We start from the raw sequence: 71,591 nt of genomic DNA, 5'->3' as shown, positions 1-71,591 counted from the left end.
TTTTGTTGATTAGTAGGCTGCTATTAGGTAGTCTTTAAGACTGTTAATTACTTCTTAATTACATCGTTATATTTTGTTGTTCTTCCTGCTGAATAGAATATATTTAATTATATTAGTGGTTTTTACTTATTAAGAGTGAGATCTTAGGTTAATTTTGTGTATTAGTGCCCTCCTTTCGATTGCTTGAGAGTGAACAAGATTCGGCCCATAGGCCATTTAGATTCTCTCTCGTTAGCGGGGGGAGGGTGTTGTTAGGGTCTATTTGGGTTTTGTCTCCTTCAGGAGAGGGTTAGACACTCGGCCGATCTCCTTTTTATCCCTTTGTAATAGGCTGCCCAACTTCCTTCTGGCTATGGACACCCCTAACACTTGCCCTTCGATCCTGAGTTGGAACGTAAGGGGCATAGGTAATTTCATTACTAAGAAGCATCTCTTTAGACTTATTAATAAGCACAATCCTGATATTATCTTTCTAGCAGAAACTAAAAATAAAGCTCACATCATTAACAAGAACATTAAAATTCATAAGCATTATAATAGTCATTTTGTCGACCCTCAGGGTAAATCGGGAGGGCTAGTAATGTATTGGAAGCACCACTTAAACACTAATATTCTTTACTCGGATAATAATATTATACACGCTAAAATCTTAGATCATCATAATAACGGACACACTTTAATTACGGGCTTCTATGGCTGCCCCTATAGTAAAAATAAACTGAAACCTTGGAAAACGTTGAAAAACTTGAATATAGATAATGACATCCCCTGGTCTGTTATCGGAGATCTTAATTCTATTCTAGACATGAACGACAAGTTTGGGGGATCCTATGTATCCACTTCCCACATGTCCAGTCTTCTCTCTATCATCAATAACCTTGAGCTCATGGACATGGGTTTTAAAGGTTGTCCCTATACGTGGAGTAATAAACAATATGGGGATCATCTTATTCAAGAGAGATTAGACAGAGCGCTGGTCAACATTCATTGGTTGACAAAATTTAAGAACTCTAGTTTATCTCACCTTGAAATGGTTGGGTCTGATCATCTCCCTATCCTTCTTGAGGATAACAATGAAATGATTCAGAAGCCTAAACCGTTCAAATTCCTTCGAACTTGGATGTCCCATCCGGAATGTCATGATTTCATTGCCGGTAAATGGAACACCAATAACAATATTCAACATGAACTTAAAAACTTAAGTAAGCATCTCACTAAATGGAATAAAAATGTTTTTGGGAACATAGAGAGAAATATTAACGATATTACTAATAGGCTACAGGTTAGTAGCAATAAAGCGGAGATAGCTAGGCTAAATGATCAACTTAATAATTTATATCTTTATCAAGAGAGTCTGTGGAAAGAGAAATCTAGAAATGACTTTCTTTCAGTAGGAGACAAGAACACTAAATACTTTCACTCGCAAGCTATTCAACGGAACCGGAACAACAAGATCAGGGCTATTAAGGATAATAATGGTGATTGGCACGAAGATCCTATTAGCATTCAGTCGGTCTTCACTGATCACCTCCTTAGTATTAACACCTCCGAAAATACTATTATGTCACCCAACATCCTTAATCTTTTTAACCAATCCATTACACCCCAACAGAATGAGCTTTTAACAGCTTTTCCTGATGAGGAGGAAATAAATAATGCCATCAAGAATCTGAAGAAAGAGGCGGCCCCAGGTCCAGACGGCTACCCCCCTTTTTTCTTCCAGACTAACTGGGACACTGTTAGGTCAGATATTAATCAGCTAGTTCAAAATTTTTTCCTCTCGTCCACTTTACCCCCCGAATCGAATCATACTCACATTTGTCTTATCCCGAAAACTTCGACCCCCCAGACTCCAGCGGATTATAGACCTATTAGCCTCCTTAATACTACCTATAAAATTATTATGAAGATCTTAGCGGATAGATTTAAAGTCACCCTTAATGATATCATTAATCCCCTCCAAGCAGCTTATGTCCCGGGTAGGCAGATTTCAGACAACATAGTCATAGGTCAGGAGATAATTCACTCCATGAAGAAAATGAAGGGAGCGACAGGTTACTTTGGTTTAAAGCTAGATATGTCCAAAGCCTTTGATAGGATAGAATGGAATTTCCTTATAGACATCATGAGAAAGCTAGGTTATGCCGAGCATTGGATAAATATGATTCATAGTTGCATCTCTACTGCTTCCATGTCAGTGCTCATTAATGGTCGCCCTGGACCTATTTTCTACCCTTCCAGGGGCATCAGGCAGGGTGATCCCCTTTCCTCTTCACTCTCGCCATGGAGGGTCTTAGTAGACTGATCATAGCAGACGTCGGAGCAGATACCTTTATGGGTTTTCCGGCTAACAATTCTAGCTTTATGATTTCGCATCTCCTCTTTGCGGATGACTGTATTATTTTCGGTCGTAACTCTATAGATAATATTCATATCCTCAAACAAATTCTTAAAACTTTTAGCGAGTCTTCTGGCCAAATGATCAATTATAAGAAATCCAATATTTTCTACTCAAAAAATTCTCATCCGAAATTTAAGCGTCTTATCATGCGCTCGCTGAAAGTTAAAAATGCTTCTGCGTCGGATAAATACTTAGGGGCGCAGTTGTTCATTGGCGCAAATAAGACTAGAGCGTTCAATGACATTCTTATACAGATCAAAACCAAATTAGAGAAGTGGAATCACTCATTCCTTTCTCAAGCTGGACGCACGATTGTTATCTCAACAATCGTGGCGGCCGTACCCCGATACCAAATGCAATGCTTTGCCATTCCTAAAGGCATATGCAAAAGCATTTCGACTTTGCAGAAGTCGTTCTGGTGGGGTAAGCCCAAAGGAATTTGTACGAAATCATGGTCCTCCATTTGTAAGCCAAAAGCTCTGGGAGGTTTGGGTATACATATTCCAGAACTCGACAATAAAGCTATGCTTAGTAAGCTCGCTTGGAGGATGAAAGCGGAGCCCGATGCTTTTTGGGTAAGATTCCTTAAAGCCAAATATTTCCCTAATAATGAGAACCCAGGTCCAGTTAAGCCACATCACTCTTGGATGTGGAAGAATATCAGGAAGCAATTACTTCAGATTGAAGATTATATTGCTTGGGAGGTTCACAATGGAGAGAAAATCAATATTTGGACTGATAGATGGATTCCAGACATCCATACTCCTCCTACTCAGAGTTTTGACCCTTCGGTGTCTAAGGTCGCCCAATTGATTAGTAATAATGAGTGGAATGAAGAAGCTCTAAACAACTACTTTGATACTAACACTAAAAACCTTATTAAATCCATCCCCATTGATGTGTCGGGGATGGACCAAAGAATTTGGACGCTTACAAAATCAGGAAAATTTACAGTTAAATCCATGTATAAATACCTTTGCACTAGTATGAATTCCCCCCATCCACTAAACCCTAATTGGAAATTTATCTGGTCTCTCCCAACTATTCCCAGAATCAAAAACTTCATTTGGAAAATCTGTACGAAATCTCTTCCAGTGAGGGATAGAATCGGTAAATATATTAATAATATTTTGATCTGTCCAAACTGCATTGAAATTGAAACTATCGAGCATGCCCTTCTCCACTGTACTCTTGCTAGGAATATCTGGTTCTACTTCAATATTATATCTGAGAATATTATGAATGTTGCAGAATGGATTTTCTCATGGGAGAACACCCCCTCTTTCAAAGAACCGTCGTATCAAAATCTGCTTGCCACTATTCTGTGGATAATCTGGAAAATTAGATGTGATCACTGTTTTCAATATGAAATTAATTCTCTTCCTATTATTATCAATATGATTTTAGCTTTTTCCAAAAAATACTTATACCACTCCTAGCATCAAAAACCAATTGCAAGGAAAATGGAACCCGCCTGAACCAAATTGGCTGAAAATTAATGTTGATGCTTCATTTACCAATGTGAATGAAATTACAGGTATTAGTCTTATTATCCATGACTCTGATTCTAAATTTTTAGAAGCTCATACGAACGTTACGAGAAGTAGAAATAGTGAAGAAGGAGAGGCTTTGGCTATCCTAGCCGGTCTGGAATGGGCGGTAGAACATGATTATAATTACATTATTATTGAAAGTGATAATATCAATATCATTCAGAATATTCAGAACCCGAAGCATGAAGTTCAATGGCAGTCCAGAATTCATTTGCGGAAAATTAAAGAGATTAAACGTCATATCCATAAGGTGAAATTCAGTTACACTTGCCGTAGATACAACACCCCAGCGGATAAACTTGCTAAATGGGCCAGAAAGAAGAAAAAATCGAAGACTTGGAGCAGAATTCCTTACTTTATGTTTTCCTTGTATTGTAATGACACTTTATTAGCTTAATAAAGTTGTATCTCTTAACAAAAAAAAAAAAAAGCAAAAAAACGATGTAGAAACAAAAAACAACAAAAACAATAGTGAAAATGAAAGAGAAAAAGTGTTTCAGAAAAAAAAAAACAGTGATATTGATGAAAGAAAAAAAAATGTTTTGAAAAAAAAAACAATGAAAAAACCTTTTCAAAAGTAAAAACAGCCAAGGATTTGGAGAGGAATAAGGACTAAGATATAAATGCCACTTTTTTTTATTTGTTACTGTCCTTTTGATAATTTTACCTATTGTGACTTTTTCGCACTATGAAATTATATTGGATTTTTTTGTTATTTCCAAACTTTTTTGGACCAACTAGCGGTCAGCCCTTAATTTTGCCTATAAACTTTGAACTAGGTTTTGAACTTAATTTGAATAGAAAGTACACTAGGTTTTCTATTCATCAACTTGATATATCAAATTAACAATCAACTTGGTCTTCTTCAAATTATTGAGGGAGACATTTAGGACTTGTCAAACTAAGATCCAATTCTTTTAACAAAAAAAAATTAAGATCCAATTGTCACATGTTAGACTTGTTAGTATCGTCCTTTGGAGGATCTCTTTAGGTCAAATTTCAATTAGCTATTAAAAATTTAGAGCAATTCCAATTGGTAGAACTTAACTAGACTAACCAGTAATTGTTATTATAATTAAAAAAAATATATTGTTAGGACGATCGGAAAAATGAATTTTACCATGATTTTACATGTAGTAAGTCCAAAAAATTAAGTAAGACCCACCTTACTGGGAGGATTACTTTAGCTCCCTCATTTTGACATGATATAGGGATGAGAAACTCATGCCAAAGTGTGACATTGTTCATCCTGATTCGTCTAATCGCGGAGGTGTCTGTTGTTGTCCCGATTAAGTATTACCCAAGCTAGACTGTGGTCTGCATGGTTCGAACTTGGATATTGAAGTCCAAATTGAGACCGAGGTACTTGACTTGATAGGTACAATTTTTCCTTGGTGATTGCACTAATATGAATGTGTATCCTCCAAAACCATAAATAATAGTATTTGCCTTAATGGGTGAAAAGCTTTCTTAAATGCTATTACTCCCTTGTACCTAAGTACCTTGGAAAGTGACTAATCAAATGTGCTCCTTTGGGTTGCTGGTTGGTCCAGTACTCCAGTGGGTATCAAAATTTTATGGGTAGACATTTCATATTAAGAAATGTTATTTGATAGGAAAATTGGGGTCGATCACAAGCCGAAAGCTGATGTGGCCTGCTTCCATTGGTCTAAACACGTGGAGAAAAAAATGTTTGAACCTCGGAGAGACAACTACATGAGCTTTTCGGTACGTAGTCGACCCCGTTTTTCGGGACAAATTTCTTTCATATTTTCCTGCTCTTATATTTGGTTGAAGAAGCTATTTGGAATTAATAATGTGAATATCTTAGTACTAGAGGAATAATCAGATAGGTCCCTTAGGATATCCAAGGAGGTTTTTCTATTCAAATGCGGCATCCTGGTTTCATTCTCTCTTCTTCAGTGTTGTGGAAGAGACATCCAAAATAAAATTCTCTCTCTCTCTAATCTCTATGAAGTTGTCAACTTTTTCTTAATATAAATGTACCACATCTAAAATACTTCCAAAGTATCTTCCTTGATTATTAAGTTTAGTGGATACCCTCATTCTCTTTCTTACTCAACCACAAGAATCTTTTCTATCATTTCAAATTTCTCTCTCTGGATCTCAAAAACATGACTGGTGGTCAGGAACAAGGGGAACCAGGGAGCTCCATGCATGGAGTAACTGCTAAAGAACAGTCCTATGCTTTCTCTGTCCCATCTCCCATTGTCCACATAGATAGAACAGCCCATTTTGCCTTACCAGTGGACTCTGAACATAAAGCAACAGTTTTTAAGCTATTTTCATTAGCAAATCCACACATGAGAACTTTCCATCTCTCATGGATCTCCTTCTTTACTTGCTTTGTTTCCACATTTGCTGCTGCTCCTCTTGTACCCATCATCAGAGATAACCTAAATCTCAAGAAAGGAGATGTGGGTAATGCTGGAATTGCTTCTGTCTCTGGAAGTATCTTTTCTAGGTTAGCCATGGGTGCTGTTTGTGACTTGTTAGGTCCTCGATACGGATGCGCTTTCCTCATGATGCTTTCCGCCCCGACTGTATTTTGCATGTCGCTTGTCTCGTCTCCTGGTGGATACGTAGCGGTCCGTTTCATGATCGGGTTTTCTCTTGCTACTTTTGTTTCTTGCCAGTACTGGATGAGTACTATGTTCAATAGCAAGATCATTGGGTTGGTTAATGGAACAGCAGCTGGTTGGGGAAACATGGGTGGTGGTGCCACTCAACTCATGATGCCTTTGCTCTTCGAGTTGATCCGTAAAGCCGGAGCTACCCCATTCACAGCATGGCGTATTGCCTTCTTTATTCCTGGGTGTATGCATATCATTACAGGGATAATGGTCTTAACCCTCGGACAAGATCTACCTGATGGAAACTTTGGTGACCTAAAAAGGGCTAATAATGTTGCCAAAGATAAATTCTCCAAGGTCAGTATTTCCGATTACATACATCAATTCCATAGCTCACCTAGTAGTCTTTACTTCAAATATTCTTAGATAACTTATCTCAAATCATCTTATAATTTTGTTGTCTGTTTAGGTGCTATGGTATGCTGTCACAAACTATAGGACATGGATCTTCGTCCTTCTCTACGGTTACTCTATGGGTGTCGAATTGACGACTGATAATGTCATTGCCGAGTATTTCTTCGACAGGTTTGTTTTCTTCAGTTGTCCAAAAAGTAAATCAAAGATATTGAACTAGACATATCTATATGTACTAATTCTTGTATATCTTTTTGACAGATTTGATCTGAAGCTCCACACAGCGGGTATCATAGCTGCAGTCTTTGGTATGGCAAACATAGTAGCTCGTCCTTTTGGCGGATACATGTCGGACTTGGGTGCACGAAGATTTGGTATGAGGGCTCGACTATGGAATCTGTGGATCCTACAAACGTTGGGAGGACTCTTCTGTGTATGGCTTGGTCGTTCAGACTCTCTTGCAATCTCTATCACAGCTATGATCCTTTTCTCCCTATGTGCTCAAGCCGCTTGTGGTGCAACCTTTGGTGTTGTACCCTTCATTTCTCGTCGATCTTTGGGTGTAATATCTGGTCTAACCGGTGCAGGTGGTAACTTCGGTTCTGGGCTAACACAGTTTTTGTTTTTTACAAGCTCAAAGTACTCAACTGCAACAGGAATCACATATATGGGTATCATGATCGTTGCTTGTACTATTCCTGTTATGTTTGTTCATTTCCCTCAATGGGGAAGCATGTTTCTTCCTCCGTCTAAAGATGGTAATGAGGAAAAATACTACCAAGCCGAATACACTGTTTCGGAGAGAGCCAAGGGACTGGATGCTAATAATATCAAGTTCGCCAAGAATGCCAGGTCGGAACGTGGCAAGCAAATTGCGTCGGCAGAGACACCCCTAGAATCTACCCCATCACATGTTTAAGAAGGAGACAAGCTAGGCTAACTAGTACAAGTCATATTTTCAATGACTACAAATCAATAAACAGATCTGCTAGCAACTTTGAGCATAAAGAAGAGCTATGAAAAGAGTTGTTTTTTTTTTTCTAAAGTACAGTTTGGGTTTGTAATTTTCTTTTGACAGCTTTGGAGAAATCTAAAGCTTACAGTTTTTCTTTTCAATTTCCTTGTACTATTTGTGATGTTTTGATGTGTTACAATATATACAAAATGCATATTCTGTGCTAGAAAAGGCAAGTCAGAGATGTAAACAAAATAGAGTTCTTTGAGCATCTCCAATGCAAAACTCCAAAAAATCTCTATTCGTCCTATTTATCAAGTTTCAATTGAGATCCACACTCTTAGGTGGCGAAAATAGAGATCCTCAGTTCTTGCATGTCTTCAATGCGAAACTCTAAATTTTTTTATTTTACTTATGTAGCATGGTTATTTTTGTAAAAAAAATAATTAGTTATTTTGGAAATATACGAAAACTTGATTTCTATTGGTTGAAAATTAAATATTGATGAGTTGGACAACTAGAGATCAGGGGCGGCCCGTGACCAAAGCCACCAAAGCGGTCGCTTTGGGCCCCAAATAATCAAGGGCCTCATGTTTCATATTTCGTATGTAACTTTCGAATATCTAATTACATTTTAAATCAATTTCAAATACAATTTAAGTCGTAACTTGGTGGTAAAGGGTTTAGATCTTTAAATGAAAGGTCAAGGGTTCGATTCCTACCATTTGCATTGTTTAAATTTTACTTAATTTTTTCTAACATCCATTGTGGGTCCCCAATTTTTGGTTTCACTTAGGGCCCCCCGATATACTAGGGCCGGCCCTGATATCTCAAGAGGACACTTTATTTCTAGAGTGTCTTGAGATATCTCTATTCCAACCTCGACTCATTATCTATGAGAACTTAGTTGAGTTTTGCATTGGAGATGATGTTTTAAGAAAAACTCAGAAAATCGTATGTGGCACTCTGAATTTCTAAGATTGAGTTTTGCATTGGAGATGCTCTTATTTCCTGGTCAACTCTTTATCTCTCTTGATAAACTTTTTTACTTTCTTGATGGACGATTGATTCCTACTTAGACATAGACTAGTTCTACTTTTGTAGTCTATTTTGTCGATTTCAAAGTAAGGTACATTGTAACCCCATGGGAAATGAATTCTAGGTCAAAGGTCTAAATATTGAAATCACCTTTGAATTAGGGTTTAAAACAACATAAGAAGGCAGAAAACAAATGATTCCCTAGAATCAGAAGGATTTGAAGTCTAACAATTGTGTATCACCTCAAATCCAAATTTCTTTGTTTGGGATGGGATAGTTTGCATCAGAAGACATTTGATTAGCCATTTACTAGTTTGTTATGATGGTCTTCAAACTCTGTTATTATAGCCTTCAAAGTCATATAATGTAGTGTTGACTACACAAGTCCTGCAATGAAGGGCAAGAAATGAAACCCTAGAAAATAATATAGGTCAGTAACGAAGTGGTAAACACAAGGAACCTCACTGCTATAAGCCCAAGCCTGGTGTAGCTAAGTTAGGCTATGTAGTTATGGAGGTGCCTTCAATATTTCCTAGAGATTGAGAAAGGAACACTATCTGAAATCAGACGTTTCTAACCCACATACACTACTAATATGGAGGTTGGCTGCGGCGTAAGCCATTAGTGGCGAAAGGGAAAGATGAAAGCAAGTTTTCCATCACGGCCGAGGGAAACCCTCCCTATGGTTGGATCTAACCAAAGCTCCTTCGCGAAGAAGAAATATAAGAGGAAACCCATCTCTTGGTAAGGATGGAATCTGAGTTTAAACTTCTCAGATGCTAAACCTCAACCAACCAAGCTAAACTCAATTGGTTATTACTAGAGTTTCGGTCAACATTAATTACTCCCCTTGGACAAGTGGCTTTTTTTTAAGGTACATGATAAGCATTAATATCCTCATTTCTTTTAATGCAAAAAAAGGTATCCTCATTTCTTTACTAATAAATTTTCAATTACTTATTTGATTGTCCCGAATTTGAGATTTCTAAGCTAAATAGAAAAGAATGAAAGACTTATTAAGAGAACATGGTAGAAGTGTGGGGCTAACACCACATTAGTCATGTAAGGGACAAACAGGGTGTGAGTTTAGAAGTGCGAAAAAAAAATTTATCTCTCGATGACTCGATCTAGCTTTTGGAGTAAAAAAGATCCAAAACTAGGGTCGGCAGTGGGCCTAGGCGACTCAGATGACTGCCTAGGACCCCCAAATTTAGGACGACTCTAGTTTATATAACATTTATACATGATTATCATTATTATATCTATTTGTTTATGCAAACATACATCAAGTTTGTTTAGGCAAAAGAATTGGTAGAGTAGTTGATTTAAGAACGAAAGCGGTAAGGTTCAATTTTCATGAATTACATCATTTTTTTTAATAATTTTTTCTTTTAAAAGGGCCACTAAAATAACAAATGTAGACGTCAAATAACAAAGTCCAATTAGCGTTAGAGTGTTAAACGTGTTAAACACTCCATAATTAATAAAAAGTTTAAAAAAACAAAAAGAAAATCATTTTCATAACATTTAAAATTAGAGAGGAAAATTCTAAGGCCCAAAATTCGGGACAAAATACCAAATGAAGCCCAACCCGCAATAATAATGCAAATTAAACTCCAAAGTTGAAATTACACTCTTAAACTCCTAAGAGAATTAACATCCCTCCACCATTTCCCGCTTTCTTTCCCTCTTACTTAATTCGCGAAAGACGAGATGGAGTCCCACCCATCAAATCACTCTTACACTTGACATTTATTACAGCTGCCATTTATTATCTTTCATTTGACTGAAAAACGAAAAAGGTTGGAAACACTCCAAAGGAACTTATGTTTGCACTTATACCTATGCTGGTGGCAAAAGTAGTAGTTCGATAAACATTTTGTAAAATGTTTTAGTATAAAAGTTAGGTGTCTTGATTTTGTAAATAAGTTTAGTTTTAAGAAAAATTTCATAACACTTTTAAACATAAACATAATTGTTGGTAACAGATTATAAAATATTTTTTTTTAGATTTTTTATATCTAAATAGAGTTTGAAAAAACAATTAAGTTTGCACTTATACCTGTGTTCGTTGCAAATTAAAGAGTCAGCTAAGCATTTTACAAAATGTTATGAACATTCTGATCTGAGACGTGCACAAAGTAGGGAAATTTGTTGTTTGGACTCCCTTTTTCCAGTGTTGCACTTTGGACTCCTTTTTGACGGAATCATCCGGGAATATTCCATCTCTAGCATTATACTTTACTAAAGTCCCAGTTTACCCCCATATATTCAATATTGCATTTTTGACCTCCTAGTTTATTTAACTCATCTTCTTCAATTTCACTTCTAACAAAAAAGGAGATCTTCTCATGTATCCATTTCAAAACACAAGCTCATCTTATATTTTCCTCTTCATGAAGGATTATTGGTCAATTTCTTATATATTGTTATAAGAACTTCAATTTTTATCTTCTAATTAATTAAATTCTAGTACAAACTAGTTTCCTAGTTCAGTTTGAGATTATCAAACTTTTCCCAAAAGAACCTTGAAATCAATAGTCTAAACATCCTTCCACAACTAAAAAAAATCAACACCCGTTTCTTAGTTTACTTCATCTTTGGGGTTATTCAACTTTTGATTTTATCTTCAAAACTTTGAAACCCACCATCAATCATCTACAGAATACCATTAGTAAAAACTACTATTACAGACAATACCATTGTTTGGAGTAATGGAAATGCGAAGTTAGTACTAAAAAGGAGCATGAAATTAATTGAGTAAACTGTTGTTGCATCAATTTTAGACCCCACCAAATTAATTTCTTAAACAGAAGAGTTCACTGCCTTTTCTGGGAAAGAAATCACAAACTACTCATCCATGGAAATAAAAAAGAAATGTGTGTGGGTACTGGATAAATTGGTTTGTTGTCTTTCTTTAGTAAGAAGAGTTCACTGTCCTATCTCTCTCTCTAGATCTCTGGTAACAACAACAATGGGTATCTAGTCATTTTAGGGATTTATTGGTTTAAACCCAAATTTATTATCCTAACATTGATGCACAAGCAAGTAGACTCATAGTGGAAAATCGAACATAAGTTTATTATCCCATTTGGGGGATTAAATTATTAGGGTTTATGAGGGAGAAGATGAGTTAAAGATAGAAGAAGAAGATAACTGAAATAAATTCGGGGGTCAAAAGTGCAATATTGGCTATATAAGGGTAAAGTGGGAATAGGTTAAAGTATTATTCTAGAAACGAAATATTTCCGAGTGATTCCGTCAAAAGAGAGTCCAAAGTGCAACACTAGAAAAATGGAGTCCAAACAACAAGTCAATTATACGAAAGGGGGTTCAAACATCAAATCTCCCCACAAAGTAGTAGTTAAATGAAAATTTTGTAAAATATTTTAGTATAGATATTAGGTGTCTTGATTTTGTAAATAACTTCAGTTCTCAGAAAATTTTCACAAAACACTTTTAAATATAGAGTTGTTTGTTGGGAAATGCTTATTTTTTATCTTGTACAGAACATTTTTAGATTTCAATAGAGTTTGAAGTGATATTATGTCTGCACTTATACCTATGTTGGTGGCAAAAGTAGTCGTTAAATGAGCACTTCGTAAAATGTTTGGTGTCTTTATTTTGTAAATAACTTCAGATCTGAGAAAAAAAATGTTAAGTTTGCACTTATACCCGTGTTAGTTGCAAATTAAATAGTTAGCTAAGTATTTAACAAAATGCTATGAACATTCTCATGTGCGACGTGGACAATGTTGAGAATGTTTACACACCACATGATAATGTTTGAAACAACTTTTGAAATGTACTAACATAACTGTCTTAGACTCTAGGTTTCAAAACAACATTTGAACAATCATGTTTCGGTTCAAACTCTTTATCTTGAAATGTAAGAGTTTCATGAACATTAGGTCGAATGTTTGTGCTAAATTATATTTGTTAAGAACACTGTTGATATTTTATCTTGTTCATTTTTAAATCTGAATAGACTTTCAAATGAATTTTTGTCTGCACTTATACCTCTGTTAGTGGCAAAAGTAGTAATTAGATAAACATTTTTTAAAATATTTTAGTGAAAAATTTAGGTATCTTGATTTTGAAAATAACTTTAGTTCTGATAAAATTTTCACAACACTTTTAACATAAAATTATTTATTGGAAACATTTTACCAAATATTTGTTTTTTATCTTGTACATTTTTAGATTTGAATAGAGCTTTAAATAAAGTTACGTCTGCACTTATACCCATGTTGGTGGCAAAAGTAATAGTTAGATAAGCATTTTGTAAAATATTTTGGTATATAAGTTAGGTGTCTGTATAGCGAAGAACATTTAACGATTAAGATTTATGGCTACAACACTACAAAAAATGTTCACGAAAACATGATTGTGTTTGTATAACGAAGAAAAATAAAGCGACACATTAAATGAAAAAGTAATACCAACGATGTTGGAATTATTCAAAATGTTGTTTATATTACAAAATAATGTTTAATCATTTGTAACAGTGTCCTCAACACAACCATAATTGATAGGCAAAATCTTCAAAACTTTTACGGAATCGAAAATGTTACAGAATTATAAGATTGTATATCGGCCAAGAGCTTTTCGAAAAGCTTTGACACCATCGGTAAATGTTTGACCAATATCAGTAAATATTTTGCCTCAACATTCAGAAACAAGTTTTTTGTCCTTCTTTTGAGAAGTACCAATTGCTCGATCCTTTTCCATAGATATAGAATCTGCGACTGGAATCAACAGAGGATAAATATATGCCTACGAGAAAGACAAAATGCACAAGATATTTGTGTGAATGCACTCGACAACTTGTTAAATGTTTACAAATTTGGAAAAATGTAAAAGACATAACATTTGAAATTAAGCATTATGTTAATAACACAAGATACAATGTTCTAATTGATGTGTTTGTGTCGGTATAACAACGAAAATATTTAAGGATTAAGATTTATGTTTAAAACGCGACAAAAAATGTTCACTAAAATGATTTTGCCTGTATAATGAAGAAAAATGCACAAGAATCAACACAAAATTATATGCGTACGGGAAAAACATAATGCACAAGACATTTATGAGAATGCACCTGACAAATTTGTAAATGTTCACAGATGTCGAAAAATGTAAAAGACAAACTATTTTAAATTAAGCATTATGTTAACAACACTAGAGAAAATGTCGAAAAATATTTACAAGTGCTCAAAACATACGTAAAAGTGTTTAAACACCAATCTATTTATGTAAAAACAAAATCTAATTTATGATAGTAACATCAGTAAAAAAAAACTACAGCATTTTTGAGTTTGCTCGCTATATTAACATCGTTTAACAACATATTCTAAAATACTTAATGCACCAGTCAATTTGTCTGTTAAAAACCAACATATGCAATAAACGTAATTTTAGAGAGAGAAACCGAAAAATAGATCTGACATTGTACTATTTGGTTTCTTAGATAAAAGATTGTATGTAAAGTTTTTTCACAGTATTGTTATATTGTGCGGAAGTAAAACCAAGAAACTTCATAAGAAGATTGAACCTATAAGATAAAAATAACACCAATAACAACCTCACCAATGGAGCTTCAAATAATTAGGTCTCCAAAACTATATAGTTAACTCTCTAAAAAAACTATGAAAACACCCTAAAACCAGATTTGAAGCTTCTTTCAACCTCCATTAAAGAAGATGATGATTGAAGATAAAAGATAGAAGATACATTGAAAAAAGTATAAGAGAGATGAAGACGTACCTTCAAGGGAAAGCAGATCCGATAAGATTTTCTGGCGGGATACAATCTGTTCATGAAGTTTGGAGAGAGAAAAATAGTTTTTGGTTGAGGAGGAAATCTGTTTTAGAGAGAGAGAGAAAATGAGATGAAGCCAAAGTCCCAAAATATTAGTCTGGTATTTTAGAGAGAGAAAGTGAAGGATAAATGAGTTTTAGAAAGAGAGTGAATATGAGAGGGAAAAATAAATGGTTATATATATAAAAGGGGAAAGGTGGAAATATGAAAATAAGATATGTCCTAGAGATGGAAAAAGGTGCTTCGAGATTCGTATTTGAGCTTGATCTATAGACATTTTGAGATTTTGGGTTTTTTCAGTTAAAATTCCGGGTTAGGCTAAAAGTGGGATTTGGGCCCTTTTTTTGGGTGTTTCATCAAAATTTTCTTAAAACTTAACTAACCACTTAGGGAAATCATAAATAACACCTAAATAAAATAAGAACAAAAACTAAACTAAACTAAATACATATCCTTATAATTTCTTTTCTTCTCTTTTCTAACTTCTCTTCAAACTTCGATCTCACATTTCCATTTCATTCTTACACAATTACATAGAGGTAAGATTCTTCCTCCTTTAACTTTTCTTTGTATTTTTATATATTGCTTATGCTTAGATTCCTATTGCTACTTCTAGTATGTTAAAATATTTATGTTGATTAGTATACAATTGTGTTATTATCGCATTAGATTGTTATGGCTCTAACTTGCGCGACTCTGAGAAAAAAAAAAGACCGAGATTTAGTTAAATCACAATTGGGAGCTATGGATCAATTCGTTTAGAAAAAAACAAGTGAGACTAACAACCCAAATAAAGTGTTGGTTGATGAATCATTTTTTTTCAACTTAAACTGTAGGGAGGCCTCTGTATGTTGCCTAGGACTTTCCAAAAATCAGAGTCACTACTATCCAAAACCACCCAACAAGAAAAACACAACAACGTATGATGGGTTGCTAGTCTTATTAAAGGTCAAACAGACATTGGTAGGGTTATTAACAGTTTTTCATGAATTACATGATCCAAGAACCAGACTGGTCAAGATTTGGTCAACTGACCAGTAGACAATATTTCTAAATATAGTCTTAATTTACGTGATCCAATGAAAATGAAAAGACAAAACTCTGAATACCCAAGTCATGTTTGCAGTTTTCATATATGGTAAGAGCCACCTTAATAACAACAAACTATTATATCTTGACTCTTTTTGACTCTTCCTGTTTTTTAAAAGGTTGACCTTTGACCATTCATCTCGAATGAATCATGGTCGGTTCTATCCTTTGATTCAGGCTTTCTATTCTTCTGTATACATTCAACCAACCAAATGGTTAAAAAGAATAAAATTTATGCCCACTTGCAAAGTTGCAATGGTAAAGGAAGCTTCCTCTTGGTTGGTTAAAGGAAATGTGCAACTAAATCATAGCACAAAGTTCTCATATTGGGTCTATGTAGGGTGGAAATTTGGCTGGTTTGAGGCTTCGAGCGATCAGGCTCTCCGGGCTAGCAATCGATGTTTGAGACTGAACAGGGTGCTACTCACATAGTCTGCAGTTTATTTAATTGGTTGAGTTCAGGTGAAAAGTCTCAGAGACCACCCAGCTCGTCCTGCCATACGTGTCTATATGATAAAGTCTTCACATATACAAATCTAGGTGGCACCATAATCACCTCTAAGTCAGATCGTTACGATTTCGATGTTTTTCAAGTACGGGAGATGCTAGAGTGACTTAGAGGATGACATAATGACGTGAAATTCACTAAAAGACAAGGTTTTTTCAAAGTTTGACCACGGTGGGGACCGCTTTTCTTTCCAAATGAGGAAACATGTCATTCTCTAAGTACCAAATTCTAAGTCACTCTATCATTTCCCTTTCAAGTACTAGAACAGAAAACGTGAATAACAACTACGATCAAAAACTTCTAATTGAGTTACCTATGTTTTACACTACATGTACATACTTAATTGTTTGTACATGTAATATTATGTTCTTTTTGTACAAGTGAGATAAAACATTTTAATAAAGCTTAGAGAATATGTTATAAAACATCAAACTTTTGATCTATCTGCCATAGAATTTGCGCTCAACATGTACAATATTATCATGTCAATGTATAAAGCGTGTAATGAAGAGTTATTAATTTGAGATATAAATACCAGAATGTGATATGGAACTTAATAAATCAAAGCGAAGTAACTAGGAGATATATATGTGGAAAGTTTTATAAGGCCTCCCCAATTTTGTGAAAAAGCCTCCCCATGAACCATTTTACTTGGTAAATTATCATTGAGGGGGGGCCTTTTAACAAAAATGATGGGGCCCTATAAAATCTCCCTATATATATAGGTTTGTTAATGAAAGATAGTGTTAGGTGTATTAGGTAATAAGCCAAAAAAAAGTTGTAGAAGTGATGCTAACGAAATCCTATAGGCATGTGCACAAACAATTTACGGCAGCGATAGGGCAAAGGTTGTTTTGCCTCTTTCGAAAATGAGCTAACTTTAATTTGCATATGCCCATATAGTGCCAAAGTTGGTTATCCGTCTTCTTCATTTAGTTATTCTATTCTTAACCAAACCCCAAATTATCACAAGAAAAGGTCCTCCGCTAAAAATTGTAAAATCATCGTTTGTTCTTTTCTTATCAAAAGCAAAAGGAAGATTCTTGAGTTGCACTCTATTTTACGATCCTTGGACATCTTAGCCACCCTAATTTTTCTATTTGTATTATTTCATCTCTTAAAATGATTATTCATCTTAGCTCCTTCATTTTTCTATTTTTATCTCTTAAAATGGTGAATAAATCCATGAATTTTTGGGCAATTTTAATTGTTGTGTTCCTTTTCATGAATCTTCACTAATAGAGGTCTAAATTTTTCCCAAAAGTAGTTATTTTTCTGTTAACAATTTCTCTTATATAGTCTTGTACAAGAGTTATTTTGGAGCTTAGCATTACAGTTATCCCCATTAATAGAGACAATTGGATGAAAAAAAGGGATAAGTGGGATATCTTTAAAAGTTTAAATAGGTTAAAGCTACTTTGATCATGCAGGCTGCTTTTTGTTGATTAGGCATTTTTGTCATTTTTCTTGCAAATTGTTAAAATAAATTGGAATGGGGCCGTGGAGAAATAGTCTAAAATAAAAAATAAATCGGGTTTAAGGTCCAAAACTAATACAAATAGATTAAAAAAAACAATTTGTTTTTGAATGTTTGTTGTTGCTGTTGGCGTGAATCATGGAAACGTGAATCACCCAATATTATCATATAGGAAAGAATATTATTACATAGGAAATAATATTATTATATAGGAAATAGTATTATCTGTAAATATATAGTTACCAGTATTCGGAAATTGTTAACATATACCTAAGCTCTATTTCTATTCTTGTCTATCATGTAACATTATATATACTCCTCATATGAGATGAATAAAGTATCATTCAAAATCAATCTTGCTCTATTAAACATGGCATCAGTGCAGGTTATTTAAAAATTTTACGCTTCCGCTACGTCGACTATCGGAGAATACATCACCGACGGTCACTTTTACTATCATAACATCAAGGTTTGGTTGTGTCCAGATCTAGAGTATTTCTGGATCTAGGTTGTATTAATCTTGATTAGGTACGAAGTTTTTTTTGGCATCTTCAATTTCTTTTGGTGTCGTTGACAGTGCTTGTCATCCATTATCTCTACTATTAAGGTTAGTTGTGTTATATATTGATTATAAATCATCTTTTATTATTATCAATATATATTATATACTTCCTACATTATAAGATGTCTGGTTCATCAGATATGTCAATGACAGTTCCGTCTGGTTCTCAGACTATGACCACCGGACAATCGTCTATCTATACTAGTGAGCCTATGTCTATTCCTTATGGTGTAAACTTGAATGGTATCAATTATTCACTTTGGTCACAAGTGGTTGAGACGTTTATCGCTGGACGAGGTAAACTAGGTTATATTAATGGAAGAAATGTTGAACCTCAAATACAAGATCCTATTTATGATAAATGGTGTATGGAAAATGCAATTGTTAAAGGATGGCTTATTGGTGCTATGGAACCAGATGTGATGAATTTATTTATTCGTTTACCAACAGCTAAGGCCATTTGGGAAGCTGTTTCTCGGACTTATTTTGAAGGAGCAGACCGGTCAGTAATTTACAATTTAACACGTAAATCTATGCAGATGAGACAGACTGGTAAACTTGTATCAACATATTTTGCTGATTTACGTGCTATCTGGGATGAATTGGATTACCGTAAACCAATTCAATTTACACAACCTGATGTTGTTCTTGCTCGACGGAAGGAAATTGGGGAAGATAGAGTTTATGTATTTCTTGCAGGCCTCGATGATGTCTATGATCGTGTTCGAAGTGATATTCTTCGTACAGATCCATTTCCGAATTTAGATTCGGCATTTGCAATTGTTAGGGGTGAAGAGCAACGCTGAAACACGATGCTAAATGTTGATACTAATATGGCTATGGTTGCTAAACTTTCAGGGCCATCTTTACCTAATGGTTCGTCAGTAGGATGCAAACATTGTGGTAGTTCTAAGCATGTAATTGAAAATTGCTTTAAGAAGAACGGATATCCAGACTGGTGGGACAGTTACAATGAACGGAAACGAGAAGGGAAAAATAAGAAGGGTGGAGGAAAAGCAGCTCTTGCAACAACACCACATCAATTATATCCAGAAGTGAATTCTGTTTCTGATACACAACCATCGGTTTCTGGTGTCTCTCTTCTTGATCCAAAATTGATACAACAATCAGGTAGTTTCGCTCTTCTCTCCTCTGATGCTTCAAAGGATCCTGGCTGGGTCATTGATTCTAGAGCTACGGATCACATGACCTATGATGCTAATATATTATTTAATCTTGGTGCACCTCACTGTTCTCATATTGATAATGCTAATGGTGTATCTGTACCCGTTACAAAATCCGGAACCGTTAATTTAACACCCTCGTTGTCACTTGAGCACACATTACTGGTTCCTTCATTATCTAATAATCTTTTGTCTGTGGCACAAGTGACCGAGCAATTAAATTGTTTAGTATTAATGTATCCTCGTTTTTGTCTACATCAGGATCTCAACAGCAAGGAGATATTTGGGCGTGGTACTAAGAGAAAGGGGTTGTATTATGTGGATGATGTCTGCATCAGAAAAGGGTTAGCAGTAACAGGGTCATCTCATATTAAGGAAGATCAGATTTGGTTATGGCACAAGCGGTTAGGTCATGCTTCATTTGGTTACTTACAATATTTATTTCCTCGTCTATTTTCGGGTTGTGATATTTCAAATTTTAATTGTGAGACTTTCATTTTAGCAAAAAGCCATCGTGCTTCTTATTACTCTAGTACAAATAAAACTTTGTTACCCTTTGAGTTAGTTCATTCTGATTTTTGGGGGCCTGCTCCGGTATCTACAGTATCTGGTTATCGTTGGTTTCTAATATTCGTTGATGATTGTACCCGTATGACATGGTTATATCTTATGAAACACAAAAATGACGTACAAGAATGCTTTCAAATTTTTCATAAGATGCTACAAACACAATTTTCTACTACGGTTAAGATTCTTCGTTCGGATAACGACGGTGAATTTGTTAATCATGAGTTAAGAAAATATTTTCAAGAACATGGTATTATTCATGAAACCACATGTCCACATACCCCTCAACAGAATGGTGTAGCTGAACGGAAAAATCGTCAATTACTTGAAGTGACACGTGTAAGTCTCATTGGTGCTAGTATGCAACCAACTTACTGCGAGAACGCTATAACATCTGAAGTTTATTTAATTAATCGTGCCCCAAGTAAAGTGTTGGATTTCAAAACACCACTAGAGAAACTTTCTCAATATGTGTCTATACCTTCTCAGTTGACTTTGGTACCTAGAGTGTTTGGATGTGTAGTATTTGTTCACATTCCTAAACATCAACGTACAAAGCTAGATCCGTGTGCTTTGAAGTGTGTGTTTGTAGGTTATTTTCCTCATCAGAAAGGGTACAAGTGTTATCACCCACCTACTCGTAAATCGTTTGTCACTATGGATGTAACATTCTCTGAACATGAGATGTATTTTTCCTCATCGATATCCAATTCTTCTCTTCCGGGGGAGACTACTGTTGTCCAAGAGATGAATTGGAGGAAGCTACTTCCAGATTTCATTGAAGAACCAGAACAGTCAAATAAAGATACTAATATTGCGGTACCAGATTTATTAGCATCGAATCTTGCAGAAGAAGTTATGATTGTTCATTCAGAACCAAGTACTCATATATCCACTACTCATACTACTCCCTTCTCTGCGGTTCCCATCCAATGAGTCTCCTTCTGTTCCTGAAACTGAGGTATGTACTGAACCGAGTCTTAATACTAACAGTTTAACTAACAATGACATATCAGTTGCTCTAAGTAATGACAGGTATAGTTTGCCACCTAGAAGCACTAGAGGTAAGCCTCCAGATAAATATTCACCTGACAACTCAAAGAGTATGAGGTATCCCATAGCAAATTATGTGTCAACAGATCATCTACCTACTTCAGTCAAGGCCTTCGTAAATCAAATGAGTGATATTATTATTCCAACTAAAGTTCAGGATGTTTTGGCAAATCCAACTTGGAGAAAGGCAATGAGTGAATAAATGTGTGCCCTTGACAGGAACGAAACTTGGGATTTAGTACCACTTCCAGAAGGAAAGAAGCCAAGTTGACTGCAAATGGATTTTTACTATCAAGCATAAACCTGATGGAACCATAGATAGATATAAAGCTAGACTAGTTGCTCGGGGTTTCACTCAAACATATGGTGTTGATTATCAGGAAATTTTTGCTCCAGTAGCAAAGATTAATACAGTTCGAGTATTGTTGTCACTTGCTGCGAATTTTAACTGGCCTTTACAACAATATGATGTGAAGAATGTTTTCTTACATGGAGACTTACATGAAGAAGTGTATATGAGTCTCCCACCCGGTTACAGTTCTATTGAAGATGCTAATTTAGTGTGTAAGCTCAAGAAAGCATTGTATGGTTTGAAACAGTCACCCAGAGCGTGGTTTGGCCGATTTCGGCTAGCTATGAAAAAGTATGGATAGACTAACTGCGTTGATTATTTATGTTGATGATATGATTGTGACAGGTGACGACTATGAAGAAATAGGGAAGCTAAAAGACTACTTGTCTTCTGAGTTTGATATGAAAGACCTTGGAGGTTTAAAATGTTTTCTCGGTATTGAAGTTACTCGGTCAAAACGGGGAATATTTTTGTCTCAACGGAAATATGTCCTTGATTTGTTGAAAGAAACTGGCATGCTTGATTGTCAGCCGATAAGCACACCCATGGAACAAAATCATGGGATGGAAGAGCTTCCTGATCAAGTACCAGCTGACAAAGGGAAATATCAAAGGCTAGTTGGCCGTTTGATCTATTTATCTCACACTAGGCCTGATATTGCATATGCAGTTAGTGTTGTTAGCCGGTTCATGCACAATCCTAGTGAAGTTCATATGGAGGCAGTTGTAAGAATCTTAAGATATTTAAAATCAGCTCCAGGAAAGGGTCTTATGTTTTCTAACCATGGACACGCGAATATTATAGGATATACAGACTCGGATTGGGGTGGCAAAGGTGAAAAAAGGCGTTCTACTTCTGGTTATTTCACATTTGTTGGTGGTAACTTAGTCACTTGGAAGAGTAAGAAACAAAAGGTCGTATCTATGTCAAGTGCAGAAGCTGAGTACAGGGCAATGACTAAAGGTATATGTGAGATATTATGGTTGAAAATACTTATGGGGGAGCTTGGGTTTCCTCCTGACAAAGCTATGCAATTATATTGTGATAACCAGGCTGCTGCTAATATTGCAGAAAATCCAGTGCAACATGATCGAACTAAACATGTTGAAATTGATCGGAATTTCATATATGAGAAGATAGAGAAAAAAATTATTGAAATTCCTTATGTTAAGTCAACAGAACAGCTAGCTGATATTCTAACAAAGGCGTTACCCAGTAAAAGTTTCACTGATTCACTTGTCAAGTTGGGCATTCGTGATATCTATGCACCACCTTGAGGGGGAGTGTTGGCGTGAATCATGGAAACATGAATCACCCAATATTATCATATAGGAAAGAATATTATTACATAGGAAATAATATTATTATATAGGAAATAGTATTATCTGTAAATATATAGTTACCAGTATTTGGAAATTATTAACATATACCTAATCTCTATTTCTATTCTTGTCTATCATGTAACATTATATATACTCCTCATATGAGATGAATAAAGTATCATTCAAAATCAATCTTGCTCTATTAAACAGTTGCCTCGTACAAATACACAAATGTATCACTAATGTGTTGATTGTTTAGTGAATGTGTAGATATATGTAAGAATGGGTTTGTTTTGTACGCAAACACAAACCAAATTTCGTGAAGTTCAAGAATAAAATGTGTAAGATTATTTATGTTTCGTTTATATGCAATAAGATAATGATGGTCGTGCAAAAAATTATTTTTTTAGTATTTTTAAAAATGGTATATACAAAAATGATTTGTTTGGTACATTTTAAAATTTATATTTTTGTATATTTTTGACCTATTTTGTGTTATTAGCGAACTTATTGTTCTATTACGGTCCATAGTCGGACCTTCAACCAATACTATATATGTCCCATATCATGCCAAACTATTTTATTACTATATAGACGAAAACAAATGAAACAAATATTTTTAGTTATAAAAGCATAATTATTTAGTACTTCGTTTTGTTAACTTTGATGATAACAAAAGAACTACATTCTGATCCTAATAAGAAAAACGTGAAATTCAGAAGACAATTCTGTCATAGTTATTTCAAAAAAAAAAATCCGTCGGAATAAAAAAAATTAAAAGAAGTCTATGATAAAATAATCGATTATAAATTAATTAAAACCTCGTTAACCTCAAATTGAACTCATAAACACGTCACTAACTAAACTCAAAATCCTAAACTCATAATACTAATATAAAAGGACTTCCTCACTCTCTCCCTTTTCCACCCTTTTTCTTTAAAGCTTGTTAATAACAACACTAGAAGCAAAAGTAGAAGAACCGAGAAAAAGCAGAGGAAAAACAGAGGAAAAACAGAGGGAAAGCAGAGGAAAAACAGAGGGAAAGCAGAGGAAAAAACAGAGGAAGAAGGAGGTATGTGTGAAAAGCAAGAAATGAGAAGTGAAGAAGAGTGTAAATCATTTGGGAAGAGGTGTAATCGGTTGGTGAAGGAGCAAAGAGCTAAGTTTTACATTCTTCGACGATGTGTTATCATGCTAATTTGTTGGCACAATCACGATCATCCAGACTCTTAGTTAGTCCCTTAATTGCCTTGTTTAATTTATTAGAACCCCCATCTCTCTCTATCCCTCTCTCTAGAGTTGTTGTGTATATATACTGATACACTAATTAGTTAGGTACTATTTTTGTGTTAATGTAGTTAGATTTTCTTTATGAGATAAGAAATTAGAGCTATAAATCATATTGTTTTCGGAAAGATTGAATCCATTTCTTGGATCTGTTTAGAAATAGAAATTTTAATATATATATATATATATTATATTCATTTTTGAGCATGGGTTTTTTCTTCTATTCATTTTTCCCTCTTCTAATTTGTGCTCGAAAAATGGTGGTTAATATTGTCTGCAATCAACTTGAGCTCATTTGGATTATTATATTTTATTTATTTTGATTTTAAAATGGATAAAACAAGTAACATGTGGATGGAGAATAAATCTATGATCGGAGACCTAGAGTCATTTGTATCAACCCCAAGAAAGAATCACAAGAGAGTAATTAAGCGAGTTAAAAAACAATTTGTCTGATTGATTATTCATCGAAAATTTCAAACATAGTAGAATTTCTAACTTTTATAAAGATAGGAGAGCATTTTCTTCAAGATATTTAAAGTGAATAGTTGTTTATCTTACCTTTTTCATTTTCCATTTGATGAGATTTTTGGATTGAACTAAAAACAGTTGCTCTCTTGAAAGGAAGTGGTGGACAATGATGCTACCTACACTTTTGTGCCCTAACAAATCACACTATTTGGTGGGGTGTCCATAATTAGATGATTGATATTGTTTGATAGGACTTGGTCGTTATCAACATATTGCTAGGAGAAGGTATCTCTTTTAATTCATTACACCAAATTTTTGTTTCAACCTCGTTACTTTAATCATGTGGGGGGCGAGAAAATTTTGAGAAATGAAACGTTAGATTTGTTGAATCCTCTTTAGTGCGAAGTTTAGTTGGTTATATAAGATGTTTTTGTCGAATTTGATCTTACTACAAGCTGGTTTACCTCTTCTAAGAACAAAATTTATTTTCGATTCTAATAGACTAATAGTTATATTTAATATCCTAATACACATTTGGGGAAATATCATTTTCCATCCACCCATATTAAGTTTAAAGCCATAGCCAATCCAATTATTGTTGGTTTAGGTTTACATAAAGAGAAAAATAAAAACATACTCAATGGATTATAAGAATCAAAATTGTTAGTTTGAGGAAGTGGGTGTTGTTTTTCTCAACCAAAATGAGCCTGTCTTTTATTACTATTTTCATGGTAGTTGGAAAGGTGAAGAGGACAAATTCATCTTGATGAGAGAATTGAGTAAGAAACCCGGGTCCACTGAGCAGGCTGAAACTTCACAAAATTTCTAGACCCAGAGAGAGGAAGGTCTGTCAGATGTGCTAGACCTGTTGAGAGAGAGAGTGATAGAATGGGATAGTATCCTTGCACAACAGTGGAGGAAGACTAGCCCTATGCATTTGAGGTGTAGTCTGTGAACAGGGCACCAAAATTGGGTAGAGAAAGAACAGCCTCGTCCCCTACCCAATTCACTGATATCTAACTTCCATAGACCTAGGTGTGGAGGGTGTGAAGACACGCGAATGGGTTTCCAGTTTTCAGTCAAGGAAGGTGTAGTCATGGGGAGGTACATCAAGTATTCTCTCCAGACTTATATGATAATCTGATATAAAGCTTGCATCATTCACCACATACAACGATAAGAAAGAAAGTTAGGACGAAGGAAGAGATCCACAAGAAGCAGAAATCAGTAACAAAGATTTCGTCTTCGTTTCAAACAATAAATAAGTTGGTTTATAAACTACCTTGATATTATAATAACCGTAATTCTTAAACAACGATAGATGAAAGTTTTATCACAAAAGAAGACCTAACTAAGATCTTAGTAGTATAGTATCGGAAAGTTTAAATCTCCACTCACACAACTATTAGCATGGATAAATAGACAACTCATAGAAGAGTAGAAGAACTAGCTGTACAAGTCGTCTTCTTCAGCAGCACCACCAGCTGAAGTTGCAAATGGATCTGCAGCTGTTGTTGTTGTTCCTGCTGAACCTGCATCTGAGAATCGGAACTCAGACCCAAAACCCCTCGACTGCTGCAAGGTCTGTGCAAATGCCTGATATTTTCTTATGTCTGCGTCGCTCACACTCCGGCGGGCATACTTCATTGATTCCTCAAAATGAGCAGCTTTGATCTCAGCCACTTCGTCATCGGCATCTTCTTCCATTGCCTCGGGATTCTCGCTTCTCTTCCTCTCCTTTTCTATATCCTGTGATCAAGAAGAAATTCACCATTCAGTATTAACTCTTACAGACATATTTGACTGAGTAGCATAAAACATGTAAACACCATGAGATAACAAAGGTTCAATGTAAAACCCGGTTAAATATGTGAGTAAAGAATCTTACTTTCTCAATGTTCTCTCTGATGGCATACTTGCACGCACGCTGGCATATCTCTGTAATATCTGCTCCACTAAATCCTTGAGTATACTTGGCAAGAGCTACCAGGTCGACATCTTTCGAGATAGGGGATTTTCTTAGGCAGGCCTTGAAGATCTGAAGGCGAGATGCCTCATCTGGCAATGGAATGTAGATTAGCTGATCAAGACGTCCTGGCCTCAGAAGTGCTGGATCAATAATGTCAGGCCTATTTGTTGCACCAATTATGAAAACAGTCTTTTTAGCCGACATTCCATCCATCTCAGTCAAGAGTTGGTTAAGTACCCTATCGGCAGCACCACCTGCGTCTCCTACACTGCTTCCTCTCTAGAAAGGAATCAATGAAAAACGTTTAAGCTGAAATCCTGGGAGAAAACTGAGAAAATTAAAGAGATCTGAAGATAAGAAATTAAAGCAGACCTGGGTAGCAATGGAATCAAGCTCGTCAAAGAAGAGAACGCAAGGAGCTGATCCCCTGGCCTTGTCAAAAATTTCACGTACATTAGCCTCACTCTCTCCGAACCACATAGTGAGCAGCTCAGGGCCCTTGATACTGATAAAGTTCGCTTGGCATTCATTAGCAATTGCCTTGGCCAAAAGAGTTTTACCACATCCAGGAGGACCATAGAACAGAACTCCTTTTGAAGGAGACATACCAAACTTCTCAAATTTCTCGGGATGTTCCACTGGATATTGAACAGTCTGAGAAAATGAAACACATTCAAAAATTAAGAACGTAGCAAAATAATGCAATAAGAAATACAAACGGGTCCATATTCATATCTAGCATTACCTCTTGAAGCTCCCTCTTGATATTTTCAAGACCACCAATGTCTTGCCAGCTGACATTAGGCACTTCAACGACCTGCACATAGAAGTTAATGAATTAGACTACTGCTCTTACCAATACTCGTTTCCTAAGAACTCCTGGCGAGGAATTTAAACATCACCAACTAAAAAATTAATGCTTAAGATGCAGACTTCAGAAATTCCACTTACTGTTTCACGCAGAGCTGAGGGGTTGCTCGTTCCTAGAGCAGTCTTGAAGTGCTCGTCTGTAACAGCCATTGAATTCAGAATCTCAGCATCTATTGTATCATCTTCCAAGTCTATGACATCCATCTTTTCTCTGATGCACTGAAGTGCAGCTTCAGTACACAGGGCAGCAAGATCCGCGCCAACATAACCATGAGTATCCTTTGCAATCCTTTCCAAATTAACCTGTAAAGAAAATTGTTAACTAGCTTTATAAAAAAGCACTCCAGATAGAATGTATATGGGTAAAGGTTTCAAGTGTAACTTACGTCCTCAGAAAGCTTCATGTTCTTCGTGTGGATTCGAAGAACCTCAAGACGTCCAACTTCATCTGGGACGCCAATGTCTATTTCTCGGTCAAACCTACCAAACCTCCTCAGAGCAGGATCAATACTGTTTGGTCGGTTTGTAGCCCCCATAACAATAACATGGGCACGAGATTTTAGACCATCCATAAGTGTCAAGAGTTGGGAAACAATTCTCCGCTCTACTTCTCCATTAGTCTTCTCTCTTTTGGGAGCAATTGAGTCAATCTCGTCAATGAAGATGATAGATGGTGCATTCTTCTCAGCTTCCTCAAACGCCTTCCTAAGATTGCTTTCACTTTCACCAGCCAATTTAGACATGATCTCTGGCCCATTTATACAAAAGAAGAAAGCACCAGTCTCATTGGCAACAGCACGGGCTATCAATGTCTTTCCAGATCCAGGAGGTCCATACAATAAAATTCCTTTTGGTGGCTTGACACCAATTGATTTAAAGAGCTGTGGATGTCTAAGTGGCAACTCCACCAACTCTCGGATCTGAGCCATTTGCTTTCGAACGCCACCAACATCATCATAACCAATTTCATCCAACCTATCCTCGTCTTCCCTTCTTACTGGATCACCCTCGCAAAAGATTTCAGTGTCTGGGGCAACCACACAGTACTCTGCTGGGTCAGTCTCAACAACCTTAAACTCAACACTCCTCATTCCACCTCTAACAAGGAACAGGTCCCCTTTCCTTACTGGACGATATGCTTCCAGGAAATAAGCTGCAAACAAGAGAAAGATCATGATCAGTATTGAGATAAATGATGGATACCCACTGGCAAGTGGATCCTACACAGACCATCAAGAAGTACAATACTTGTCAAAGTTAAACTACATTTTCTTATGAAAAAAGAAAGTGATAACTTACGTTTCAAATATGCATCAAACAAATTTCCAGTAACTCCTTCAATAGTATCTTCAAGAGGCAGTATGTGCACGCGCTTTCCGTATTTGACATCAGGACATTGGTGCACAGATATAACATCACCAAGCCTAACCCTCAGGTTTGACCTAACAACTTTGTTTATCCTGATTTTTGGCTCATCACATGTATCATCAGCAAGAGCAATGCATATAGTGTCCTTCCTTTTCTTGCCCTACATAGAAGAAGAACGATAAATACCCAAAGTTTCAGTTTTTAAACATCTCACTCAAGAATCTCAGATTTTAAGAACTTTCAGCAGATACTATTTGCTAGGGAGATAGCAAGTACAATAAACTTAGATTACATTATAAACTATAATTTAGCAAAACCGTAGAAGAACACATTATGAGTAAAAAGCTTTGTGGGTAGCTAAATTGAGCCCATAAGTTATACAATTAGGTTACCAGTATTAAATTTAAGAACATGAGAACCATATGAAACCTAGCCAACCTAACCCTAGGGAGATAAGGTGGGGAAAACAAGATAGAAACTAAAACCCTAATTTTCTAATACCATCCATGAAAGATGAACATCCTTGTTGAAAATCCTAGCAATCTGAAAACCTAACTACAAAACACACAAGGAAAAGAATGAACTTAAGATAAAAAGAAGAAAAGCAAGAGGGTACCTTGATGAGAATTGTATCACCACGGAAAAGTTTTAATTTTTCCATTGTTTCAGGGTTCATCGACACTACCGAGTTATCATCATTGATCGCTTCATCAACAACAAGCCGATTTGCCGCCTTCTTCCGTTCCAAAATCGCAGTACTGAAATCCTTTTTGGTACCTTTCCTGTAGTAATTCAAGTTCAACAATCAAATTCCCCAAAATTCTATAAGAAATCGACCCAAAATACAAAAGATAACAATTTGAAAGATCATAGAGAAAGTGAACTTACGAATCAGATGATTCTGCTTGGTTAGTCATCTTGTATAACAATGAAACTTCGAAAACTTAAGAGAGAGAGAGAGAGAGAAAGATGGGAGATAGAATGGGTTAGATCTGGTGTATATATATCTCCACAATTTCGTGTTGGAAAAGATACTACTAGAGTTTTTGTTTATAGTAATTCTATTTAGCAATTCCTTTTTGCTTAGGAAGACGGAAATATGGATTAAGGAGCAGTTTGTTATATTCGACAAACGGATGATTATAAGAGAACTTAAAGTCCACATTTCGTCATCCGGGGACAAATACGTTGGCACTAATCTGTTTATCGACCGTAACAAGAAACAAGCTTTCAACTCTCTTGTCACTCAAATCAAAAATAAGCTTGCCAAATGGCAAACTCATCTCCTCTCGCAAGCTGGCCGCTCGGTAGTCATCTCTACTATTGCAGCGGCCGTTCCCCGATACCAGATGCAGTGCTTTGCCCTTCCTAAAGGCATTAGCAATAGCATTGAGTCTATTCAAAGGACTTTTTGGTGGGGAAAATCCAAAACTTTACACACGATCAATTGGAACTCTATTTGCAAACCTCGCAAATTTGGAGGTCTTGGGCTTCGTCTTCCTCTTCTTGATAATCAAGCCTTTTTGCACAAACTAAACTGGCGGATAATCAACAATCCGAAGGCTATTTGGGTCCAAGTGCTTAAAGGGAAGTATTTTCACAACTCTAATAAACCTAAACCGCCCAAGAACCATCACTCGTGGCCGTGGAAATCTATATCTAAACTCTATCATCAAAGTGAGAGTCTGATATTTTGGAACATCAACAAAGGAGAGCAAATCAATATATGGACGGACTACTGGATACCTAACCATCCACCTCCTATTACGAATGATAGAGGATGCTCTTTGAATCGGGTTTCACAACTTATTACGAATGGTAATTGGAATTTAAATGTTATTAATATGTTTTTTAATGATGACATTTGCAGGGCAATACTTAGCATCAATCTCAATCCCAATGAAGAGGATAAAGCCATTTGGACACTGACAAAATCAGGTAATTTCACGCTTAAATCTATGTACAATTTTTTACGCAACAATTCAATGTTTAATACTAATGACCAAATTGACTGGTTCTTTATTTGGAATATGAACACTATCCCAAGGATTAAACTATTTCTATGGAAATGTTGTACGAATAGCTTACCAGTCAGAGCTAGAATTGGCAAGTTCATTGGAAATAATTACTCCTGTACTAACTGCAATGAGGAAGAGACTATTGATCATGTCATGCTTCATTGCCCTTTCGCGAAGGCAGCCTGGTTTCATTATAATGTTAGAACTGATCATATTGAGACCATTATGCAATGGATTCAACAATGGAAGTCCCTTGACGAAGAAACTATTAATCTGTATGCTAAAATTCTTTGGTTACTGTGGAAGTCCAGATGTGAGAACTGTTTCACGACGAATAAACAGAATCCAGTACAAACGATAGAAAGGATTAACAGCACCTCTACAACCCCACTCAGAACAGTAAATGGCATCACCACTAAGAGTAAGGAAAAAACGGATATACAAACATGGAAACCACCTACGGCACCTTATATTAAAATCAATGTAGATGCCTCTTTTATGACACTTTCAGAACAAGCAGGAATTGGTTACATTATGCGTGATGCAGATGCCAATATTCTAATGGCAGCAGCAGATACTGTACGAGGACAGAATGCGGAAGAATGTGAAAGCTTAGCAATATTATATGGGCTTCTAGGAGCGAGGCAACTACAAATTGAGTATGTGCATCTTGAAAGTGATAACAAGTCTATAATCCAAGCTATCAATGGTGATGAAGGAAAAACTCAATGGCAATCTCAAGATACCATCCAACAGATCAAGAACATCAAAGACAGATTTTCGGGAATCATTTTCACTTATGTGTCTAGAAATGGTAATGGCTATGCCGACGCTTTAGCTAAATGGGGACGTACTCATGGGTATAAGAAAATATGGAATGATGTAGCATCTTTCTTTTCTGAATTTTATGTTGGCTTGTAATAGACGCTTTTGTTTAATGTTATTTCCCTTCATCAAAAAAAAAAGGAGCAGTTTGTTATGGGTATCCAGAATATTCTACCAAGTATAAATAATTATATTTTTTTGCTGAAATCCTATAGATGAGAAATACAATGTGGAATATTGGATAAGTCTTTTCTCCCACTTGAGGTCTTGCCCATTTTACTAACTTGTCAGCTGGTTTGTTTTGTTCTCTGCTAATACGCGAAAAAGTGATTCCAAAAAATTGATGAAGCAAAATATAATCTTTTGGATGTGCGCCATTGAATAGGATACTTTCTGCTATTGAGAAGGTGAATGAGTTTTTGGTTGTCATTTTTTATACATATGAATAACTAATAGTTTTGTCAAGCCCATTGTATTGGGGGGGGGGGGGGATTTCATTGGTATAACAACAAATGTGGGAAAGTGATTATTTGGTTAATAACAGGAGATGGAAGAGAGAGAGATTGTAATTTGAAAGCGTCAATCACATATGGCTTTCTAGAAATTCCACAAAGTAGTTTTTTTGTTGAACATTATTACTAGTATATTGCAAGTCATAATTATCTTTCCAAGTAAGAATCCAATGAGTAAGTGGAGTAATATTTTCAGATATACTATTAAAGTAAAACTAAATGTTCTTAGCAAAGGTGCAGTGAAGTAAGATGTGATCAATTAAATCTAAGTAATTGCAAGACGAGCATTGAAATTGATTACTAATATAGGCCGCGACTTTGGGAAATAAAGAATAATCTCCAGGGAATAACAATTTTTGTTGACAACATTTTATCTCTTAAGCATATTTATTTTTAGCCCATAAATTGACTATTGTGAAATTTACACCCTAATCTTCATCTCTCTTTCTCACTCCTGCTCAACCTCTCTATATCTATCTCTCTACTGATAACTCTATCTCTCTCTGATCACTGTTTCTTTCTCTGTCGGTCTCTCACACTATTTATTTGTATCTTTCAGTTTTTTTGTGGTTCTCTCTTTCTCTTTCCAAAATGAAACCCTAGAGGAGGGAGAACTTCTTCATACCTGATACAAGATGGGCCCGAAGAGAAGAAAAAGGAGAACATAAAGTAGAGAGAAAGTGATGTAAAACAAAGAGGGGAAGTGATAGATGTAGCAGAAAAGAAGAAAACTGAAATTGGGGATGAGAAACTTGTTGAGTCTCCTTCAATGGGATTCTTCGAGCTTTTTGAATTTGCATATTGATAGGACTATGTTCTAATGGCTATAGTATTTAGGATCAGTTGGAGCTATTATTCATGGTTGTTCTAATACTAACAACATAAATAAGACGTCCAGGAGTTTTTGAAGGTGGTTTCATGGAAGATAAAATTTTGTGAATAAATTCTCTGTTCTTTATTGATTTCGTTGATTTCCATGGATCCCCATTTTGTTTTTCTGTCAATCTGATAACAAAATTGATTAATTTCTTCGTCTTCTTCTTATCTTATTTCTCTTTATTTTGTTCCCCTTCACACTACCACATCTCTTCTTTCTCTTTCTTCGGTTTATCAGAGAAAGGGTGTCCTTTCTCTCTCTCTCTCTAAACTCTCCAATCATCCTTTGCTTGATTGTCTGTATTTTGGGTTGAATCAAGAGGTTTTATTATATGGTTCAATTTCAATTTTACTTTTGAAGAATTTCTTGCTTAACTTATCAAAACAGTAGTTTATTTTTTGTTGAAACAGTAGTTGTTAGGGTTTCACAATCCTCCTCATTTTTCCCACGTTTCTTATCTTCTCTTTCTTCGAAGTACTATTAACTTTGCTTGTTATCTACGTTTGAATTGAATCGAGAATTCTCCTTCTTCTTCTTTACTTTTATCCGACTAATTTCAACATCAAATTTCAGTATAAATTTTTTGAGTTCTCTGGTTATTAATGGCGATATCAACCATATTCGAGCTTTTCGGAGGACCCGAAAAAGAAATGAAGATTAGGGTGTAAATTTCAAAATAGTCAATTTATGGGCTAAAACTAAATATGCCCCCGAGATAAAATCTTGTCAACAAAAAAATATTAAGTTTGAAGGTCGCCAAAAATTTTGGCCGGCCGACGACCTTTATCGGAGAAGATGATGAGGTGGTGAGATACATGACGTGGAGGAGAGAGGTGATGAATGGAGGAGTAATGAGGTGTCTTTAATGTTTTTAAAACAAATTCCATTTTGACCCCCTAGTTTGTTCTAAATAAATTGAATTTTTTTGGGAATCAACGCATATTTAATAGGGGGCCAATTTTGAATTTACAAAATCAATTTTATAATAAGCAATTATAAAAATAAAAAAGTTAACCATTAAAGTTAACTGACAGTGTTACAAAAAGAGACCAAATTTGAATTAACAAAAATAGGAGCCCATAAAGAAAGTTGGTCACAAAATAAGGGGCCAAAAAGAAAATAACTCTAGTTTAATTTAGTGAACTTTTTTTTCTTTTCCTTTCTTGTTTAGGTAGATGCAGTAGAAGATCTTTTTCTTGTAGTACAACTTTTAGATATCTTGAAGTGGAGTAAAAGAATATGGAATGTTACCTCAACTTTTTTTTTGCCGTGACTAGGCTCGGACACAAAAAGTAAAAAGGAACTGATCTGTATAAACTATAAAGTGCCTATTATTATGACTTAACTTGAGTAAGGGGTTAAATATTATGCTACAGCAATTATAATCACAAAATGCTACATTACTATTCATCACATTGTATAATGGCCAAAAGTCGTATTGGTCTTACTTGTCTAGGTCCAACCCGCTATACACCGACGTCACCTAAGCTTAGGCTATTTGCCTATCGGTTGGACACTCTTCACCAAAGAAGTAAATCGATTGCTAAAGGTACACGGCTCTGAAGCTCATTCGAATGCCCAGTAGATGAAACCATTTACGTTGAAGGTGGATATCTGAACACCTCTTGTTCGCCCTCAACCTAGCTTGAGGGTTGTCAGAGTCAACTTCAACCCCAAAGATCTTGCCATATACCTCTTGACGAGGTCACTCTAAGATCCCAGACCACTCAAATATTCCGAAGTCATATCGAACTACGAAGAGTCAAAAGTCGAGGAGGTGCAATTGCACGATCGAGCAACTCTATGCGATAAAACAACGACTCAACTGAGTCTCCCTTAGAGTTCGGGGTCATCTTGAACCCCAAATATTTTGGACTAATAGACTTCACTAGTCTATCAAATGCCTATAAACAAATGAGGCTTAAACTAGAAGGGAACTTGGAATATTAGATAGAGCATTGCGTGTTGAGTATCCTCTCTAGAACTTTACAACTCGAATATTCAGCCAAGAATTCAACTAATCAAATCTCCTCTTTCGAGTTTATGATGCCCTTAGAGTTTTAATTTTTCTTTATCTTTCTAGTTTGCTAACTTGACCATCGGCGTTCTCTCAACAAAAAAAAAAAACTTGACCATCGGAGTCGGAGCTCCCTTGGCAGACGCTATTCTGGTTCCCAAGGCTTCACAGTTCAACTTGTATTATGTTTTCCTTCAAGTCCAACCATAACTTCGTCCATTTAGAAGTTGTAAACCCAAGTTGTTGGTGTCCATTTATCGATACTTAACGGTGTGATTTTTCACCTCGGCAAATAGTGGTTTTTGAAAGCAAACAAGGGACATTTATTAACATTAAAACGTAGTAATAGACGTGTTTGGGTATCCTGTAAAAATTGTTACCATCTGTTACAAAATATTTTGTAATTTATTACATACTTTCTTTTTGTTTGTTGCGAGAATTTATTACATACTTGTTATACTATTTAGTTTTTGGCTTTTCCCTATAAAGAGTTCTAATTAATTTTCTCATATTCTTCACCAATATATATGTCTAGACTTAATGGCCTTGATCTCTTTTTTTTTCGGCAAGTAGGTTTCTCTATCTTTGGTACAGTAGAACAAAATATTCTTCAGTAAAGAACAAGGGAAGTGTTTTTTTGTTGCGAAAACAAAAAAAGTGTTAAAGACGTTTCCCTCAAAATTATGGGAGGAGAGTATAAAAATAAAGTGCCGCCTTTAACAAAAGGTCGGCGTTTTGGGGAAATAAACAAAGTTTCCGGAACAATAAGTTTTGGGTCGATAGTTCAACAAAAACAAAATTTGGTGGAAACAAATTTTTTTGTTTCCTCCAAACATCACCCTTTCAATTTTTTGTTCTTTATCTTTTCCTATCACCACAACTAGAACTCCGACAACATCCACCCTTGATTCCGGCGATCACCATCACCAAAGTTCTCTCTCTCTCTCTTCTTTTTTTTTCTCTCTTTTCTTCTCTCTTATTTCTTCTCTCTCTCCTCTTATCCTCCGTCCCTCTCTCACGAAAGTTCCGGGGAAGGGGATCTCCCTTCGCCGGAAACTCGTTTGGATCTGGTTCTTCCAGATCCAGACGAAGGAACCCCACCTTCGCCTGAAAACCATATGAAGGGTTCTGGCAAAGGGAAAATCCCTTCGCCTGAACTATATTAAAGAAAGAAAGAGAAGAAAAGAAGGGAGAGGGAAAGAAGAGAGAGAGAGGCAGATATAGGAGAGAGGAGAAGAGAGAGGGAGAGGGAGACAGAGAGAGAGAAGAGAGAAGAGAGAGAGAGAAACGACCATTTCCGACTGGCACCTTCATTCCAACCGGAAATGAAGAAAAGATAAGACAAAGGGGGAGTGTTTGGTTTGAGTTTTTTTTGGTTTTCCACCGTCGCCCTCGAAAAAACGGTGGCCTTAACAAAATGGTGGGGTATAAGTATAACACTGCGGAGGGGGTCCGGGGAAGCCCATGCGCACTAAAAAAACTCAAAAAGGGCTATACCCGGTTCGACCAGTTCCGACCCTTTGGGTCGGCATAACTCGGTTCATATGTTGGGATGGGCTATAGGCCCGTTCACCAGCGCTGAAGCCCATAAACCTTTCCCAGGGTTACAGGGTACCCGCGAGCCCGGTCCGACTCCCACCCCTAATCACAACCCAAAGAGAGAGAGAGAGAGAGAGAGAGAGAGAGAGAGAGAGAGAGAGAGAGAGAGAGAGTAGATAGAGGAGAGAGGAGAAGAGATAGGGAGACAGAGAGGGAGACAGAGAGAGAGAGAGAGAAGAGAGAGAGAGAAAGGCAGATAGAGGAGAGAGGAGAAGAGAGAGGGAAAGGGAGAGGGAGACAGAGAGAGATAAGAGGGAGAAACGACCATTTCCGACCGACACCTTCATTCCGACCGGAAATGAAGAAGAAAGAAGAGAGAGGGGGAGTGTTTGGTTTGAGTTTTTTTTTGTTTGAGTTTTTTTGGTTTTCTACCGTCGTCCTCGAAAACTTTTTTGCTTTCCCCAAAACGGTGGCCTTAACAAAATGGTGGGGTATAAGTATAACACTCCGGAGGGGGTCCGAGGAAGCCCATGCGCACTAAAAAAAACTCAAAAAGGGCTATACCCGGTTCCGGCCCTTTGGGTCGGCATAACTCGGTTCATATGCACTGAAGCCCATAAACCTTTCCCAGGGTTACAGGGTACCCGCGAGCCCGGTCCGACTCCCACCCCTAATCACAACCCAGAGAGAGAGAGAGAGAGAAAGAGAGAGAGCAAGATCTATTGACAAACTTTAGCAACAGAGTCCACCCGCTCATCAATCACTCTTTCCTCTCTAGATCTCTGAACGAAGAACACAAACTGAAGGAGAGATGGGTTTAGGGTTTACAGTTGGTATATTAGGGGGCTTATTACTAGCTCACGCTGCTTATTCTACTATCCAGTGTAATTTTCTATTTCATCAATCAACAAACTAGGTTTTTTTTTTTCTATTCTGCTTTATTGATCTTCTTCTCCTTTTTACTTCTCTATGTTTGCAGATAGAAGTTTACTGAAGATCCTTGAAGAAGAGTTTTCAGGACCTCCTATGAATGTAATTTAATAATGATTCTTTTGATCTAATCGTTTATGTTTTAGTATAATTCACACCGATTTGTTGGTTAAATATTTCTAGGGTTTTGAAAATTCAGGTGGTTGCTGAATTACTTGCTGGATTGGTCTTGTGTATGTGGGCGGCATTGACTGTGCCAGGAAAATTCCTCTCTATACATCCTGATTCTGATGAGAACAGGTCTAACTTCACCTTATATTTAAATTTTATACTTTGTCATAGAAATTCCATCTTTTAATAGTCAAATTTAAATGTAGTATTCAGTTTAGCACAAATAAGAAACGAAATCACCAAACTTTGATCCAAGACTCTTGATTATGCATAACCAAACACAACTGTATAATTCAATCAACTGAAACACCTTTGTTGGATTTCTTTTATACCGATAAACCCGAGCTACTCAAATTGTTTGACTCACATTAGATTGTCTGATGCTTCAGTTGGTTACGACCTTTAACATTACTCTTTTTGATATCGGGTGGCTCTTTATTTTTCGAGTTACCATTGACTAATAGAAATAACCTTAATATGCCCATATGGAATCTCTTAGTGGGTTGTTGTAGTATTTGAACTAGACTGCAGGATCGGCTGAATGTATGACCTGGTAGTGGTACCAAAATTGAAAACAAAAAATGTCTATTTTCGAACATTGACAACTAACACCAAATTGTGAGAAATGGGATTCTTGGAAAAAATATTCAACTTCTGAATTCTTTGTAAATTTTTCTTATTTTCATAACTTTACTAACAAGTGGATCGATAATGCATTAAGAAGCATGCTATCTATTGAAACATCAAAAAGGTAAGGGGGAGAGGAGTTTGTGGCTAGTGGAGAATTTGTTTGCACTACAATTTTGAGTATGAATTGAGTTATACTAATAATTTCAGTATGTAGTTTCTTAATGTGATTTTTGGCTTAAGCTAAGCTTCACCTTAACCCTCTGGGTATGAAGTATGAACTTTGAGTTATACTGTTCTTACTCAGTCTTTGGGCTTGGTTAATTTTGGCTGAGTCAAACTGTGGTCGAGTGATGTAGGATGTTATAAATGGCCATGTTATGCATACCGATCAAACAAAACAATAACATGAGCAACTAAAATAAATAAGTGTTGATTTCATAGATAAACATTTAGAATATCACTAAGATATTATGTCCTATTAAAATCCTACAAGACTGTCCCTTACGTTACTAAACAGTAACTACAAGTCGAGGGAGCAATACTTACTCGAAGAGTTGAGTAAAGGGTTGTCTAGGATGTTTAAGCTGCAATTACAGGTGAAGAACAAGTCTAGTTCAGCAAATAAATCAGGGAAAAGAAGTAATTTTAGATGAATAAAATACTTGGAGTTCATGAGAAAGAAAAGGAAACGGAAAACCTTGCGTAATTAGTGGATTGGTAAATGAAATTGTCGGAAATAACTTGGACAACATCAATCATCTTTATTTGATTATGGCCAAGCATCAAAGTACATAAATAATACTTTGTCCTCGCACCAAGAACAGTTTCTTGGAATCACTCCAAGTGGCTTCACACCAAAGTTAAGGAATCACTCCAAAACTATCAAACCCTAACACTTCTAATATGTTTTTCTCCTTTCTCCATCGGCAGGTTATTTACACACGTCACTCACACATAATCATAATTACATGTAAACTACCTTTGCTTACACACGTCTCTGCACATGAAACTTACACCTAAAGTAACATAAAGTAATAACTTCCTAAGCGGTCCATAACCATTTGGTGTAGTTTGGACTCCTACTCCGCCTACAGGAGGTGCCAAGTTCGATTCCCATGGTAGTGGAAATCCATGTTTTATTGAAGTATAAATGGGCTTTCATGGCCCATAGAATGGCCTTAAGGGTCTTTATATGGCCCTTAGGGTCCAAAAAGTCTTTGAGATGGTAGTTATTGAGCTTATACAATTCATGATGTAATATATTCATGATATATCAGTGCATGTAACAATGTAATGACTCTTGAGTCCATATTAACAAAAAAAAAACGTTCCTGCGTGTAATCAGCAAGTTACCAGAAGTTGTCTGCATCATCAGGACTAATTGTAGGTGGTCCTGCAGTGCTGTATGCAAGTAAAAGGTTTCGACATTAAATTCTGCTCTGCTGAACTCGTTATCGAGATCCACTGATAGTTTTAAGATTAGTGTTTAGGTACTGGTCAAGGACCAGTTCAAATCTTTTTGAGGCTCTGAGAGGATCTGTCATGTAGAGAGTTTGCTCTCTCTTTCTATTTCATGCCCTGTTTTGCAGTAGGTTATTCTATTGATTTGTACAAATTTACTTTGACATTTTAGATGAGTCACCCTCAAAGCTTAAAGATGAAGAAAGATAAAATCCCGATTCCCGACTTTCATTCTCAGGAAACTTTCAGAGATAGTTTCGTTCAAAAGAATTATCTGTCCGCCCATGTTCTTTGTGATTGTGTAATTTTCATTACTGGTGGTGTTTGGTTGCTTTAAAGAAAATATTTGTGAATGCCCTGCTGCAGGATAGTGTCTTTACCAGCAAATCTGGACTTCATGGTCTTCAACCATCGAGGAAAAGTTTTCCCATCAGAAATGGATTTGAAGCTCAAATCTTAAGCAGCTGCAAACTTTGCTCCGGGTGGTTGCTCCGAGGAAAAGTCGTACCCAACCCGTGAAACTCTGCCTTATTATTCACCTTCAACCAAAAAATAGAAAGGTTTCCTCGAATATTAGACATGTACTTCCTGTTTTAAACCGTTTTAGTTGTTTCTTGAACTGTTGCTCAGTTTACTTGAGAACTATAACCTAGTGATGAGTTTATCTATCTTCAAATCATTTCTACTGTAGGAACCGTTTCACAATCTGAACATGATAGTTTTTGTAGATATGTTGCCCAATTCCGGTTACATTTAGACAGTGAATTTGTATGTCATACAAACACCTTGGGCGTCTGGCACATTTTTCATATCAATTGGGTAGCATAGGTTTTTGTAATTTATAATTTTACCTGTATGGCCCATCGGTACATACATACCTCTTAGAAGAGAGAGTTGCACAGGAGGTCAAACATTTGTATGATTACATAAGCACCATTTGACATTCCATGTGATTCTATATCCAGAGTGTCCAGTTGTGATGATCCAAGTCCTACTGAAGGAAATAAGGGTATTATTTTTGTTGTGGAAGTCTAAATCTTAACCAGTACAGTTCTGGTTTAGGCGATGAATCTATGAGCCCCAATAAAAATATTCGTCCCGCCTGTATTTCAGGACATGGACGTCCTCGAGTGATATGTAGAACTATCTTAATAACTCCAAATCACACAAAGTAATAGCGTAGAAAGCCACGAAATAATATATACATTTGATTTGTTTTCTAATAGTCCAAGTTCTTTTTTTTGTTGAAAGTTGATAGTCCAAGTTGGGTTCTTGTATTTAGTCATGAGAGAAAATGATGGAACGTTGTGTTTTTGTTTGTTACTAATTACTAAGTGATAGGACTACTCATTGAGCAATTTCTCTTTCGCTAAATTTAAAATAGGTCCCAGCACTGACTGATGAAAAAGATGAACTTTTCATACACTTTTTTTTTTAGTAAGAATTCCAGCATCCCTACTAAAGGGGCCAACCTATTTTGTCCTTTCAAGTTTTTTTTGAGTGTTAGCATTGGAGATGCTCTAACAGTCTAACTACACTGAGTAATTTCGGGATGGAGTTAGAGTCTTTCTAAATGTGAGGAAAGCGGACTAAAACCATACACTTCAACAAATTTCTCTGTCGATGCAAAACCAAAATATTAGGAGATGTCCATAATTACTCCAAGTAGATTAATTGTATTTCTACCAGCGTCATTCCAATCTTGTGAATACGACGTTACACAAAGAAAAAGAAAGATAAAAAGCAAGTGCTTTTTCAAGTTAGGCATTTCCTTACGCAGATGGATTGATGTACTTTTGCAAAAAGTGGTAGTTTGTTCGTCTCTAATTTTACTAGTTAATGGTTATGAATTATTATTTGTTAGGCAATTACTCTCATTAAGGGCTTTAATTGAACCACCATGAGAGTATTGATAACAAACTTAGGTATTTTGTTATGGAAACAAACTTCTGTCATTAAGGGCAGAAATACATAAAATTACTGTCAACTTAGGTCAAAACTCAAAACATATCCTACTGCACTGATGGAGTAATAATAAGATTGGCAATCGGCTCATTCTGCTTCCAGCATCCTCCTCCCTAATTCCCTCAAATCTTAGAATGTCTGGTCGAATTAGTGTTACTATAGTTAGATTAGTTACACTTTAATTCTATAAATAAAGAGATGAAGAAAAGATTTCTAGTATCTTTCCCTATTATTTGCAATAATTGTTGATGTATTGGGAGAAAAAACGTGAGAAAATATTTTACAACTTTTTCTTTAGCACTTGAATATTTCTTTGATTTTATAGCAATAGTCGAAGTACAACCAAATTATCCAAATAATAGGGAGAAAAACGTGAGGAAAACATATTCAAACACCTAACTACTAACTAGACACTTACACCATTACCGAAGTCTTTTGTGTCAATTTCTTTTCGGCTCTCTACTTTGCGACCAACTTTCTTTTTGACCCCATATTTTTTGTAGTGTCCTATTTGACCTTCTATTGTCAGAGTTTTATCCATTAACACGCACATTTTTTTGTTGAACATCAACACACAATTAACATTCCAAAATTGTCTTTTTCTTTCAAAGGTTGCCTTTTATTTCTCTCTCCTCCCTCTAATTCTCTACAAGCCTTGAGGACTTCATTACCCTCACCAAATTGAAAGAACGAAAATATCAGAATTACAATCGTCTTTCTCTGTCTCCGTTGGGGTTCGTTTCGTGGAGGTCCTCAAAGCTAAAAGAGAAGAAAATTAGTTGGAAATGTACAAGTCTTTTGCAGTGTATGGCAAACTTTTCCATTGGTTTAAGCGCATCTATCACAGTCAAGGGCCTCAGGTCAATTTAGGAAGAAATAGAAGCACGAAAAAGAAAACAATCACAAATTAGGTGGCCATAGATGAATCAACCCCACACTTCAGGCTAAGTCCCCTTGCTACTAATTATGTGATCAATTTAAATTCCATTAGAATTGGTTGTCTTTTTTTCACTTCAATCACTAGTTGAAATTTTATTGGGGTCTAATTTATTCTAGTTAGAAGTTTCTAATTTAACGAATTATTGTTTATGTATTTAGTTTCTCATTAAAAGCTCATATTGTTATGCACACGTTTCACAAAATATTTCTTTCAATAGGATTTTTTTTATCAAATACTGAATATTATTATATGGGAGAAAACAATTTCATATCCTCATCTAATGTATCAAAAATCTAGTGTTTCATAACTTCTTGAGATCAATTATTTTTATTGAGTCAAAACAACAAGATATATGTGAGAATCATGATAGGACAATATACCATATTCACTGAAAAGTTGCTTTTAAATCATAGATTGAAAATATAAATATGTTATACTTCAAAAATAAATTTACTATCCAATAATGTGAGACCAGCGTAGTCTAACATTAAATCCTCGTTCCACCCATGATTACGAGGATATCAAGTCACCAAGTAAAAAGATCAGAATGAACTCTAGAAAAGTACTACTCCCTACGTTTATCTTACAACATAACATTAAGTTTAACGTATGAGCGTTTGGGATTTCGAAATATCTACGTTAGATATTTAGAGAGGGCCTGACACCATGTAGCAACTCGAAAATAGACTTATCATAAGGTAGACATAAAAGCATTCTCACTTCACTCACGTTCTTTGGTCTACCCCTCCCTCCTGAATCATTAGCTTACTCTCTCTTCAATCTCTCTATATATAGAGGAGATTGAAACAGGGTAGGACACAAAAGTTCCAAAAAGGGTTTCATTTAGAAGAACCAAAAAGTTGTGATCATGGCGCCTAATAAGTCTAGAACTAGTAATGGGTGGAAGAAAATTAATGGAATAGTAAAGCTTAAAGTTGTTGCAGAGAAGTTACTACAAAGGAGTCTTTCTCTAACTAAGAAACATGATTTTGATTATGAAGATAATTATTCAGATTCAGTTCCTGAAGATGTTAAAGTTGGTCATTTTGCAGTTATGGCTATTGATAATGGGAACCCAAAGAGATTTATTGTATCATTGAGTTTTTTGACACATCCTGCTTTTAGGAAATTATTAGAACAAGCTGAGGAAGAATTTGGGTTTGATCATAGTGGTGCTCTTAAGGTTCCTTGTCGATCGGTTGAACTCGAAAGAATTTTATTTGGACAGCGGGATGAAGATGAAGAGAGAGGAATTGTTAGATTTGAAACATGTAAAAGTAGCATTCTTCAGAGTTGTTAGCTAATTCTTTTTAGATACAGTAAGATTCATACTCTGGTCCTTAGAAATCTAATAATCTCTGTTTAGAACTGACCTCTCTCTCAAATCGATGAGTTTGTTAAGTTAATATATGTAGCTACTTAGCTTACTTAATTCATTTTTTAGTATTAAATGTATTTATCATCTTAGTGATCTCAAATTAATAACGATGATAAATTTGTTTATATTTTGGGGCTATAGGAACTCAAAAACTAGAGGGAGATGATCATTCATTACACTAAAATCTTAGAGCATCTCCAATGCAAGACTCAAGAAATACTCTAAAAATTTCATGTGTCAAGTGTGAAAAATGGATCTCTAAATGGTCTCTTTCTTATTTGGCCATTTAGACACACTCTATTGCAAAACCTTCTCCAATGCAACAATCAAGAGAAACTCTAAAAAGTTATATTTTGATTTAAAACTTATAGATTTGCTTATGTGGCACTTGGAGAATCTCCAGGGGACACTCTAAATTTAGAGTGTCCTCTTCAGGATCTCTAAAATAAATCTTGGCACTTCACTTTAGAAATTCATGTTGAGTGTTGAATTGGAGATGAATTTTAAAAAAAACTCTAAAAATCATGTGTGGCACTCTAAGATTTAGAGTTTGAGTGTTGCGTTGGAGATGCTCTTGGTTGAAACGTTGACATGTTTTACTAAGTTGAGTTCATAATCTCACACAATCGGGTCATATTCGTGATTTGAGCATTTACTATTAGAAACGATAAAACGACTACTTAACATAAGTCACCAATTAAAATAAAAGATGGAGATTAACTAAAGATGACAAGTAAAATAACTCTTTTATGAAAGATGGAGATTAACTAAAGATGACAAGATTTCAAGAAAACTTTATTGATTTTATTCTCTGGATTTTACACTACTCAAATAACAACAAGTTATGGTATATTTATACCCAAATGAAGTAGCCATAAAGATGACACATGAACTAACCATGTGTAGAAAATTTGTGCCTTGAATCATGCATGGAGGCACCTCCTCCTTGCATGCATGAGGTGGAGGCAACTATCTCCTACATGAAGGCACCTCATTACTTCAAGTTTAAGTATTATCCATGGGCAACTATAATGCCTCTTAACAATATCCAAGACACTTAGTCTATAGGCATCCAATGCTTACCAATAATATAATGGGCAGCCACATAGCCACATGTAATATAACACTCCCCCTTGGATGACCATTACCCGAAATAGCTTTCCCAATAAAACTTGTCAGAAAAATCTCGTGAATAAAGTCTGAACAATATCGATCTTGAGTGGCGCTGGATAAGCAAAATATCTGCCTCGTTAAAACCTTGCCAGAAAAACCCATTGGGACAAAAACTGGGCGAAGGAAAAAGAGTACAGAGTGTAGATATCCAGTCATAGTGATGTGGAAATCTTCACACGATAATATTCTCCCCCTGGTGAATATTATACCGTGAACCGGTGTAGTTCTACACCATTTGATTATTTAAGCTTCTCATTCCGATGCCATGTACTAATTTTCTGAACGTTGTAGTAGGCAAAGACTTGGTAAACAAATCGGCATAATTCTCACATGATTGTATCTTCTGAATATCAATTTCGCCATTCTTCTGTAGATGGTGCGAGAAAAATAATTTAGGTGAAATGTGTTTTGTTCTGTCACCTTTAATATATCCTTCCTTAATTTGAGCAATGCAAGTCGCATTATCTTCGTAAATAATAGTAGGTGATTTTGTAATCCCGGGGAGATCGCATGAAAGTCTAATATGACTAATAATAGACCTTAGCCATACACATTCTCTAGTAGCTTCATGAAGAGCAATAATTTCCGAGTGGTTAGAAGATGTAGCAGGCATACTTTGCTTACTTGATCGCCAAGAGAAAGCTGTACCACCACTACTAAAAACATAGCCTGTTTGTGAAACTCCTTTATGTGGATCAGATAAATATCCTGCGTCAGTATATCCTATCACTTGTGAACCATCAGAGGAATTCTTCGAATAGAATAACCCCATGTCAGTAGTTCCTCGAAGGTATCGGAGAATATGCTTTACTCCCATCCAATGTCGTTTTGTTGGTGCCGAACTGAATCTGGCCAATAAATTTACTGCAAAAGAAATGTCAGGTCTAGTACATTGAGCCAAATATAATAAAGCACCGATTGCACTTAAATATGGTACTTCAGGACCAAGTAGTGCTTCATTATCTTCTTTAGGACGATAAGGATCTTTTATAGTATCAAGAGATCTGACAACCATTGGAGTACTAAGAGGGTATGAAGTGTCCATGTGAAATCTTTTCAAGACTTTTTCAGTATATAAATTTTGATGAACAAGTATGCCACTTGTGCTCCTCTCAATTTGTAAACCAATGCAGAATTTTGTTTTTCCAAGATCTTTCATCTCAAATTCTTTCTTCAAATATTCTGCAGCTTTTGAGACATCTTCAACTGTCCCAATTAAGTTTATATCATCAATGTATATTGCAATGATAGCAAATCCAATATTTGATTTCTTGATGAACACACATGGACAAATCGGATCATTTACATAACCTTCCTTGGTCAAGTATTCACTGAGGCGATTGTACCACATTCGCCCTGATTGCTTTAAACCATATAAAGCTTTATTAAGTTTAAGTGAATACATGACACGTGGTTTTCCCTCAGGTAACTTGAATCCTTCAGGTACCTTCATATAGATATCAGTATCTAGATTGCCATATAGATATGCAGTAACGACATCTAGTAGATGCATATCGAGTCCTTCTTGAGCAGTTAGACTGATTAAATATCTAAATGTAATGGAATCCATAACAGGAGAATATGTTTCCTCATAATCTATCCCAGGTTTTTGTAGAAAACCCTGTGCCACAAGTCGTGCTTTGTAGCGAACGATTTCATTATTTTCATTTCGTTTTCTTAGAAAAACCCATTTGAACCCAACTGGATTTACATCCTTGGGTGTAAGGACCACTGGTCCAAAAACACTACGCTTATTGAGTGAATCTAGTTCTGCCTGAATTGCATCTTTCCATTTCGACCAATCAGGTCTTTGTCGACATTCCTCAATAGAGCGTGGTTCATAATCATCATTCTCTTTCAGAATTGAGGTTGCCACTGCAAAAGAGAATACCTCGTCGATAATTGTTTCATTTCGGTCCCATACTTCCTTTGACCATCCATAATTTATAGAGACTTCCTCATTGTTTTGTAACACTGTCTCATCAAGGGCTTTACCCACTTCAAGGGGTATTGGTTCAGAAAGTGTTGGTGTATCATTTATAGTCTCTTCTAGAGAACTATTATTTAGTGATTGGTTCTTTCTCTTTCTCGGAATAGTATCTTTAGAACCAATTGGTCGTCCACGTTTCTGATGTGGCTTAGACGACTCATTTGCTATAGCAGCTTCTCCTGGTCCTTTAGGAATATTAATTCGTGCACGAGCATTAACAGCAGGGATATATGATTCTGTTACCCTTGCAGCATCATTAAATGCATCTGGTAGTTTATTTGCAATGCCTTGCAAATGTATTATCCTTTCTACTTCTAGTTCTGACTGACTAGTTCGAGGGTCTAGATAAGACAAACTCTCTGTATGCCAACATAAATCATTTTGTTTATTATCCGATGTAGACGGATTTTCTCCCCCTAATGGTGGGAAAATTGTCTCATCAAAATGACAATCTGCAAAACGTGCGGTAAAAGTATCACCTGTCATAGGTTCGAGATATCTTATGATAGATGGTGAGTCAAAACCAACATATATACCCAGCCGCCGCTGAGGTCCAAATTTAGTACGTTTTGGAGGTGAAATAGGGATATGCACCGCACACCCAAACACACGTAAATGTGTAATATTTGGTTGATGACCCAAAACATGTTGTAACGGAGAATAACCATTTGCTCTGGGCCGAAGACGGATCAAAGCTGCAGCATGTAATATTGCAGATCCCCATGCCGAAATAGGCAATTTAGTTTTCATCAACATTGGCCTTGCAATTAGTTGTAGATGTTTTATGAATGATTCTGCTAGACCATTTTGGGTATGAACATACGCTACAGGATGTTCAAGATCAATACCAGCTGCCTGACAGTAAGCATCAAAAGCCTTTGATGTAAATTCTCCTGCACCATCAAGACGTATCTTTTTTATAGGAAAATCTGGAAAATGAGCACGTAGTCTAATAATCTGAGCTAGTAATCGTGCAAAAGCATTATTACGTGTTGATAAAAGATTAACGTAAGACCATTTGGTAGATGCATCAATTAATACCATAAAATATCTAAATGGTCCACATGATGGGTGAATAGGACCACAAATATCTCCTTGAATCCTTTCCAAAAATTTAGGAGATTCCATATGAACTTTTGTGAAAGATGGTTTTACAATGAATTTACCAAGAGAGCAGGATTTACAATTAAAATCCTTAGTTATCAGAAACTTCTGGTTCTGTAATGGGTGTCCTTGAGAATTTTGGATTATTCTACTCATCATGGTAGATCCAGGATGTCCCAAACGATCATGCCAAAGTGTCACCACACTAGGGTCGTAAAGCTTCTGGTTTACGACAATATATGATTCAATCGTTTTTATCCTTACAAGATACAGTCCAGAAGAAAGAGTCGACAGTCTCTCTAAATCATGCTTCTCGCCAGAAGTATTTGAAGTAATATATAAATATTCTTCATTATTTTCATCTCTAGTCTCAATGTGGTAACCATTTCGACGAATGTCTTTAAAGCTTAATAAATTTTTCAAAGACTTGGTTGAAAACAATGCGTCATCAATGGTTATTTTCGTACCATGCGGTAATATAATAGTTGCTTTACCAGAGCCTTCAATGAGACTAGATGAACCAGCGATTGTTATCGCATTAGCCTTGTGTAACTTTAAGGTTTCAAAATATTTATTGTTTCGAAAGATAGAGTTTGTAGTTCCGCTATCAACTACACATATATCCTCATCATCCTTTGATATTGTCTTTTTGTAATCCATACCTTTTGTACACAAAAATAAGACATAAGATTATAACATATTTGTATTATATGAACATGACAATATATTACATTAATTATTTAAGAAACAAAGTAATATATACAAATATAACACTATTCTGGGAAAATTTTGTCAAACTCTTCATCAAGTAGTTTGTCAAATTCAGCGGGAGGTAGATGATCAAAGCTACCATCGTATATATCTCTTTCGGCTGCTGGGACACAATCTTTTAGAATCTCCAGATTACCGCCGTAATCAACAGGAAATAACTCGGTTTGTGATTCAGTATGATGAATTTCCACTTCATCAACTAGAAAATCAGACACATCTAATCCAGTGTTATAGGAGGAACCACCTATCTCCATCTGGTTCATTTCTGTATTCGTCGTTGATTTCTTTAACGACGCTTGATAAAGGTCTACCAGATGTTTTGAAGTTTTACAGGTCCTTTGCCAATGACCTGTCATGCCACATCTATAACATGATTTAGTTTGCATTTCAGATGGTTCATTTAACTCCCTTTTTCCTTTGTCTTGTCGACTAAATGGATGATGTCTAGTACTCGAGTTATTATAACGTCCTCGACGACCACGGCCGTAACCACGACCACGTCCACCAGAGTGGTAGCCACCATCTCTGTTATTCCAACTTTGACTGTTCCCATGACCGCGTCCTCCAGAGTGGTAGCCACCATCTCTTGTATCTAATTGGTGATCGTTGCCACGACCACGTCCTCTAGAGTGGTAGCCACCACCTCTATTATTTTTGTTGTGATCGTTGCCACGACCACCTCGTCCATAAGATGTCACATAGGTTTCAGATACTTCTGAATAACCTGTTGGACGAGCATCTTGGTTTTTCATAATAACTTCTCTATTTTGTTCCGCAACAAGTAGACAAGAGATTAAATCAGAATGATATTTAAAATTCATATTTCTGTATTGTTCTTGCAGGTTCATGTTAGATACATGAAAAGTAGAAAATGTTTTCTCCAGCATTTGTTCTTCACTAACAGGAAAACCACAATGTGCCAATTTTGTCGTTATTTTAAATAAAACAGAACTATACTCAGAAACAGTTTTATAATCCTGCAGTCTCAGATGCAACCAATCATTTAAAGCCTTAGGAAGGATAACTCTTTTTAAATGGTCAAAACGTTTCTTTAAACCGGTCCATAACAATAAAGGGTCTCTCATATTTAAATATTCCGACTTTAGATCTTCACATAGATGGTGTCGGATAAAATTCAGTGCAGCCGCACGATTCTGAGAAGTTTCATTATTTCCCTCTGCTATGGTTTTCTTTATATTCCTTTCTTCTAAATGAGATTCAACATCAGGAGCCCAATTCAGATAGTTACTTCCTGTTAGGTCAAGAACTGCAAAATTTATATTAGTTAGATTCGACATTTGAAAAGTAATAACACAACTTACTTTGATTTTCAAACGGTCTTCAAGACAACCCTTCGTCTATAACTGGAATTATTTCCCCACTTGGTTAGAACCTCGTTCTGATAACGTAAAATAAAAGATGGAGATTAACTAAAGATGACAAGTAAAATAACTCTTTTATGAAAGATGGAGATTAACTAAAGATGACAAGATTTCAAGAAAACTTTATTGATTTTATTCTCTGGATTTTACACTACTCAAATAACAACAAGTTATGGTATATTTATACCCAAATGAAGTAGCCATAAAGATGACACATGAACTAACCATGTGTAGAAAATTTGTGCCTTGAATCATGCATGGAGGCACCTCCTCCTTGCATGCATGAGGTGGAGGCAACTATCTCCTACATGAAGGCACCTCATTACTTCAAGTTTAAGTATTATCCATGGGCAACTATAATGCCTCTTAACAATATCCAAGACACTTAGTCTATAGGCATCCAATGCTTACCAATAATATAATGGGCAGCCACATAGCCACATGTAATATAACACCAATTAGATTAATATTTTCGGTACAAACTTTTCTATGAATGTTTGATGAAAAGCTTTTTTTCAATGTTTTTTAGGAAAAAAATTCTAGGTCGTGGTCCCATAACAAGAGAAGATTGATGTGTCAGTTTTGGGTTGGGAGAAATAAATTGATTATGACAGCTAACAAAAAGAGCCTCAGGCCGTCAGGCGAAGTATTGCACTAGGATGTTATAAGGATCTTTCAAAAGATTCTGCATTTACTGATGATCAGGTTTGTATATAAGTTATATAATTTTTGGGTTTCTAGTCCAAAAATCTACACTTAAACACACATTTAGTTCATCCTATTAATATAGAATTTAAGCCAAAATAATAATTATAATGGATATTTAGTCCAATTGACCCATCTCTATAGAAAAAACAGATCTCTATCATTTCTATTTAATCATAATACCCATTATAACCCTTATATAAGAAAAAACTCACTTTTGAAACCAATCTTCAAAATTCTCTTTCTTTTTTTTTTCTCAAATTTTTTCGATTGATTTCAAACTTACTATCTGTTTCGCAATATACACGTTATTTAGTATCAATTACGTATATTTCTACAACAAAACACATTTAATATAGTTAAAGTATGTCTAGATGTCAAAGTTACAGTGCTTTTCTGTTTTTTTATTCTTGTTGTGTTTTATAAATAACGTGTTATTTATTGTATCAACAATGTTTCTTCCAAAAGAGAAAATGACTAAAATCCTATTTTCTCGGAAGATCGGAACTTAATCCCTTTTTGAATTTTATTTTGGGCCTAAAATAAAATATTGGACCACACGTGATTCAGTAAAAACCGTACGATCTTAAGTGTTGAAGAGATAATCTTGAAGTAATGCCTCAAATTTGAACAATTATCAATATTGTCTCCGCTTTTTACACTCAGACTTAAGTCTAATACAAAATTTTGTTCCTGGTAAAAGCTCCACAAATCAATTCAAAATATCTCAACATTTACTATACTTGAGCCCGCATCCATAACACCGGCTCCGAACACTATGTGAGTGATGTTGGACTATTACACTCTGAGATTTAAAAAGTTATATGGTACAATGGTCCATGTTGAACCACATATGTTTGTACATACAAACCTTTGAAATCAGGACATCTAGAGTTAAATTTTTTTAGATGCTTCGTGAAGTATTTTTCTGTATCTACCTAAGCTCCAAGTAAAAAAAATCCTTGTTCACTTTTTTTCCTTATTTTTTTCTCTTCCTCCTTCATTGTTTGTTCACTTTTTTCCTTTTCCTTTTAAAGATATTTATAAGAGTCATTGATATGCTAAGCGAGTAAGCGACTATGTTGTCCAAACGAAGCCAGCATGATACCATTAAGCAGGATACTGAATCTTACTGTTTCGAAAACAGACTACTCTATTTCCATCAGACAAAACACATAATTTGTTTGACCCAACTATTTCTCCTTTTCTAGCATATATTATGAGAATTATGGAAATACAATAAAGTAGCCTAAGTAACAAATAGTATAAAACGTGTGACAAACGTTTATTAGATTTTTTTTCCTAAAAAATTTAAGAAATAACTTGTTAAAGCGTAGCACTAGCAAAGCATTAAACAAGATTTGATCAGCTGTCGAGGAGCAAGATATTATAAAACTAGAAAAGATTGAGACAAGACAAAGTTAGGAGAAACTGGTTTCCTTGACCGAAAATCTTCCATGACATTTCTCATTCCTCTACTGTACTACTCTTTATGATGTTCTTTCTCAATTGGATCTTTTCTGTCTTCTTTCCTGTCTATGCACAACTGACTTTGAATGTCGACACAATATGTGTACCACAGTGACTTGGGATTATTTCACTACATCCGTAGCTACTGGAGTTGTACCTAAACATATGGTGGCATTTTGGATGCTTTAAAGAAAATATTTGACAACTTTGTAATTGTATATGTTAATGATTACACATTTTACGGTATGTTGAGTTCAATCTTTTACAAACGTTCTGCTACAGGATAGTGTCTTTGCCAACAAATCTGGACTTCATGATCATCAACCATAGAGGAAAAGTTTTCCCATCGGAAATGGATTTGAAGCTCAAATCTTAAGCAGCTGCAAACTTCAGCTCCAGTGGTTGCTCTAAGGAAAACGCCGACCCCAAACCGTGAAACTCTGCCTTGTTATTCACCTACAACCAGAAAAATATAAAGGTTTCCCCTAATATTTGACATATACTTGCTGTTTTAGACTGTTTTACGTGTTTCATGAATTATTGCTCGATTTACTTGAGAAATATAACCTAGTGATGAGTTTATTTATCTTCAAATCATTTCTACTGTAGGAACTGTTTCGCAACCTGAACATGTTTTTTGTCTTGATGTTTTGCTCAATTCCGGGTTCATGTTTACACAAATGTTTGGCCTGCATAAGGTTCCATTTTCCTTCGAGAAATCATATGTTACACCAAGATAAAATGTTTCGTGGACATTTCAAGACATTTTACGACATTTCAGGACATTTGTCTGTAGACAAAGTGTCTTTATGGACATTTCAAGACATTTGATTCATAGACAAAATGTGTTTATGGACATTTTAAGACATTTGATTCATAGACAAAATGTCTTGGAGACATTTGGTTAACCGACAAAATGTTTTGGGGGCATTTCAACATATTGAATCCATGGACAAAATGTGTAGTGGACATTATTATTATTATTATTATTATTATTATTATTATTATTATTATTATTATTATTATTGAAGGACAATTGGTAAACATTTATTATTTTAATATTATCATTATTGTCTAACCATATGGAATAATATATTTGTACTCATATTTCAAATATATATTTTTCGACTTTTGTGGACATCTGTGGATATCTGAGGATATTGATGGACAATTGGTGGACATTTATTATTTTAATATTATCATTATTGTCTAATCATATGAAATAATACATTTGTACCACTATTTCAAAATATATTTTTCGACTTTCGTAGACATCCGTAAATATCTGTAGACATTGATAGACAATTGATAAATATTTATTATTTATATAGTAGAACAAATATATTAATATAATATTAATATAATAATAATATAATAATACAATAATATAGTAATACACTAATAAGATAATATTATAATAATAGTATAATATAGTAATATGATAATAATATCATTAATATTGTAATAGAATAATAATATAATATAATATAATAATAATACAATAATATGGTAATATAATAAAAAGATAATATCATAATAGTATAATATAGTAATATAATAATAAGATAATATTATGATAATATAATAGAGTATTACTATAATTAATATATATTATTTAATATATATTATTTGTCTAATTTGAGAATAAAAATTATTTTCATTATCTTCCTTACTGAAATGTCCCCAAGTGTCCTCAAGTGTCTTCCATATTTTAAGAAACATTTTCTCTCCAAAAGCTCTCCAAATTTACACTAAAATGTCTTCAAATGTCCCCAAAACCAATTTGTCTTGAAATGTCCATAATTTCGTGTACCAAACAAATAACACGGACATTTCAGGACATTTGAAATGCCCCAAACGACTAACACGGACATTTAGAGACATTTAAAATGTCTCCAACCAATAACACAGACATTTGGAGATATTTGAGGACATTTGAAATGTCTCCAACCAATAACACAAACATTCGGACATTTGAAATATCCCCAACCAATAACACGAATATTTGGGAACATTTCAAATGTCCCCAACCAATAACACGAACATTGGGGGACATGAAAATGTCCCCCAATGTCCTGATCCCTATCCCCCCTAAGATATTGATACAATATTGCAAATTTCTTCCTCGTTGTGAATAATTTACAGGAGCTTGCGAGAAAAAAAAAATCTAAGATTGGCCGAGTTAGACACTAAATTATATATGTCATACAGACATCTTGGGCGTCTGACATATTTTCCATATAGCATAGATTTTTTGTCGATGAACATGTTTGGGTTTTGCAATTTATACGGAGAAACAGATTAAAGTTATTGAATGTAAAGGTGCCCAATATAATAGACAATCAAATATCTTATGCGGACAACAATTTTATGTGAGCAACTTAAAAAATTAAAATTCTTATATGTACAACAATTTTTAAAAAGACATTACTCTAATATATTTCACCCATGTCCTCTAAATTAGAGTTTTTTACTTTCAGGTTTCTCTATAATCCTAGGCAACGTCTTCTTCTACGGACAACAATTTAATGTGGGAAAATGAAAAAATCAGAATTTTTACAGGGACAACAATTCTTAAAAAGGCATTACTCTAATATATTTCATCCATGTCTTTGAAAAATTTGGGTTTTAACTTTCTTCTTCTTTATCATCACCAACAACTAAATTTGTAGAGAGAGGAATTGTGGATAGAGGTTGTTTAACATGACAAGATTAAAAAAAACAAAGGAAATTGTTGAAAAAGCTTTTTAAGAGAAAAAATAATTTTTGTTCGAACATATCATTGTTGAGGAAGTCAATTAAGCCAAGAATAATTGACTTGTACCGAGCTTCAAAATTTTTGTCAAACCTAACTTCAAATACTGAAGACCGAAATCTTTATAGGCATGGGCCACTTAACTCAAATTAGGCCGGGTCAGTGTAAACAGATACGTTTCTAATTTTTCCAGTAACAGGCTAGCATTCTTATGTGTATGATTAGATAAGCATCATTTGACATTCCATGTCTGCTGTTTCTAGTTGTGATGATCAAAGTCCTACTCAGGGAATAACCGAATAAGGATATTGTTTTTGTTGTCGAGGTCTAAATCCTAACCAATACAGATCCGTTTTCGGTGATGAATCTATGAGCCCAACGAAAATCTTCGCTCCACTTATATTTTAAAAAATGGCAATCTCAAATTATGTAGAACTATCACATTAACTTCAACCACACTTTCAACAACAACAAAAAGTTTCCAACCACACTGAGTGATTGGGTAGACAACATAATACTTCTTTGATTTATTTTTAATAGTCCAAGTTGAGTTCTTGTATTTAGTGGTACGAGAAAAGGACGGAACGTTGTGTTTTTGTTTGTTACTAATTACTCAGTGACAGGACTACTCAATTGAGCAATTTCTCTTTGGCCAATTTAGAAGGTCCCACGACTGATGAAAAAGATGAACTTTTCATACACTTTTTTTTTTAGTAAGAAATTCAGCCTCCTTCCTTAAGGGGCCATTGGTTCCCCAGCAAACCAACCCAATCAATATCTATGGACTGCAAATGTAATTCAGTGTTATCATCTCATTCAAATTTAAAATTAGTTCGAATTAGCTTAATACTTGTAATGGCTGAAAATATAACCAGGAACAAACTAAAGGAACGTGACCCGATCAACTCGATGAAAGGACGTTCCAGTGTTCGAGCACGAGTTGTTACGCAATCAAAAGTTAATGCATGCATGAATAAGAGGCAGAAAAGAATAAATACTTGAAAGGAGTTTGGGGTTTAGAACTGTAGAAAAATTTTGCTTAAGTTTATAAGAGTTCTTATTCGTTTATGGGATCTTCTAAAAATTTAGTTTTGTTTAACTCTAAAATTGGAAGTCATATAGCAACAAATAGATATAAAAAAAAAGTCAATCTCAGTTGACCAATTTTGTAGAGAATTTTTATTTCTCGGAGATTTTTCTTTATTCCCCAAAGTCGCGGCAAAAAGAACCAACTATCCAAAATAGTATTTATACACATTTAACATTTCGTCTGGTCCACCTCTCTTTGGTGTAGTGGTAGGACATCCCTCTTAAGTCCATAAAGTCTTGGGATCGAGTCTCGGAGGAATCACCAAGATTTGTCGCATGAAATTTAGACACTAAATAAAGTAGATGTTGTCGGGTTTTAGGCTCTTTATTGTCGGGCTTTAGGCCTCTTTTATTATTGATTTAACTTAGGCGGTTATCGTGTTTATCGCATCTTAATGATGTATCAATGCCTTGTAACGACTAACGTAGATCGCTGGTTCGCTCAAGGAGAATTTTTCTATGATCAGAGCCGAATCATGTCGTGCATCAAGAGGCTCCGTAAGATCTAGTAGAATAAGTGATGTGGCAAGATCTAGTTATGTTCTATCTATACCACTTACTTAATAGTATGGAAATGCATTTGTCGATATCTCACAAAAAAAAAAACATTTCGCCTGCTTTTGTTAGGGTGTGTTTTGGTTTCCAATTTACTGTGTTCATGTTCAATGTATTAAGGATTTCTATTAAGGAAAGTCCTCAGAGCTAAATAAAAGAGAAGATAGTATGTGGGAAAGAAACAACAAGAGATCGGGGGAAACAGATCATTAAAAGAAGAGTGTAATACTGAAAAGTTAAATGTGTCTTTAACTTTTCTTCGTAGTATTCTAACAAAAAGCGCCAATTTTAAATGTATAGGTCTTTTTAGTCTATGATAGACTTTCCAACTTCTCTAAGCGCGTCAACCGATCAAGGTTCAAGGTAAAACTACAAAAAAATATGCCGGAAAAAACCCGGTCATAAGTTAGGGGCCAAAGAAGAATTAGCCTACACTTTTTAGCGTTAATTCCCCTTACTCCTCATTATGTGCCCAATTTATCGGTTTAGCTCCAAATATTTGACTAACTTCAATTTTGGCCCATTTTGAACGGTTCAATTTGTTCTTTCCGAAAACACCCTCAATCTTTTCTTGTCATAAAAGATATCACTGAGATGACGGTGTTTTAAAGCTCTTAGATTTCGATCTCTGAAACAGAGTTAGCTTTGTAAATTAATATTTGTCTTCAGAATAATTATCTACACCAGGTAAAAGGATCGTCATGGAATGAACTCTAGAAAAGTCTTGCTTCCTACATTTATCTAGAAATATAACCCTAAACCTTTAACTCATGAGCATTTGGGATTTGGAAATATCTATATTAGATATTTAGAGAGGGCCGACACCGCGTAGCAACTCGAAAATAGACGTATCATAAGGTAGACATAAAAGCATTCTTACTTCACTCACGTTCTTTGGTCTACCCCTCTCTCCTGAATAATTAGCGTACTCTTCCTTCAATCTCTCTATATATAGAAGAGGGTAGGATACAAATTTATCAAAAAGAGTTTCATTTAAAAAGAACCAAAAAGTTGTGATCATGGCGCCTAATAAGTCTAGAACTAGTAATGGGTGGAAGAAAATTAATGGAATGGTAAAGCTTAAAGTTGTTGCAGAAAAGTTACTACAAAAGAGTCTTTCTCTAACTAAGAAACATGATTTTGATTATGAAAATAATTATTCAGATTCAGTCCCTGAAGATGTTAAAGTTGGTCATTTTGCAGTTATGGCTATTGATAATGGAAACCCAAAGAGATTTATTGTATCATTGAGTTTTTTGACACATCCTGCTTTTAGGAAATTATTAGAACAAGCTGAGGAAGAATTTGGGTTTGATCATAATGGTGCTCTTAAGGTTCCTTGTCGATCGATTGAACTCGAAAGAATTTTATTTGGACAGTGGGATGAAGATGAAGAGAGAGGAATTGTTAGATTTGAAACATGTAAAAGTAGCATTCTTCAGAGTTGTTAGCTAATTCTTTTTAGATACAGTAAGATTCATACCCTAGTTCGTCTTAAATAATCTCTTTTTAGAACCGACTTCTCTTTCACTCCGTGAATTTGTTAAGTTAATAGCCGCAAGCTACCATCGTGTTTCTTCTAGAACAATACTAGAGCACCATAAGGAGCTTTCGAAGGATGGATAAATCCCACCTCCAATATATGCAACTACTTGGCTTGCTTAATTCAATTTTTAGTATCAAGTGTATTTATCATCTTAGTGATCTCAAATTCGTAACGATGATAAATTTGTTGATGTTTTGGGGTTATAGGAATTCCAATTTTACATATTACAGTAATCTTAGTCCAAACATTGACACGTTTTTTATTCCATAAAGTCAGGCAATCCAGTCAAATTCATGATTTGATAATTTTGTATGAGAAACAAAAAGGCTAGTTAACATAAATCACCTATTACATCAATAATTTTGGTGGAAACTTTTCTCTATATATTGGGTGAAAAGCTTTTCTTAATTTATTTTTTTTTGTTGCCAAAACGATGCTATAAGTCTTGGTCCCCATGACAATGAGAAAATAAATGTGTCAGCTTTAGGGCAAGTGACAGTAATTGATTTGGACATTATAGGGATCCTTGAAAGATCCTGCATTTACAGATGATTAGGTTTGTACATCAAGTTAAACCACACATGATTGAATAAAAATTGTTGTGATCTTAAGATGCTGAATAGATAATCTTGACCTTAAGGCCCCGAATTTAAGCCATATAATCCCTATCTTTGACACTCAAACTCAAAGTGTCATACAGAGTTTTGGTCCTAGTAAAAACTTCACGAATCCACTCAAAAGACCTCAACATTTACTATGTTTGAACCTGCACCTCTTAACATCTGCTTTAGATATCTCTAAAAAGTTATACGACCCAACGGTCAATGTTGAACCACATACATATGTACATACAAAGATTCAAAATCTGTACATCGTCAAATTTTAGATGCCTACGTAAGTTTTTTTTTTATGAATTTACCTACATTCCAAGTAGGAAATCTTTACGGATCAGACGAAAGTAAATTGTAAACGAATCTTGATCAGGTGTTTCTACTCATATTTCTTTCTTTGTTCTCTTTTATCTTCCTTCCTTTTCTTTTTCTACATCATTCTTTGTCCGCTTTTTTTTTTTCCTTTTACACATATTTATCGAAGTCACTGAAATGCTAAGCGACTCTGTTGTCCAAACAAAGCCACCATGGTACCACAAAGCAGAGTCCTCCAACTTATCCATCTCGTAACATAATTCGTTCTCTACACATAAATAGTAGTATATATCATATACTGTGAGAAAATGCAAGTAACTCAGAGTACCCTAATTGACAAATACTACAAAAAAAAATGAGTGACAATTGTCTCTTGGATTTATTTTCTTCTGAAATTTAATAGACAAACTACGTAAACATCGCATCAGCAAGCGATAAAAAGACATTAAACAAGTTTCAATGAGAAAGTTGTCGGCATAATTATCTCATCAGTTGCCATTGAGATATGCTTAGGAACAAGATATTATAAACCCAGAAAAGATTGAGACAAGACAAAGTTAGGAGAAAACTAGCTTCCTTGACCCAAAGTCTTCCATGACACTTCTCATTCTTCTACAGTACTACTCTTTATGATGTTCTTTGTCAGTTGGTTTCTTTCTGACATAATTCCTGTTTATACATAAACAACTAACTTTGAATGTCAGAATATTCATAACAGTTTCAATTATTTCACTAAATTTGTATCTAACATGTGCCCTGTTTATATGTAAACCGAGGAGCTGTGGGCGGACTGCCCGCAGGTTAAACCCACAAGGCTGCCCTCCTGAGAAGTACGTATATGTGGACAGATGGGGCCTGTCGCTGAGAGAGTTTGGAGCACAGAGGCTCCAGGTGACGCTGGTTCGCCTACAATTATCCCAAAAGGTAAGGGATCTGCAGAAAATATATTAACGTCGGACCGGGAAGTAAAACACGGTTAACTATTCTGAATATTATATATATATATAGAGAGAGAGAGAGAGAATCTTTACTTATTCTCCAAGTACAACTTGAATATGAAATCCAATGGAACAATAACATAAATAGGTTTTAAGAATTCAGAATATTATCCCCGTCTACCATTAAAACAAAAAGCCGGATCATGTAGTATCTCCTTGCATAATCAAAACAATAAAAAGAAAAATTGAAGTAATAAGAATGTCGAAAAGATTTCATCTCCTAAGCCAGCAGAAAAAGATCAAACCTGTACCAATAACTGGCATTGATTCATACTGCCTCTCTTGATCTCGTCATCATCCGTATAAACTATCATCTTAGTACTGGCGAGAGAGAAGGATGAGAGTGAAGCGAACTTGCCTAAGAGCATATAACTATTAATGAAAATATATATTTAACTTAAGGGTAAATTCCTTCTCTCTCGCTCTCTCTCCACCTAGCAGTTTCTCAATCAGATAAACCGCACTTGCTCTTGAGGTGTCGCTTAAATTGCATAATATCTCCTCCCCATTTGGTAACCTTCTGGTTCTCACAGACCCATATCTCTTGAGCCACCTGGTTGATGAGTCTAAAGTCATGACTAACAAGAACCAGACCACCGTCCCATTCCTTCAAAGCCTCTGCCAAGGAATCAATAGTCTCTATGTCCAGATGGTTAGTGGGCTCGTCAAGTAGTAACATGTGTGGCTGCCTCCAAGCTAACCAAGCAAAAATCACTCGGCTCCTTTGTCCATCTGATAAGTTCTTCATTGGCATCATTTGAGCTTTGCCCGTTAAACCGAACCTCCCAACTGCAGCCCTCATTTTATCTTCTTCGATTCCAGGGTACTCCCTCATCATGAACTTGACTGCGGATAGTTCTACATCAAGTTTTTCGGTCAAATGCTGATGGAATTGAGCAATTCTCAAGTGGTTGTGGCGACGAACCATGCCTTCTTGAGGCATTAAATCCCCTGTCATCAATTTCAGCAGTGTACTCTTACCAGCTCCATTGGGGCCCACAAGTGCAACTCTTGAGTCCAGGTCCACCCCAAAGTCTATGTTCTTGTATATTTGATGCTCTTCTGAGTAACCAAATGAGACTTCAACAAATTGGAGCACCGGAGGGGGAAGCTTCCCAACATCAGTGAAGCGGAAGGTCAAAACCGAATCCCTAGCCACCTTTTCAGTTAACCCACCACGTTCCATTTTTGCTAATGTCTTCTCCTTACTCTGGGCTTGGCGAGCCAGCTTTGCAGATCCATGACCAAAACGAGCAATGTACTCTTTCATATTTGAGATTTGTTCCTGCTCCCATTTGTACTGCTTCATCTGGTTCTCTTCAAGTTCAGAACGGGTCTGCAAATATTGATCAAAATTACCAGTGTAGAGTTTTAGCTTCTTGCTTTGCATGTGGATGATATTTGTGCAAACCCCATTCAAAAAATCTTGGGAGTGAGACACAACAACCAGGATCCTGTCAAAATTCTTCAGTGTCTCCTCCAACCAGACACAAGCTTCCAGATCTGTCGGCACAAGGGAAATAAGAGTAAGTCATACTTTATGAAAAGTATCTTACGGGTCTTCTGCAAATTCACATGATCTACAACTCAAAACTCACAACCATGGCATGGAGTGCCTTAAAGGAGGTCAGTCTGTGTACTTCAGAGATTCCATAAAGGGCAAGCATTTACTAACAAAGACAGAGAACGATGCCTTACAACACACCAGAAAGAATCAAGATCTCTGTTTCTCCTTGGAATCAAATGTAAATGGGGTACGGACAACTAGAACTGCGCATATGAATTGATGACAATTGCTTTCCATTAATATTCACTAAATTCTGAGACATGGAGGAAGGTGAGAGAAGCTCCTCAATGCTTAGGAGGATGAGCTCCCCAAACTTAGGATAAAGATCACATTAAGAAGGTCTACCACTCTACCCCGCATTGTCACATAAATGCAACTAGACACTCCACACTCCTAGCAGACTTATAACATATAAATATCTTCTTTATGAAGATTCTAGGACCTAAAGGAGTAGTTTACTTATTTCTTGAATTTGAAAATTCGTATTTTATATTAAGAAAAAGATGACCAGCATAAGAGTAAATTTCTAAGACCCAATAACAAAGATTGAGATGGTCAACATTACCAAGATGATTAGTAGGTTCATCAAGCAACAGGATAGTGGGTTTCATGAACAAGGCTCTTGCTAAAGCTATCCTCATTCTCCATCCTCCTGAGAAATCACGAGTCTTCTTTGCTTGCATATTCTTGTCAAAACCAAGACCATACAAAATCTCAGCAGCACGTTTCTCGGCAGTTGCTACATCCAATGATTCTAATCGCTCGTAAATGCGATCCAGAGCTTCACCACCACCACCATCCTAAAGACACGATAACAGGAAATCTTTCATCAATTTGTGAATTCTCAGATGACAATTTTTTGAAATGACTGAAGTCTGACATACCTCTGCTGCCAAAGCTTCCGCTTCTTTTTCCAGTTGAATCCTCTCATCGTCACAGTTTATAACAGCCTCAAGTGATGACATGTCAGATGCCTCAATCTCCCTGCTGAGATGATAGATATCCATGTGGTCTGGGATAGGTAGCTCCCGGCACCCTATGGCTGTAAGGAGAGTAGACTTCCCACATCCATTCAATCCCAGCAAACCGTAACGCCTAGAGTAACACAAGAGAGAGGGATGACGTGGAGAAATTTAGTACTCCATTACCAAAATGACAAGATTTTATGAAACATATGGTAACCAAATTAATATTAAAACAGACAAACCTGCCATAGTTAAGCTCCAACTCAGAATCCACTACGAGATCATGACCATGGAAGGTAACAGATAAAGACTCTATCTGCAATCATCAACGATACAATTTTGAAGAGTATCAGTATCACAAAATGCCAAAATGTTAACAAGCTTATCCAACAAAAATTGAGACGGAAACCACAGGTATCTATCTACCTTGATCGCACTGAAGTTCTAAAAGCAAAATACATGGTTTCAAAATAATTCCAATAAACTACAGCTTTTATTCATGCATCAATAAGTAATGAGAATTGGCCTCAAGTCTTCTTCTGCACAACTAGGTCTCGACATTAACACCAAAAAACACAGAATAAAACACCAAAAATACAGAACACCAAAGACTGACATACTTCAAAACATACAAAATCTGAATCCTAGCTCACGAACACTATTCACTTCCACAAATTAGAGCAATACGCTGGGCTACAATCAACGTTAACCTAACAAAACTCAAACTCGAGTCTTGTTAATAATAACTGAAATGACAATAAAATTTACATAGAACACATAAAACACCACAGAAGAACCTAGAAATATGTTAATTAATTGAAGAAAACACATAGATACATAATCTAAAGCTGAAGGATTAAGGCCCAAGGCATACTGCATCAAACTGAAAGCAATACAAGTCCCAAACGAGACTTGAGATGACTTCTGAAAAAACAAAATTAAATTTTTATCACTTTTTTGTCGAAGGATGAAACTTTAAAACCCTAATACCTGAATCTAATACACAATCACCTAGTATATCTTCAAATATACACTAACAGATCCAAACAGAACAGAATCACAAACATAAGCAATTTCCCAAACATATCAAGTCATTAACACAGAAATTTTAAGACTTACATGGATATCTCTTGAGAGAGGATGAGAACAGAGAACTCCAGTACAGGTACGATCTGATATCACAATATCACCAATTCCATTAGCTAACTTATCAACACTTCCATTAGAAGCCGACTTGGAAGAAGTAGCCGCCGCTGCTTTGCCTCCTCTCTTGGCCGCCGCCGCTGCCTTCTTCTGTGCTGCCTTCTTTTTGCTAGCGTCTGAAACCATATTTCTGCCTACATCAATCAAAAACACCAAAATCGATCTGTTAGAAACCCTAATAAATATATACACAACAAATACAACACCAAACCCCTAAAATTTGATGAGATCTGGAACAATAAGAACGTTTACAAACCTTGGAACGATTAGCCGGTCGAGAATCCGAAAGGGAAAGAGTAGTTTTGAGATCGAAGAAACTAGGGTTTCTCGATTTTCAGTTCACTTTTTCTTTCCCTGGTTATGAAGTTAGGTTTTATTTCTCTTCTTTCTTCGCGGAAGAAGATGAGAGAGAAAATTATCACCCTCGAAATTTGAGGGTTAAGAGGGTTTGTGAAGGAGGTAAGAGTTTGATATTTATAGAATTCTTTTGTTTCGTTGTAGTATTCTTTTGCTGAGTTTGATATCAACAAAGTAGAAGATACCACGTGGTAGTAAGCGTTTGTGTTTGCTTTTAAATGGGAACTACTTGTGTACGTAACGTGAGTGAACATAACTACACATTCTCAAGCGGTTGTGGTCAAATAATGAGCCGACCATTTCCTCGGGGCACAAGAGGCGGCAACCTGAGGTTTTTGTTTACTCACGTACTCCAAAGTGGGTTGTGGTTGTGTCATTGACTACCGTCCATTCAATTTGACCACAACACTACCTAGATGCCTTTCTGTCCGACTGTTCTCAAGTTCTTTCAACAAAAAAAAAAAAAAAAAGTATATTCTCAAACCTCAATTGGCTATAGTGTGAGGTCCGCCTTAGGCTTCCAAACTTTATAATGGAAGACCTTATTTAATGTGCCGGACTAACCATTTGAGAATTTCAGATTTGATAAACTCTATTAGTGCTTACAAATCACTCGAAATCAATTCAAAACTAATGAAAAAGACTTTTCAAACGTTTTATCATTTGAAAACTAAATTAAAAAAAGTAAAATCATAAGAAAAAATTAAGATTGTCAAACGAGTTTTTAATAAGAAACGGAGATCGTTTGAAGTCTTTCTTTTGTCCTTTTCTTCGATAAGCAAACTACATTTAACACTTTCAAAAGACACGAAGAAATCCAAGGGGGTTGATGAAGATTTTTAAAACAAAAATAGAATGAAAATAGAGGGAAAAAATGACGAAAAAAAATCAGAAAGAGTGTTTGGGCACTTACAGATAAAATGGCTAGAAAAGTGGACTGCCTGCAAAACAACAAACATCTCGCCAAAAGTGTAACGTCTATAGAAGCACAAACTAAATAACCTAAGAGACTAGATCAATCTCAATCGTTCTTATCTCTTTTCAAACCAAATAACTAGATTGTTATTATTAATAAAGAAAAATCTAGAAACAATTTCCTTGCGGTAGGAGACAAAAACATTAAATTCTTCCACTCTCAAGCCATTCAAAATAATAGGAATAAAAAGATTAAAGCTATCAAAAACTCGGATGGGGACTGGCTTGAGGAGAGAGATCAAATTCAGGCTACATTCACTCATCACTTGTTGAACATTAGCTCTTCTTCTAATAATAATCCGAGCATAGACAACCTCAACCTTTTTCACCCTACCATTACAGCAGATCAAAATCTAGAGCTAGTTAGTATCCCAGATCAGGAAGAAATAGATAGAGCTATTAAACACTTGAAAAGGGAGGCGGCCCCGGGGCCCGATGGTTATCCCCCATTTTTCTTTCAGTCGAACTGGGATACAGTTAGCCCCAATATTTATAGTTTAGTTCAAAACTTCTTCACTTCAGCTGAGCTCCCCTCTGATACTAACCACACCCATATTTGTCTGATCCCCAAAACCACTTCCCCCCAAACGCCAGCGGACTATAGGCCCATTAGCCTTCTTAATACCACTTATAAAGTTATAACGAAAATACTGGCTGATCGTCTTAAACACTCTCTTCAGAACATTATTTCCCCTTTCCAAGCGGCCTATATCCCAGGCAGACAAATCACGGATAATGTAATAATAGGACAGGAAATCATACATTCTCTCAAAACCATGAAAGGTTCTACGGGTTATTTTGGGCTGAAATTAGACATGTCCAAAGCGTTCGACAGAATTGAGTGGAACTTTCTGACCAACATTATGACTAAATTAGGTTACTCGGATCATTGGATTAAGATGATTACTCAATGTATTTCTACTTCCTCGATGGCGGTTCTCATTAATGGCCGGCCGGGTACCACCTTTTTCCCCACGAGGGGTATTAGGCAAGGTGACCCTCTCTCTCCTTTTCATTTCACCATTGCCATGGAAGGTCTCAGCCGGCTGATTAATGCTGATCACGGGGGTAATAAGTTCCAAGGGTTCCCTACTAACAACCCAAACCTGGAAATTTCACATCTTCTGTTTGCAGATGACTGTATTATTTTTGGTCGGAATTCTATAGATAACATACATACTCTCAAGCATATTCTCAAAACTTTTTGTGAAGCTTCAGGCCAAATGATCAATTATAGCAAATCCAATATTTTCTATTCCAAAAACTCCCATCCGAAATTTAAGCGTCTTATCATGAAAACGCTTAAAGTTTAATATGCCTCGGCTTCGGAAAAATATCTTGGCGCCCAGTTATTTATTGGGGCGCATAAGAAGAAGGTCTTCAATGACATTCTTCTTAAAATTAAAAATAAATTAGAGAAATGGAATCACAATTTCCTCTCTCAAGCTGGGCGTACTATTGTCGTTTCGACAATAGCGGCGGCCGTACCCCGATACCAGATGCAATGTTTTACCCTTCCGAAGGGTATTTGCAAGAGCATTGCGACTTTGCAAAAGTCTTTCTGGTGGGGTAAGTCTAAAGGTATTTGCACGAAAAGTTGGTCCTCGATTTGTCGACCAAAAAATTAGGGGGGCTAGGTATCCATCCCCCTGAACTCGATAACCAAGCCATGTTAAGTAAGCTTGCTTGGAGGATCAAAACTGAACCAAACGCTATATGGGTGCAATTCCTTAAAGCCAAATACTTTAGCCACACAGAAAACCCCTTGCCAGCTAAACCTCATCATTCGTGGCATTGGAAAAATATAAGCAAACAACTGAATAACATCGAAAAATACACCGCCTGGGAAGTCCACAATGGTAACAAGATTGATATTTGGAATGAAAACTGGATTCCATCATTGCACCATCCTATTACTAATAGTACTAACTCCCATCTTTCTAAAGTTTCGCAGCTGATAGAGGAATCCAAGTGGAATGAAGCTCTACTGAATAGTACTTTTGATAGTAATACTACTAACTTAATTCTTTCTATTCCCCTAGTAGATAACGAAGAAGACCAAAGAAAATGGACCCTAACAAAATCAGGTAAATTTTCGGTTAAATCTTTATATCATAATCTTTGTACTAGTATAAACTCCCCTGTACCCATCTCTCCAAACTGGAACTTCATATGGGCTATTCCGGTCATCCCCAGAATTAAACTTTTCATGTGGAAGATTTGCACTAATGCCCTCCCGGTGAGGGCAAGAATAGGTAAATACATTGACAATAATCTGTCTTGTCCTAATTGTTCAGAAACTGAAACTATCGAACATGCACTTCTTCATTGTCCCTTAGCCAGAAATATCTGGTTTTACTTCAATATTCAGTCAATCTAAATACCATCAGTAGCAGATTGGATTTTTACCTGGGAACAGGAATCTCAAATTAGTACCACGACTGATAACACCCACTTTGCCATTATATTATGGATAATCTGGAAAATTCGGTGCGACCATTGCTTTCAACATGAGATAAACAACCTGGATAAAATTATGAACATGATCTCCACTTTTCCTAAATACACAGAAGTTAATCCGACAAATACCAACATAGAAACAGGAAAATGGAACCCCCCAGACAGTTCCTCGCTAAAAATCAACGTAGACGCTTCCTTCCTAGACATTCATAATGTCATAGGAACGAGCCTGGTTGTTCATAACAATGAATCCAAATTTATTGCAGCTAGTGCTACAACCTCTAGGAGCAGAAACGCAGAAGAGAGCAAAGCTATTGCTATTTTAAATGGCATGATTTGGGCTGAATCCCACAAATATAAAAATATTATCATTGAAAGTGATAATAAAAATATCATACAACATTTAAAGAATCAAAGTAATGAAATTCAATGGCAATACAAAATTCATATAAAGAAAATTCAGGACATCAAGCGACGGCTGGATAAAGTTAAATTCTCCTACACAAACAGGAAGTTCAATCAAGTTGCAGACAAGTTGGCGAAGTGGGCGAGAAAGAGGAACAGGAACCAATCTTGGAATAATGTACCGTTTATGATTTCTAAATTGTATTGTAATAAGACTCTTTTGTGTTAGTTAATATATTCTACCCTTTCAACAAAAAAAAAAGATTGTTATTATTGATTACACTTAGTTTTCCTTTGCATAAATCTGGTCTGGTGGTGTCATTTTCGCTTACTTCAATGTGGGTATTCAAACAAATGCTTTCTAGAATAAAGCTTGAAAAACATGTGTATTGTGGAAAGAGAAACACATAAAATACATTGCCCATGTGTCGAAGAGTTTGTGGAAGATAGCATCAGAGTATTTAGTTGGTCGGTCTCCAAGCACTTACTTTTTTTTTTTTTGAAAAAAAAAGCAAACATCATTTACCAGGTACAGTGATAGATGAGGTAAGTCTGAGATGTTATTTTGCTTATCAAATAGCTCACAAAATATGTAGAGATGGTTAGTTGAGGGTCGGCCAAGAGATTTTGGAAGCCCCAAACGACTTATAAGAATGTGGGCCACATGTGTTGCCAATAAAAATTTGGTATATTGGTAATTTTACGTTTTCTTTGCACTTAATGTCGGGTTTAAAATGGAATTGTGTTGATAATTATGCAATATGACTTGCACGATTTGATTGAGTTACTCGAAACCGACTCGGATTCGAAAAAATCCTAGTCGGTATTTAGTCGATCTTCTGATTAAGTGGTTCAACGAGATACTCGATAGAATCGATGAATCAATATCTCGGTTTGTTTCATTTTTATTTTTAACAGGAAAATGGAAGAAAAAATTAAAGTACCGAGAAGTCATGATTCTCTGAAAAGAAGTAATAAAGCAAAAAAAAAAATCCAGCCTTCTTTCCTTTTGGTGGTGTGATAGTAGGTGTGGTCCGACATTGGTTCCAGTGTTGTATAAATGGTGGTGGTGGATATGGTTGTGGTGGTGGAGGTATAGTAGTGATGGTGGTGGTTGTAGTAACTGGTAACGGTGGTGCTTCTACAGAAAAATGCAAATGGAATCTCTTGGAGATCAAGTTTATGAGTGTTACAAAAAGAAAAAAAAAAACCACCAATTCTCGGATATTAAAAAAGTTATGTAAAAGAACCAAAACTGTATATGCTCTTATTTTCTTAATGTACCATGATTAATGTATTATGTTTGATTTATCTAAATTCGGACTTATATATTATTTCTTAATGTAAAAAATCTGCTGCAAGATTGATGGTTTATCTTTATATTAGTACTTTATACCGAATATTATATTTCTGTGTAAGATAAGTTTATGACAATTTGTTCGATTTCACCAATAAGTTCGTTAAATTTGATTGATACAACTGACACATAGCACGTAACACAAAGGTAGAATTAGGGGTGGGAAAATTGCCCATGAGCCCGCACCCGCCCACAGGCACCCGAGCCCAAGAGTGGCCATGGGCGCCCGCGACCCTATAGGGTAAAACCCGCCCGTCCCGCTAGGTGTTAGAGGGCGGGCTTGGGTAAAAACTCCTACCCGCGCCCCCGTTTAACCCGTCCACGAAAATACCCGAATGAGCTATCCGCATTACCCGCCCACATGACGCGTCAACAAGCTTAGATAATTCTCCTACAACCTTTAGATTCTTTCCTAGTGTTTTGTTTATAGCCGTTTGATTAATTCCGAGGGTTCTTGAGTTTGTATAAGAAACTCACTACTGTTGTCTCACCTTCACAGGTCACAACCTCATCTTGCAACGCCCCTTCATGGGTTCTTCTAGCCTCTCTCATCCATTTCCATCATTTCTTTGCTTAAATTCTAATATCCTCATAGATCTATCATCTATCCTTATAAAGTTGGTCTCTCTTTTAACTAACTTTAATGGCGGATTGCTTCAATATTTCTAATTTTCAGTGGATAAGCTCGACCCTTGTTTTTATTATATAGATCTTATTAAGTGATTCAAAGATCAAGACATAGATCAAGTATGGGCTATGATACTCCTTTTTTGTATATAAATATGATTTTATTTTTGTGTTTTTTGTTAACACATCTGATTCTTTGTTTCTGTTAGTAAATAATAACAAATGATTTGATTTGGTGGATAGCTCGGCTATTTATTTGGTTGCATCTTCTGGATTAGGTTATGGAAAAGTATAGAAAAGATTTTGTTGGGTTTTGTTTTTGGAATTTTTCTTTAATATAGAATATAAGACTCGTAACTTCTACTTGTTGAATCACATGATGATCACTTGTTTCTGTAATCTCATATAAGCTTTTGATATTACTTTTCGTTTACTTTGTTTTATCTACTTAAATTTGTCTTATTACTTGTTGAATCACTTGCTAATGATCATAGTGTATTTGATTATAGTTTGTGAGTGAATGATAATGGGATAGTTAAACTTGAACTGAGATTACTTCTTGTTTTGAAGTAATTTCAGTTTATCTCATAAAGCCCGCTACCCGAACCGCCCGAGCCCGAATTACCCGAGTCAGTTAGCGGGCTTGGGCGGATAACGACGCAAAGAAAGTTGAAAATAGCCCGCCCGAATAACCCGCTTACCCTAATGGCCAAAAATGATTTATGCCCGTCCCGTCCGACCCGATGCCTTAAGTACCCATGGGTGCCCATACCCGCCCGATTCCCACCCTTAGGTAGAATTATATTATAGGTATTCAATCAAATTTGTTTGATTTAACCAATGAAATTTAATTATAATGTGTCGAGACTTCTCTCAAAGAATTTCCACTATATAAATACAAGTGTATAAACCGTGTTCTTCAAGCAGGGACAGTTCTATCAAATGCGTTAAGTGATGTGAGTATGTTAAAATAGATTTAACCTAGAATATTTAGTGAAACACATCTGAAAAATCGATTTTAATTTAACATAATTCGATTTACAAACCCACGAACAAACTCAGAAAAACTGAGTAGCACAAAGTAAACTCTAACT

The 71,591-nt window shown here is 35.7% G+C and overlaps 6 protein-coding genes and 2 pseudogenes across 7 annotated transcripts; 5 read left to right on the top strand and 3 right to left on the bottom strand.

Moving 5' to 3' along the window:
* Window positions 1-6,089: 6,089 nt before the first annotated feature.
* Window positions 6,090-7,881, top strand: LOC147558240 (high-affinity nitrate transporter 2.1-like). Its single transcript, XM_086664603.1, has 3 exons — window positions 6,090-6,905; window positions 7,018-7,133; window positions 7,224-7,881. Exons 1-3 carry the CDS (start codon window positions 6,090-6,092, stop codon window positions 7,879-7,881), a joined length of 1,590 nt encoding a protein of 529 aa, XP_086520729.1.
* Window positions 7,882-25,871: 17,990 nt separating this feature from the next.
* Window positions 25,872-29,877, bottom strand: LOC147558239 (cell division control protein 48 homolog D). The gene is made up of 9 exons (XM_086659792.1): window positions 29,743-29,877; window positions 29,471-29,636; window positions 28,786-29,014; window positions 27,873-28,639; window positions 27,568-27,789; window positions 27,362-27,433; window positions 26,989-27,270; window positions 26,536-26,895; window positions 25,872-26,396 (listed from the first exon to the last, which is right to left on the bottom strand). Exons 1-9 carry the CDS (start codon window positions 29,769-29,771, stop codon window positions 26,094-26,096), a joined length of 2,430 nt encoding a protein of 809 aa, XP_086515918.1. The 5' UTR covers window positions 29,772-29,877; the 3' UTR covers window positions 25,872-26,093.
* A 1,493-nt stretch (window positions 29,878-31,370) lies between these two features.
* Window positions 31,371-31,793, top strand: LOC147558238 (uncharacterized). Its single transcript, XM_086659002.1, has one exon. The coding sequence runs from the start codon at window positions 31,371-31,373 to the stop codon at window positions 31,791-31,793; it is 423 nt and encodes a 140-aa protein (XP_086515128.1).
* Window positions 31,794-37,271: 5,478 nt separating this feature from the next.
* LOC147558237 (membrane magnesium transporter-like protein) lies at window positions 37,272-40,510 on the top strand. Its single transcript, XM_086659788.1, has 4 exons — window positions 37,272-37,526; window positions 37,622-37,674; window positions 37,772-37,872; window positions 40,201-40,510. The coding sequence occupies exons 1-4, from the start codon at window positions 37,454-37,456 to the stop codon at window positions 40,292-40,294; spliced, it is 321 nt and encodes a 106-aa protein (XP_086515914.1). The 5' UTR covers window positions 37,272-37,453; the 3' UTR covers window positions 40,295-40,510.
* A 3,097-nt stretch (window positions 40,511-43,607) lies between these two features.
* Window positions 43,608-44,039, top strand: LOC147558236 (protein SMALL AUXIN UP-REGULATED RNA 54 pseudogene; annotated as a pseudogene).
* A 5,118-nt stretch (window positions 44,040-49,157) lies between these two features.
* On the bottom strand, window positions 49,158-50,453 carry LOC147558235 (uncharacterized). The gene is made up of 2 exons (XM_086659001.1): window positions 49,835-50,453; window positions 49,158-49,747 (listed from the first exon to the last, which is right to left on the bottom strand). The coding sequence occupies exons 1-2, from the start codon at window positions 50,451-50,453 to the stop codon at window positions 49,158-49,160; spliced, it is 1,209 nt and encodes a 402-aa protein (XP_086515127.1).
* Window positions 50,454-58,130: 7,677 nt separating this feature from the next.
* LOC147558234 (protein SMALL AUXIN UP-REGULATED RNA 54 pseudogene) lies at window positions 58,131-58,562 on the top strand (annotated as a pseudogene).
* A 2,077-nt stretch (window positions 58,563-60,639) lies between these two features.
* Window positions 60,640-65,176, bottom strand: LOC147558233 (ABC transporter F family member 1). 2 transcript variants are annotated; one of them, XM_086659790.1, is made up of 6 exons: window positions 64,573-65,176; window positions 64,233-64,450; window positions 63,356-63,429; window positions 63,033-63,243; window positions 62,714-62,948; window positions 60,640-62,084 (listed from the first exon to the last, which is right to left on the bottom strand). In XM_086659790.1, exons 2-6 carry the CDS (start codon window positions 64,440-64,442, stop codon window positions 61,027-61,029), a joined length of 1,788 nt encoding a protein of 595 aa, XP_086515916.1. In that variant the 5' UTR covers window positions 64,443-64,450; window positions 64,573-65,176; the 3' UTR covers window positions 60,640-61,026. The 2 variants fall into 2 exon arrangements, with proteins under 2 accessions (XP_086515916.1, XP_086515917.1); XM_086659791.1 differs by having other exon boundaries at window positions 64,233-64,446; window positions 64,573-65,022.
* Between the last annotated feature and the right edge of the window lie 6,415 nt (window positions 65,177-71,591).

Source organism: Eschscholzia californica, unplaced genomic scaffold, assembly GCF_041429995.1.
Source record: "Eschscholzia californica isolate CP2 unplaced genomic scaffold, dmEscCali1.0.p SCAF_2, whole genome shotgun sequence".
Taxonomy (NCBI): domain Eukaryota; kingdom Viridiplantae; phylum Streptophyta; class Magnoliopsida; order Ranunculales; family Papaveraceae; genus Eschscholzia; species Eschscholzia californica.
This window is presented reverse-complemented; position numbering and strand designations above follow the sequence as displayed.

Bases quoted from the DNA above. Each gene is read 5' to 3' on its own strand.
- LOC147558240 (XM_086664603.1), top strand. From the start codon at position 6,090: ATGACTGGTGGTCAGGAACAAGGGGAACCAGGGAGCTCCATGCATGGA. The intron at 6,906-7,017 runs GTCAGTATTTCC...TTGTCTGTTTAG, and splicing joins CCAAAGATAAATTCTCCAAG to GTGCTATGGTATGCTGTCAC. The intron at 7,134-7,223 runs GTTTGTTTTCTT...TCTTTTTGACAG, and splicing joins GCCGAGTATTTCTTCGACAG to ATTTGATCTGAAGCTCCACA.
- LOC147558239 (XM_086659792.1), bottom strand. From the start codon at position 29,771: ATGACTAACCAAGCAGAATCATCTGATTC. The intron at 29,015-29,470 runs GTACCCTCTTGC...TCTTCTATGTAG, and splicing joins GTGATACAATTCTCATCAAG to GGCAAGAAAAGGAAGGACAC. The intron at 27,434-27,567 runs GTAAGTGGAATT...TTCTATGTGCAG, and splicing joins CCTCAGCTCTGCGTGAAACA to GTCGTTGAAGTGCCTAATGT.
- LOC147558238 (XM_086659002.1), top strand. From the start codon at position 31,371: ATGACACTTTCAGAACAAGCAGGAATTGGTTACATTATGCGTGATGCA.
- LOC147558237 (XM_086659788.1), top strand. From the start codon at position 37,454: ATGGGTTTAGGGTTTACAGTTGGTATATTAGGGGGCTTATTACTAGCT. The intron at 37,527-37,621 runs GTAATTTTCTAT...CTATGTTTGCAG, and splicing joins TGCTTATTCTACTATCCAGT to ATAGAAGTTTACTGAAGATC. The intron at 37,675-37,771 runs GTAATTTAATAA...TTGAAAATTCAG, and splicing joins TTTCAGGACCTCCTATGAAT to GTGGTTGCTGAATTACTTGC.
- LOC147558235 (XM_086659001.1), bottom strand. From the start codon at position 50,453: ATGTCGAATCTAACTAATATAAATTTTGCAGTTCTTGACCTAACAGGA. The intron at 49,748-49,834 runs GTGGTCGTGGCA...ATCACCAATTAG, and splicing joins TGTGACATCTTATGGACGAG to ATACAAGAGATGGTGGCTAC.
- LOC147558233 (XM_086659790.1), bottom strand. From the start codon at position 64,442: ATGGTTTCAGACGCTAGCAAAAAGAAGGCAGCACAGAAGAAGGCAGCG. The intron at 63,430-64,232 runs GTAAGTCTTAAA...TGATGATTGCAG, and splicing joins CTCTCTCAAGAGATATCCAT to ATAGAGTCTTTATCTGTTAC. The intron at 62,085-62,713 runs GTAATGTTGACC...TTGTGCCGACAG, and splicing joins TGAACCTACTAATCATCTTG to ATCTGGAAGCTTGTGTCTGG.